This window comes from Corvus hawaiiensis, chromosome 30 (genome assembly GCF_020740725.1).
Source record: "Corvus hawaiiensis isolate bCorHaw1 chromosome 30, bCorHaw1.pri.cur, whole genome shotgun sequence".
Classification (NCBI taxonomy): domain Eukaryota; kingdom Metazoa; phylum Chordata; class Aves; order Passeriformes; family Corvidae; genus Corvus; species Corvus hawaiiensis.
In genome coordinates, this window is record NC_063242.1 from 17,900,066 (window position 1) to 17,961,013 (window position 60,948).

Below are 60,948 nucleotides of genomic sequence, written 5' to 3' on the forward strand. Positions count from 1 at the left end.
AAATTAAAAAAAATAATATGAAAGGAAAAGCATAGTTGTTCAAGCCATCCTTTAATCAACACTACACAAAAATTGCTTCCCTAGGTAATTTAAATAGCAGCACTGCAATTCTTATATACCTTTAGATACTGAATTTAATCAAATAAAATCTAGTTAGTGTGGAAAAATACTTCCAAAATAGTCTTTAATGACTGGGGACTTACCAGAAAATCTTTGGGAATACACAAATGCAACAAAACACATTATTTCAAGAAACACAGTCTTAGGAGAGGCACCCAAACTCAGAGTTGTTCATGTACTAACAAATGCTACACAGTCTTGTCATCTTCAGGGAAAATCAGCCTTCAGGTCCTGGTCTGAGTAACACCCCTGTTTCAGTAGGGTGCAGCCACAAACACTCAGATCCCACTGAAGTCAACAGCACTCAAATTATTTCGGCCTGTGGGTATGTGACTCAGTGCTTTCCTGAACAGGTGTGAATTTCATTTGTGTTTAAAAGCATTGGCTGAGAGAGGGTTTGAATGAACACTGTCAGCTCAGTCAGCAGCCTCTGTGAACCAAACAGCAGCATCAGTTTTTAAGAATTCCCTGTTCCTGTTGAATCTTCACAAATGTTAAAGAAAAAAAGAAGTGGTGTTTAACTCTGCTGATATAAAGCATTCACCTTTATGTTATACTCTGGGAAAGCATAAAACATATCTTTCACCCAAGGCCTCCTTTGATTCCCCTTTAAAAATTGTGAATTCTATAATTATTAATTTTCCTTCTTATTTTTATATTTGTGTCCTGTTGAATTCCAAATGTCTGAACAAATACATTTTTATCTTTTAAGCACAACAGACATGTAATGGAACAAAGGTCCTGCCACTAAAACTTGTCTCTGCATGTCAAGGTAACTGCTAAAACATTTCTAGATATCAAACTGATTCAGACATCTTTGAACTGTCCCTATTCAGTAATTAGGTATTATTGTGCTACTTTACAAATGGGAAGTGAAGGCCAAGGATCCCATTCAATGAACTGGATGTCTCAATGATTTACCCCAGCCGTCACAGAAAAACAGTACAGAGCAGGGACTTAGGGTCCTATTTCTGGCAGGAGTCTAACCCCTTCACATCAACTGTTCAGGGAAGTGAGCGGTGTATTTATATTTAGTCCACACTAATCTAAATTTACCTCACAACCTCCTAACTCTGGGAGCCTACATATAGTTTAAGAGTCTGTCACAAAGATTATCTGAAACCTCATTCACTTTTTCATAGATAAAGCTCTCCTAGCGGGTGCGGCTTTGACAAAAAGCAGGCAAGAATTTCAGATATGCTTTCTCAAGTGTTAGTAAAAGATGCTTGAAGTTTTGCTACCAGAAGGAAGACTGGCTTGCAATCGCTTCAGAGTTGTAAATCAGGAGCAATCTCATTACACCTGGTGTCACTGTTCTTGCTCCTATCAGTGGGGTGACAGAGGTGCAAAATCAATGTGAGTCCAGACTTAGACCTGTCCCTTTCTCTAGTAACCCTCAGAAATGGATCGCAATGCAGTTGCAGATGAACTCTCCTGTGATGCAGTGGATACGAAAGTGTAAGGCCAACAAGCTTTATAGGCTGGAAAAATTACAAGGCTGAGGTTCTCAAGTGGTAATGTTTTGTCCAGACTGAGACATGTCCAGAGCTCCAGAGAATGATGAGTTCCTCTCTTATGAATAAAAACATCTACATCAAAATTCACAGATGGAAGATCCCAAAATCAAAATAATTTCCAAATGTCTTGGTCACAATATAACTTCTTGCTCGGTTCTCTTCTTAAGCCTGAGAACTGTATCTCTTTTTGTGTGCGTGCGTGGACAGATTTGTGTTTGGATATAATGCCCAATTCTGTTCAGTCTAATCAGCATATACCAAGTAATAATTGCATCAGAACAGTTAGAACAGCCTTGCTCTTTGTATATTAGAAATGCTTTTTCTCATGTACTTAGACAGTTGGTCACTTCGCTTCAAGTCATTGCCTGAGGGTCTTTTTTACACCATGAGACTATCGATCAATGCAGTGATGGTATTGGCCATGGTAAAGCACTTATCAGGGAGGATCACATAGAAGTTCTTCTTCCAGCCTATTCAGACAGAAGAAAAACTAAATATAAACTGAGCTTTTTAAGTCTCCATTGAATGTTTGTCCAAGTGTGAGGAGAAAATTCAGGTCAATTCGCCTATCTCTCAAGCACTCCTTAGAGTTCATTAAAATTGAAAAAAATAACCTTCTAATAGATATAACCATCACTTAGAAAGGACAAAAGTGCCCTTATAAGCTAATAAATCTGTAAAACATCACATAGGGAATCACAGACTCTCTGCTCCTCTTAGCTTGTTTCCTAGAGATGGCTAGCCATAGGAAATAAATAGAAAAAATGGAATTAATCTGTTGCTATATTTTACCGCAAGCTTATTTACTCTAATATTTTCTTACTGCAGGAGCTGTAAAATCAAGAAGTTTATGGCTTGTATGAAGCTCAATAAGAATGATGATTCATCTCTAGAGCAAATATTTGGACATTAAGAGAAAAAAAAAGGAAGATTCAAGAAATGATGCCTGCCTTAATATAGATTCTTTTGTGAAGAGTACTGTCCCTACCTCCATCACCAACTGACTCAGCTCACCTTTTCACTCTGAGCAATCAACAGACCACTCGCTCTTTTTCCAAATTTTCCTGACACATGTAATGTATAGTGTTGTAAGGCTTCTTCACATAGGTTAATTAAATTTTCCTTGGTCTACAGTCTGGCACTGAGACCTACAGGCATGGACTAGCCCTGTCCATGCTTTTAAACTCTCCTAGTCTCCAAGAGGCCAAACTGCCTTTGGGGAGTTACTAGCTCCTGAATCACCCTGAGCTGGCTGCGAGCTTTTCTTTTCTGTGTGTCACAAGTGTGCCATTCGTGGGCTGTTGCAGTAATAACAGTACAGACAACCAGGTGCCTGTGCCCTGGAGCCTTCCCTGTCACCACTTAATTTCCTGGCATAGATGTAGCCATTTGCCTCAGTCCAGCATTGCCCAAGTTCATCATCTTTTCATGCCTCTGAAAATCAGAGAAGTTTTCCGACAGCTAACTCTGTACTCTACAGTACCTTCATCTCTTTGTGCTTCTGCTGACACTCCCTAAGTTTAAAAGTTATTAAGGATTTTTTGAATAAGAACAACACTGAAAAAGAGACATCACAGCTCACAGATCTGACACCATGCTTCCAGTTTACACAGCTTTCTGCCCATGAAAAAGGGGCGAGCAGTGCTATACATGGGATTTATTTCTCAGCTGCAGTAATATTGAATTATCAAACAACCCTCCAGAAATAAGGATCACACCCACAAGAAGTCTTAACAACTGTTGTGAGAAAGCTGGAAAAATAAACATCAAAGTAAGGCACCTTATTTAAACCTCTAATAAAGCTGAAAAGCAGTTTTGGAAAGAAATGTCTAGATTATGAGAAAGCATTAGATGACTAAGGACATCCTTTCCAATGGAAGTGAAATCTCATGCTTTTAATGGAGGAAATAAACCTCTTTTAATTAGAAAATGACAGTGACACTCGTTATAGATAAAGTGTCTGGCTTAGCAAGTAATTTGTTGCTCCTGCATCATCAGATCAATAGATTCAAAACAAAAATGTACTTCAGGCTTTTCCAGGATCACAGCAAAAATTTCTAACCTGCTGAGAAATCATGTAACTCCTACTTTTAGCTAGGTATATTTGAGATGATTGCATATAGATAGATACAGAGATAGAGATAGAGATATATACTAGATGTAGGCAATATAGATGTGCATGTGTATCTGAGGTGCTAAATATTTATTCTGCTTTATCGTCTACATGCAGCTCAACGAACAAAAATTTTTTAAAAAATATATACCTAGTTCAGTGTTGACCTTCATCATTTTTGCTCCAGCATTCATAAGAACTCTATTCAGAGTTTTCTTCAGTACACATTTTCCTATTAATTCACAGTAGCTATTGATGCAGGAAGCACTTAGTAATTTCTTACTCATTGACTCATTATTTAAGTTAATACATTGTTTAGTAAGCTTAATATTTTTAAGTTCTAAGGAGCTCTCTCTTTCCAGCTGTCATAGAATCATAGAACATTTTTCCTCACCTATGCTCCATATCTTGGAGTACTGTGTTAATAGTACACCTAATTCCTTTTGCCATAAATCAGCTTTGCATTTCCATTTGATTTGCTGGACAGCTTTGAAGATTTATCTCTCTGGCTTGACAAATGACCATCAATCATCTGTCTCCTCAGTTTACCTTGTTCCTATGTCCAGATCACAAGCACAGATACCCCCTTCTTCTGCTCTTCTGCTCTGCTCTCTCTTTCTCTCCTCTCTTATCATATGCTCATGAAGTTCTCCAGACCTTGTGTCTCCCCACTCACACATATTTTTCCCACCTTCCCACTGCAAGGTATGTCTCCCTCCTGTTTCCTCTCTTCCTCCTCTTCCCAGCCTGGGCAACGCCCTCCACTCTGAATTGCTTCCTTTCTCTTCCCTTTCTCCTTCAGTTCCTCAGTTCTGCTACATCCCTACTCACAAAAACCTCTATGCTTCTATACTTCAACCTAATTCCATGTTTCCTGAGCTTACCACCACCCTCAGTTAGTCCTTCAGTCATCTTTTCCTTTTCCTTTTCCTTTTCCTTTTCCTTTTTTCCTTTTCCCCTTTCCCAACTGTACATTTCTCCCTGTCAAGAGAATTGTCAGGGTTTTCAAAACTCTTTCCCTTCTGGAGGATGTGCAGGACATATATTCTGCAATATTCATTCTAAGCAGACAAGTATCTTATCTGCTTCTTTCAAGCTTGTCTTTTAATCTCACTGGCACTCTTCCACTCTCTCTTTAGTATCTCTATTTCTCAATTTCCTCAAGATGCTCCACCTCACAATATAAATGTCCTTTTAAAAATAAACCATCTTTGACTCCACTCTCCTCTCTACCAATCATCCCGCCCACCTTTTTTGTCTGCAAATGTATTCTGGCGCTCTTCCAATCAAGCTCAGTCTTAAGCCTTCTTCTTTTTTTTTCTAACTTCTTCCCTTTGCCCTCCAGTGAAGAAGACACATTTTCACCAAAGTAGCTCATAAATCATTCCTCCCAAAGCCCAGAACTGACACCCCTTGTCACCCTCTCCAATATGCCTGCAAGACTGTTCTTCTTGCAAAGCTGCTGTCCATGGACTTTGATTCATATGTCTTGATTCTCCCCTTTTCCCTCTAACCACACACCAGTGTACATTTCAAAGGATTTTTCTCATTCTCCCCTTCAGTTTTCCACAGAAGCCTTCTACACCTGGGCTCTGTTTCTGTTTCTTTTCATGTTGTCTCCAGATAATTCATTTACAGATAATTATGCAAATAATCAAATTCCAGATAATCTCATCTGCAAAATAAATAAATAAAGTACCTGCTCCGTGCTTCAGCCATCTGCTTAAGAGTGGCACAGTCAGTGTAGGGCTCTTCATCTTTCCCTCTGACATGTTCCCCTTTTTCTGTCACTATGGAAATACCACTATCTTACCTCTTCTGCAGCTCCTCAGGTCCATGGCCTTGGCACTGCCTTTAGCTGAATTTCCAATTGAGCCTTACTCCATCTTTTTACTTTACAGTTATAAGTGATACGCTTTTATTCTCATTCATAACGTAAAACACTCCTCCAGGCTCTCACCATCTCCCCTCTCGACTAACATCATTTTCTACAAATTTGTCAAATATAACATTGCTACCTATTTCCATTCATAACATTACAGTGAAGAAAACTTTCCTAGCCTTTTGCTCCGAGCATGTGATTTCACTTTTCACAGCCTTCCCCCTTTTCATTCACACCAAACATCAGCTTCTTGTCTTCATTCTTCACAGCTTGTCTCTGCAGTATTTATCATCTTTCATGTACTAAAAGTGACAGTAACATTTAACACACGTTCCCACAGCACACTTGGCAGGAACAGGCATTCAGGGCCAAAAGCAGAGGAGAGGTGAATTAACATCCTCTGCGTGAAGCCAGCGGGATGTGCGCAAGCGCCAAGAGAGCTACTTATCCTGTCTTTTCTGGTAAGGAAGGGAATTTACTCATCTGTAGCCTGGGGAGCAAAAGGAAGTTTAATTCATATAGAATAAAGCAGGACAAGGCAACCCTTCTGAATCAGCCCCTCAGAAGGCAGTAGTGAATGGTGAAGACTGAGTTCAGGAGCCAGAGGCAAAGAGCCACTGGGCTGACTTTGGCAGCCTTGTTCTGTGCCCAGTGATAAAATACCCATCAGAAGAATCCCTAAAAATCTAAAGATTAATATGACTGACACTCAAAGATGTGTTGGTAGCAGAGAGCTCAGGTGCAGGGCTCCATGATGGACTATGCCAAACAATCTCCAAATATTTGAATGCATCACCTCTGTACAGCTAGCAGGCAATTTTTATACAGAGTCAGAGCTGAGTCAATGCCTACAACAGAAAAGGTCTTGCAAAAAATATTCTCCAAAGCAGTTAGTATGTGAGCTTCCTAGTCTTTCTTTCGAACTGTCCTCCTGAAAGTATTCACAAAAGGCAGCCACCATGCATGAGGCAGCTGAAAGAAAAAGGCTCTTTACATCCCAACCCATTAGAGCCAAACTGTGCTGTGCATGCAGCTTGTCCATTCATTCATCCCTACTTTCTCAGATCAGTGCTGTTCACCTGCCTGGGCTTCAATCTCTGCGGCACATCTGGGGCAACTTTAGGGTCCAGTTTTGAGAGCACCTTTCCCTCATCTGAACATGAACCTTTTATACTGATAAATGACAGCATTTGAGATTTAAGGGACTTAATCTGTAGATGCATGCAGATACAAAAAATTATGAGAGCTAAATTCTCTCATTTGACCTTGAAAATTTTCTAGCAGCAATTCTGAATTGATTTCCCATTCATTTGCCTATTAATAGCGAATTGTCTAGGCATTTGGCTTAGAAAGTCTCATACTCAGAAGCAGGCATTTTGTCCAAATAAGGACAAAGGTTTGCCCTGCTTCTGTTGTAATGGGAATGGTTTTCATTAAGTTTATTTCTTTCTGCTATGTATAATTTTGCCGTATGAGAGAATAGACGAAAACTAGGATTGTCCTTATGGTATCCAAAGGGCCATGCTTTTCAAGCCACTCTACTCCTGTAAACCCTAGGTGCAATCAGAAAGTCAGATCAAGATGCTTATAAATTCATACTTGTTAAAAAGAAGAACGTGAACAAATCTCCCTGACTACGCCTTCACAGAAAGCTAAGGCTGCTTTGCAGCTTCAAAAGGTGCACCCTGTTGACTACTCCCAAAACCTGGGGTGCAGCCTGCAGCTCTGGCCAGCTGTGCCCATGAACAAAGCCAGGCTCCAGGCACCTCGGCTCCCGCAGGGTGGACGAGACCAGACCCTGCCTCCCCATTTCTGCCGGGTGATAAGTGAGGCCGCCTGCAAACAGTGGGACTTCACACCAGCTGAATCCCCCTTCTGCAACAATATCACGCACACTCCTGTTTTCTGAACTCTTGCTGGTTTGAAACACTGTGGTTTTAGTTCTCTCTTCTACTTTACAGGATAACCAGGAAGATTTATCAGCAGTTTAATACAGAGAGAAAAAGGGCAGGGGCAGTGGGCTGTCAATGTTAGACAAGAGCACATCCCCCACCAGCACAGTGCCTTCAGAAATAAAATGGAGAGCTTCCCTGCAAAGATCCCTACAGCAATTTAGTCTGAAGGAATATGCCTCCCTCAGGACTCTCCTTATGGCTGCCAGAGTTATGAGGGCCACACACGGCCACATCATTTGTATGGTGTGTTTAATTAGCACACACGTGTGTTGTCTTTCTTTTGGAATAATCCAAAACTACATGTGTTGTGCAAAATCCCTGCATTAAAATGACATAATAAATTGTGTCTTCTTTCAGGCAGCAATTTGTGAGGGTAGCATGTTGCAGGAAAAAAAGGTCAAGAACAAGAGAGAGAAAAATAAATAGGAAACAAAAATAAAGAGATACTGAAGGAGGAGAAGGAGATAACGGGAGTCTTTATAGGGCACAAAAGATTAAAGGAAGATTTCAAGGCATTAACAGAGCTAGCATTTCTGGAATGTAAAATAGCATTCCTATTACACAGCTCAATACCATGCCAGGAATCGATATGCTCTGAAATGTAGTAGAATTTAAGGTCATTGTTTTGTGCAATCATGGTCCTTTAGGTAGTGTCCCTGTTGGGATTCATAGGGCAATAATTTCTTATGGAGGGTTGACGTTTCTTCTTAACAAACATGGAGGTTTCCTCAGGTCAATGGCAAGACAATGGGGAAAGGAATATTTCCAGGTCCCAGGTTCATTAAAGCCTGAAATCTGTAGCAAAGACTGTTGCGTAGCTTTCCTCATGTGAGGAGATTGTGCTCAGATGGATCAGCAGAGATGTTCCCACTCGCCGTCCACACAGTAAATGTGGAGATGCTGCAGCATGAGGTTCTTGGTTGGCCCTCCCTTCTTGGCTTGATAGAGCCTGAATTTATTTCCTTAAGGCCATGGTTCAAGGTCTGCTGATAATGCCAGCATTTCTCTGAGGAGTTTTAGCAGACAGCCAAGTTATCACTGAGAGTCTGATTGTGGTTTTATTTATCCTTTATATTGGAACTTGCTTTACATCTATTGTCTGGAGCTGCATACATGACCTCAGAGACCTTTTAAAATTAAGAACACCTTATTAATGTGAATGTGAGTTCCTCATCTGTTTTTCCTGTTTGTGCAGTTCCTAGCAGAGTGGGGGTTTGACTGTGGCTGAGCTCCTAGTTGCTATGGCAATACAAGTAATAAATAAATAGTAAAAATAATACATTGGAATAAAATATTCTGATTTCGTAAGCATGATCTCTTGAATTATAATAACTGCACTTACTACAGTTTAACATTTCTGGGCAACATTTCTGAGTGACTGGGGTGCCCCAAAACACTTGTTAACTATTGTGCCTTGTACTTGACAGAAAATGGTAATGTAGCTCTACCATGCAATGCTGCAGCATCTTGGCAGTGCTGGTCATGACTTAGATTCCATGTTGCCAGAGCTCTGCCTGGGAGGAGAGGTGTGTGTGTGTGGACATGTGAGTGCACGTGCCAGAGCCAGGCATGTCCAAACCTGTGAGTTTGCACATATGAAGGACAAGCAGCAACTCAATGGGCTTCTCTTTCTCTACAATACCATGACATGCCCACTCTCATTCAGATGAAAAACCTTTCACGCTTCTCCAGCTGTGCAGGAAAAGCCACAAAATACCTCTAATTTATACTCCCTTTAAAGAATATTTTTATTTACTATATAACAATAATTAAACTCATGTAGCCAAGATGAAACACAAAGCTCTAGATCAAGAGTTATATTTGAAAGCACAGCAGAGTTGATGCTTCCTGAATAATCTAAAAATTTTGAGATTCTTCACTGCCTTTTTTTATGATCGTGTAATAACTTGCGTTTCCATTGTAGATGGACATGAGTTTTAGAAATCAAAGCCATGCAGAAAAACAGATGGTTTTCCTCCTGTTTTGCAGAGGAAAACAACAAATGTAGGTAAAATCTAAAACCTCTGCCTGTAGTGTTGTTTCTTTATTGAAACAAAGTTGTATTTAATCCTATAAGCACGATACATTAAGTTCATACAGCAATAAATAGCTATATTCATATACATGTGTATTGATCACATACAAACTGCTGCTAGGTGTATTTAGATAATAAGGAAGTATAAACCTTAATTCTTGAACAGTGACAGATAAATCTTATCCAGTAGCTCCAGTGGTCATTGAAATATTTAAGTACATTTTTGCCTATTGACACCTTTCTAAAATAGACGAAAAATTAAATGTTAAAAATAGAAAGTATAAACATTGCTGGCTTGCAAAGAGAGAAGGTTAAATCCAGAGTGCTCAGAGATGGTAAAAAGACCTGATGATCCTGTACATATATAAAAGAAGCTCATGCTTTTAAAGACAAATCTTGAAAAATTAAGTTGATAATGCATTGCATCTTCATTGCAATATACTGCACTGCACAGGACTAAGGACCAGCAGTAACATGGACATATGGGAATTGCAGTTGCTTACTACTGCAAGTTTAAAACAAAAAAAGTGACTTCTTCTGAAATAGCTTAGTTACAAAAAGCATTTCTGAAGAATTTAAGTACAACAGTAACAATTTATATTATTTTTTTTAAAGCAGGTCTCAGCAGGGAAAAATGGGAAATTTAAAAAAAATCCTACCTTTTCCCAAATCCTCTGCTTACAGAAGACGCTCCTCCAACTCATGTCTTCTTAACAGCAGAACAGCAGAGAATAATGTGACTTTGTATCATAACGAACATTCTTTGAAAGAAGACATTACTTGAGAGAAAAGTTAAATTGCAGTTCAACCACAGCCAAAGCAACATTCCACTCTTTTGGAGACAGCAGGTTATGAAAGATCACTCTGACTTTGTCATGGGAAAACGAGTGGCCAAAGATGCAACGGGGGAGAGCAGCGGGATGCGACCCCCATTCCTCCAGCTCACAGCTTAATCACTGGCTTCTGCCTGACTCTGTTCCCTAGTGGGGTGACATCTCTCACAGGCACACCTAACAGACAGGACCCTGAACAGTAAGTAGGTGAGGCAACATCTGGTTTATGGATCCTGCCAAACAGCCCAACATTTGTTCATGTCAGGACTTTGGGTGATCAAGTGGAAATCTCTGCCCACAGAAAATGTTTGCCCACAGAAAACTGGTGTGTGTTGCCAGGATGAAGAGATACACCAGTGAACTTCAAACATCTGTACAGCTGGGTGGGAGGTACAGGAACACAGTTTTCTCTCAGGCACCAGGCTGCCTCTTCCTCCTGGTGTCTCCAGCCCTCAAAGTCAAACCCTAGGGTATATCAACCGCCAACCTACAAAGTAAATTTATCATGACAAGCACAATGATCCGGGAGCATCTAGTCCATGCTTTACCTCAGATCAAAGAGACAAGCTTTTTGTTAGCAGCAGTAACCTGATACACACTTTTAATGCCAACTTTTGGCCAAAATAGAGAGTCTTCCTGTGTATTGAAAATCCAGAATCAAGGGGGGGGGAAATAAAGGAATACAGTGTGGTGAAAGAGAAGCCTAATATATCATTTCCATATCTTTAGACTCCTAAAGGTGCAAAGACAGTGCTGTTGGTTAGGCAGTCAAATTTTGAGATAGTAAGTGGTGGCAAATTTTATGTTCAAACATGTGTCATTTGAACATTCAAACCTAAAAAATTACACTCGAAATAGGTTCTGCACAGTCTGTTCAGAGTTAGAATAATCAATACAAGTGGGTTCCTGCATTAGCTTTACATAGAGCATAACCTGAACTGTAAGGCTAACTTGGGTTATTCTTCATCTTTCTGGTTGAGCAGAGCATGGCTTACCGAAAGGCCACCCACCCTCCCCCTACACCTTTGGCAAAGACCTTGGGGCCACCCCTGCAGAACTGATCCACCAAGAACATTTCCAGGTTTCCCTGTTGAGTCTTCATTAAAGAGAACAGCATTTGTGTTCAATATCATTCTACATCAATGTCCACATTAAAGCACTGTCTGAAAGTGCTCATCTGCTGCATTTGCAAGTGGCTTCCAGCCCCCTCCAGGAAGCAGCACAAGAGGGAAGCCCCACTGAGCTTCCCCCTCTCTTTTACTGACCACAAACAATAAGTTATGCAAAAATGAGGGTTTGTGAAAAGATTTGTTGAAACTTTACTGCAGCTGGAAAGACAGATTTCCTTCACAGATTCTTCCATGTGCAGAGTGAGGAAAACAGAGGGCCTGGCTGCTCCAAGGCTGATGGAGGCATACAAATAACAGTGGACACTGAGGAAAGGTGTCTGATTTGGAGCTCACAGTCATTACCACAATTACTTCTAGCAGAACTGGAATTCATAACTCTCTCTTCCCTCTACTAAAACTCCTGAGAAAATGCTCTTTAAAAATCAACCTGATGACCTTCTGCTGGCTTGGAAACATAACAAAACCCCAGCACCCAACCTAACCTCAGTGTAAATGTCACTTTTGAATCATCTGATATGAATTCTACCCTCTTTTCCACCAAGATGAAACACCCACTATAGCACTGTCTCCAGTTTGTGATCATCTTGGCTCTTCCCATGTGGTTGGCATAAGTTACTCAACAAAGTGCTGGATCTATCAACAAAAGACAATCTGATATGTGTGCATCCCTATCAGAATGGACCCCCGTGCTGAAGCTCAACTCCTTGCCAGTACAAACCATTACCTGAAGTTTTCCCTGACCATGTGCTGGCACCAATGAACTTTGCTGGTTGAGTCGAGTCCTCTTTCCTGGAGGTATCCTCTTATTCTGCAGCACTATTCCCCTTTTTGAGCAACATGCAGATCTCCTTCTGAATTAATGGAATCCCACTTGCCTTTGCACATGACCATGAGAGGCTCTTTGCTGTGCAACCTGCCCTGGTGGCAGCAGAGGTGGTATGTTGCGGCAGCATCACCAGCTTGGAATTATTTCTTTTTCATGGGGGGAAAGAACACAGTCTGTTATTTTTATCTTTGTAAACCCATCTGGACATCTTCAGCTCACCAGATTTTTTTTCTGATTATGGCAACCAGACTCTAACAAAGTCCTGCTGGCTTATGTCTTTCACTGTGATGCAGAGTATCTTAATTTCAAGTGGTCAGAGAAAGGCAGCAGCACTTCCTGCCCCTTTCATATTCCTACAGCATTGAGCTTGGGCTGATTTCTCTGCATGCAGAAAGTCATTGAAAGCCAGAGGGAATCTGTACTTGAAAGGGTTTCAGCCATGAAATGCAGCGAGCACCAGCAGCAGCTCTCTGTGAGATTCAAAGGAATATGTCATTCTTTGCGAATTGTGAATCTTGACAGGTATTTTAGAGATATCTCTTTTTGCCTGTATGACTACACTATAGTCACTGTACAATTGGATGTGTATATATATGAAAAAGATAAAATTTCAAAAGAAAAACAATTCCAGTTTTTGACCAAGCTGGTGAAAGTCTCAGACTGGGCAAAAAAATATGTAATTTCTTCAATGTTTCACTCTAATCACTACAAGTTGTTGACCGAGATGTGGAATCACCCAAAGCTGGTGTTCAAACATGTGTCTTTGTATTACAAAAATATACTGAAGCACTGGTGGGTTTACTTGTGGTTCAGTTGCAAAAACTCACTCCTGGGTTTCAAACTCAGGCTTTGGAGCTATATGGAAAGCATAACAAAGCTACCATACAGTGCCTTCTCATGGTGCTCATTCTAAAGGCATTGTTAGAGAAACAGAAGTCAGAATGCTTCTGAGACATAAAAAGCTGTACTGCATGTAAACACAAAGTTTATAAATAGCTTGAAAGTTGTAGCAAGAAATTTTAAAAATCCCTAAATTGTAAAAAGGGCAGGAAGAATGGACCAAAAATAATAATTCATACGAGATTTGTGTATTTTAATGAGCTGTGATTTTTTCCATAAACTTCAACAGCTGACATGTATTCTATCTTAGAATATACAAGTAATGATACTTTGAATATAGGTACTCAGAGGTGTCTTCAGGGGGTGGTTATGCATGTAACAATCTTATTTATCAAAACACGAGAAGGTATAGAGTATAATTAAAATGGGATGTTCATTGCTAAAATAAAGTTTATAATAAAAATGGATTTCAAAAGGGAGACACTAAATCAAGGGATGTCCACCTGGTTTGTTAAACACTCATAAAGGCAGCTTATGAGTAGCAACTACTTAATTTACTCATGGCCAGATGCTCATTTTGGCAAAGATGACCCTTCTGGATGCAAATTTGGAGGCATTTCTTAAACTGTTGATGACCATCAGAAACAGGCTCCTGGACTAGCCTTTGGTTTGGTCCATATGGAAGCTCTTATGGTCTTGCTACTAGAGCTGGGCAGGAAAGCAATCAGTTCTTATTTCTCACAATTCAAAGGTGGAGGAACAAAGTTCTTCTCGTTTGGTGCCTTCTCAAGGCCTCTGCACACAGATGCAGAAGAGCCTTTGGATGCCCCCTGCTCCTGCCTCATACTCCCAGCTTGTGCCTGCCTGTCGCCGTGCACAGGCATGGTATTCATTGCATGGAATTCATTTTATTAATTAAAAACTACTTTTCCTCCTGTCATCTACCTATAGCAGGGGAATCTAACAAACTCCTGCTGGCTTTTGTCTTTGCTGTGCGTGCATCCTAATTCCAGGCAGAAGCATTTGACTGAGGAGTCAGAGGACGCATTATCCCTCTTTTATCAGTACACAACCCCAGTCATAATGTATGCCCACAGGAAGAAACGTTTCCCATGCAGGGAATGACTCAGACTAGGTCAAAGCAGGAATATAAGGAGTGTGGAGAAAAGTGAACAGTAACTGCAGCTTATATAAGGTGGCATTTATCTTAACAGAGTGACAGCTGCTCACTGTGAAGTTACAAGGGAGTATTGTGATTTTCTGACTCTGAAGCCCACCCTTTAGGAACCACTGATCTGGCATATGAAAAGACTGCACATGCTGAAAAACTCTTTTTTAATGAGACAGGGTCAGATTGTGATGAAGCTCACTCAGATTGAGTGGCATTTTTCTTCTTCTTTTGGCCCCATTGACATTAACACTATCATAATTAGTAAAACAAAACTGAATACAATGCAAATGCAATTGAGATCCTGCTGTGTACTAATAATTGATAATAGACATTAATAAAATGATAATAATCCGAGAGATTCAATAGATTCCAATATTTTTATTTTTTCTGAGTGACCAGCTCTACTGGCAAGTAACCACAGTATGGGGGTTGCCCTGGTAGGACTCTTATAATGACCAGGTTATGTAATTAGTTTTACATCCCCATCCCATGGTACCTCCAGCTGTGTTAGGGCCTAATAGAATGAGGTGCAACAACTACCAGGCATGAAGTTGACTCTCTTTTTATAAGATTAAGCAATGACTAAGCTTCAAAAAAGCATAAACAGTGGTGTAATAAGGCTGTCATTGAAGTATAATGAATAAAATGAAACTGGTATAAAACATACCTACATTTTATTGTACTAAGTGAAACACAATCAGAAAACTTTTTCCTTTCAGTCTAATTGTCTCACCTGCCTGCATGCAGCATTCTACACAAAGTCCTGGGCTTAATCACCTCTTAGCCATGTCATGGCTCTTTCCTGAGGCAAAACACAGCAATGCACCAAATCAACTAGAGACACCAGAAATTATTAAACATACATAGCCTTAAAGAGTCAGGCCAGTCTTTCTTAGTTTTTCTGTATTCATTGGCCCAGGAAAAAAAAAATAGATAAAATTTACAGAAGTTGCACAAAAGCAGATTAACCATTCAGTTTGTATCAGAGATGAGTTGTGCCTTGTAATATCTATCAGTTGTGCTGTGCTGGGGAGAGGTGCCACAGGAGTGGAGGGGAACTCATGAAGCTCTACCATCTGGCACAAGAAGTGCATCCAGGGTCTGACACAGAGGAAACAGACTCATAAGCTGCTGAGAACAGCCTAGTTGCAGTTTATTTATGGAGAGAGTGCACTGGTCTTCCCTCGTTCTGGCCATAAGTCTGTTTTCAGAGGTGTCTCTCAGAGGAGGGACACTGCTGGATATCACTCTGCTGGATAACCTGCAGGCTTTGGTGTGCCATAACCCTTGGGCTGGCAGGAAACTCGTTGGGCCACAGAAAGTCTTAGGAGAAAAGAGGGCAGAAGAGAGTGACTATGTGTAATTTTATATCAGGCAGATAGCAACAGAGGTTGTGCTGAGTGGGCTAGGTTGGACTGACTTTGCTCAGCTTCATCTCTTTTTTTTTCCTTGAGACTGGGGAATGCTGTTTTGCTCAGGTATCACTTGGGCAGACCTCACGTTTTTCATTTATGCTTTTTAATCTCAGCACTCTTGAAACAGATATCTCAAGGTGCTATTTGCAAGGTCATCAGCTAACCTGACTAAAATCTCAGATAGCTCATTAAGTTAAACTCTCTGATTTACTATAAAAGACTAGAGAACCAAGGACACATTAAAAAATCAAGAAAGAAAAGGATAGAAATTGGGAAGAAAGTTTCTTTTATTTTTAAGCACTGAGAATGAGAAAAGCAGAAATGTAAAGGGAAAAACTTGGAGCCAGAAGATCCAAAATTCCCCTTGATTCTAAACTTAGCTCAGCCACTGGCCCACCGTGCAGATGACTCAGTGCACTTCCTTGAACTTAAATCATTCCTCTTACAAAACTTGTTAAAGAAAGACGTCAGTGTAAATTAGATGTTGTGTCTAAGTTTAGCTATGGCCGATACATAAATATCAGAACTTTAATGTGTTCTCATTCTTGTCTGCTTAAGAAAGATGTGTATATACATGCACATATGCATATATATACATAGCAAGGGAGAGAAAGACTTCTTTACGCTATTTTTACAGTTTCATTTACATATATTGTTATTTTGCTGGTGACATAAGAGCTCACAGCTGATTAGAAGTTTAACCATTTTTGGAGCAGCCTGATTGCCACAACACCCAAGCACTCTTCATTCTCTCAAACTGTCAGGAAAGTTTCAATCCCATCCAGGCAGTGGGGGCTGAAAGAGTACACATTCGGCATATAACATACATGATGGCTGATTTCTTGTGACACTAATCGTCACTCCTGCGGAAAAGGCAGTCATTTATTCGTAACTCTACCACTCAAAAGTAACCAGTCTTCTCACCATGGAGATAAATGTCAAAACAGAGACCATCCATAGGCTGAGTCTAATCTAATCTGTCCAAAATGGATATATATTTAGATCTGTTGTCAAATCTTGAATAGTAAACCCTTTAGCCTGGGCAACTATTTCCTCAGTCTGCCCTCTCCATCTATAAATATGCATATCAGAATGGATATATGCTATCAGAGAAGCATATTAATCCTGCTAACCTGGACAGGATATGATGCTGACTAATCTTTCTGATATGAGCAAAGATTCAGACAAGAAAGCACAAGACTTCCAGAAGTGTGTAACAGAGAGGTAAAAAATATATTAATTTTTGTTAAAATATCTCTATCATTCAACACACACCTGAAATCAGCAGGCCTTCCACTCCCAAGTGTCTGGTCCAACAAATGAGAAAAACAGGGTCCTACCTGGATGTACGTGGAAGATGGCAATGGAAATTCCCTTTCCCGTAAAACTGTTAATTGTCATTGCCCTCTCCTTCCTCCAGTTCATATGTCCATTTTGGGGATGTCAGCTGGGAGGTGTTTATTTATGCTACATCCTTTCCCATCAAATTGTACCTATGGAGTTCCTCATATCCTCTTGAAAATGGTTGTCACAATTTTTAAGAACGAGAAGGATGACTCCAGAAACTACAGGCCTGTCAGTCTCACTTTAGTGCCCTGTAAAGTTATGGAAAAGGTTATTCTGGAATGTATGGAAAAACACCTGGAGGACAGCACAATCATCAGTCATAGCCAGCACGGCTTCACGAGGGGAAAGTCCTGCTTGTCAAATCTGACTTCCTTCTATGACGGGGTAACCCACCAAGCTGATCTAGGGAAGCCAGTAGGTGTAATGTTTTTGGACCTCAGCAAAGATTTTTATATTGTCTGACACAGTATCCTTCTAGATAAAATGTCCAGCGCACAATTGGATAACAATGTTATGTGATGGGTGAGTAACTGGTTCACAGGTTGGGCACAAAGGGTTACAGTGACTGGAGTGACATCAGACTGGCGACCTGTCACTAGTGGAGTTCTGCAGGGCTCCATCCTCAGCCCTGTGCTCTTCAACATCTTCATAAATTACTTGGAAGCGGGACTGGAAGAAATACTAAGTTTGCCAATGCCACTAAACTGGGAGGAGTTGTTGACTCCATTGAAGGCAGGGAGGCCCTGCAGAGAGACATCAGCAAATTAGAGACATGGGGAATCACCAGCCATGTGAAGTTTAACAAGAGAAAGTGCCAGATTCTGCACTTGGGGTGGGCAACCCTGGATGCGTGTATAGACGGTGAATGAGATGCTGGAAAGCAGTGCTGACAAAAGGGATCTGGGGCTCCTGGTCGATGGCAAGTTGAATCTGAGTCAGCAGTGCCCTGGCACCCCGGAAGGCCAAGTGTGTCCTGGGGGACATCAGGCACAGCATCACCAGCTGGGCGAGGGAGGAGATTGTCCCGCTCTGCTCTGCACTGGGGTGGCCTCACCTTGGGTCCTGGGGGCAGTTTTGGGCACTACAAGATAAAACTAACATTAAGCTTTTAGAAAGTGTCCAAAAGAGGGCCACAAGGATGGTGAAGGATTTGGAGGAAAAGCCATAAAAGGAGTAGCTTAGGTCACTTTGCTTGTCTAGCCTGGAGAGGAGGAGGCTGAGGAGAGACCTCTTTGCAGTCTTTAATATCCTTATTAGGGGAAGTGGAGGGGCAGGTATTGATCTCTTTTCTCTGGTGACCAGTTTCAGGACACAAGGAAATGATATGGAGCTGAGTCAGGGGAGATTTAGGTTGGATATCAAGAAAAGGTTCTTTACTTAGAGTGGTCAGGCACTAGAACAGGTTCCCCAGGGAAGTGGTCACAGCACCAAACCTGAGAGAGTTCAAGAAATGTTTGGACAATGCTCTCAGGCACATAGTGTGATTTTTGGGGTGTCCTGCACAAGGCCAAGAGTTGGACTCGATGATCCTGATGGGTCCCTTCCAACACAGTATATTCTATGATTCCATGATTCTATGATACCCTGATACTGAGGCACTGGACGACACCAGAGAAGAACCAGAAGTGGCTGTCATTTTTCTGTCCCACTCCTCTATTTCATACTACCGTGAATCTCCAAGAAGTTCTTTTTGACGTGGAATGTCTGAAATTCATCTCAGAGCCTGAAGAGAAAGAAATATTCTTGCTGTGGTCCTCATAAAGGTATTATGCTGTTTCAGAGAACAATACCTCTATCTCTTGTAGATATTTCATTATTGAAGTTTCAAAGCAAATACTATTGCATAAATTGTAAACGTAGTTTACACTGCTTGTAAACTGTCATATTTCTGGTGCTCAAATATCCTTGTTCAAAACTAAATTCCATTTTTACATTTGGATAAATCTTATCAGCAGACAGGTAACTAATTATTTCAAAAGATGAATTAGGTTTTACACTTACTCTGCCTTAGCAGTTCCACCGCATTACCATGAATGCATCATGAAAGTAGTACATTCTGTGTATTCCAGGTGAGTAACTGAGCCATGGTTGTAGCAAAAAGCACTTCCAGATGTTCCACATAGGTTTAGAGCGAATGGGACTTCAGCTATGCCGGTATGGGATTGCCTCTAGGAACTCAAGCTCAAAGGGAGATCTGGCCAGCAACCTGCTATGAGTCACTCTGACTTGCTCTGTCCCAGGATTTGCACTTACAACTGGGTCAAATCCTTATCTGGAACAGTTATACAAATCTGCACTGCAGCGGGATTGAGCCCATGTACCACAATGCACAAATACACAAGCAGCATTGCTGGAAAGGGTCTACTTTATGTAGAAATGGGCACCAGGTGGCAGCTGAGATGACACATAATGGTCTTTGTGCAAAAAAAAAAATGAATGTTTTCCAAAGTAGTAGCTCAGTAAGGTAAAATATCTGGGGGAAAAAAAGGCTTTAATACAACATAAAATAATAGTACAAAATAGGAATCAAGAACCATGGTGTCACTCCCAGGCCATGGCTTCTGTGCATGTGAAGTAATCATCTGGAAAAGATGCTAGTTGTGCAAGAGGATTATGAACATGTTGTGATCTCACAGCATGACAAAATGGCCAAGAGAGCAAATGCAACCCTTGTTAACAATGACCAGCATCTGAAGAAAAAGAAGGATTCCAAGAAGAAGGTACTACTTTTTGCCACATCTTCAAGGTGGTCGTTGCTAGGTATAGTAACCATTTCTAGTCTCAACACTTTAGCAAGGATGTTAAAAAATACAAATGGTTCAGAAATAGTGCCACCTGAGGAAAATCTCCCTTGTGCTGAGCACTTAACAATCAACCTCGCTACCTTAAAGAAAGGGCACAGAGAAGAGTAAATCACTGCCTAAGACTACCTATGTGGAGAGGGAAATCTACAGGCATTAGAGATTCTTCAGCAGGCTACAAATCTCTTGGACTCAAAAATGAGACAAACTGAGACAGAGAACAGAGTGCTAAACTGCCACATTTGGAACAACTTATCCAGTAAATTTGCCATCCCTGCTAGCCTTGCAATCAATACAGAATAGCTCACTCAGAAATGAAATGTTGAATGAAAGAAATCCATGAAATCCTATGCCCTGTATTAACTAAAACAGAGTGGATGATCGTAAGAGTCCATTTGGGTCTTAAAAATCCATGAGTGTAGTTCAGAGGACATGTACTCCTAGAGGGTAAGTATGAGGTCCTTATATTTTTCAGGAGGAGTTTTCCCTGAAGGTTTTGCCTGAAGAAATACTAAATTATTTACCCCATAACTGAAAAGTAAGCTGCATAGATATGAAGTAACAAGCCCCCAAAAGATCAAATTTCCTCCTGTTTTCCTATTTTCCTTAATTCTAGGTGAAAACGTATCCAGACAATAGACAAACTGTGTATTTCGAAGAAGACTGAAAGGTTCTGAAGGTTTGTGGAGAGCATGTCAGCACCCCCACAAGCAAATCTTGTACAAGGGAGATACTGGGTTTATAACAGGGCTCTATAGGAATTGGCTTTTCTGGTTTTGATGACCTAAGTAGCTCTGTGACAGATGTGGTGTTGCACCACATTTCCAAGGGGTGGAATCTATAGCAGCCTCTTTTACTAGCTAACTGGATTTTATCACTTTGACTGAATGTCAGGAGGTTTTTACAATGTGAGGCTCCAAAACCATGTCGTGCCTAGTCAGTCTTGTTTCCTCAGCCAGCTTTATCCATTTCTGCTCCTAGTTGTACAGCAGCATACAGAACTCCAGAAATCCCCACAAAACTCATACTGTAAGACTTGGTATTGCACATTTTCCAAGAGTATCATTTAAGATGGCACTTTAAATCACTGGGAACCGAGCTGAGCTTTTCCATGAAATTGTATTTGATTTGGTAAAGAGGAATTTCAGTAGAGTGAGGCTAGGACTATCTCTGTGAGATTTACAGCAGAATTTCCATCTTTTACACATCTTCAACACATACCAGGACTTGATGAAGACCTTATTTTCAGGTGGGCCAATCCTAAATTTCACCCTCTAGTTACCAATAACAAGAAGGTATTCAGCTTGGATGTCTTAATCACATTTTCAGTTTTGATGGGCAGGAAATGTAGTGTAATTATATGTGTGAGCCCTGAATAAGCTTAAGAGTAGGTGTTTGCTGCATGCTGTCCTTGGGAAACAGTGGCTGGATTTTGTTATGTTGTAAGTCTGGGAAATCACTGACATCTCTCCCTCCCCTCAACAGGTATGTTTTGGTGAGCATGGGGGGCTGGCCTCTGACCTGGTCTGCATTTAATCAGCACTTTTATCTCACTTTGTAGTAACTCCTAGCATGTACCACTGGCATCACCAGCCAAGTTATCTCAGTGTTTTTCAGTTAGACAGTAAAATACTGTTGTTGAAACCAGTTTAGAAGGTGAATTCATGGCAGAGAGGATATGACCAGCTGTCTCAAATCCCAGACTTAGAGTTTTGAAAAATAAACTGCTAGAAAATTGTCATTTAATTCCTGTGCTTTGTTTTTTAATTGTATGATCTTAGAAAGAAATAGAGTTTAGTTCAAACTAAATTGCTGTTACTTTTCAACATACTTGAGTAAAGTCCCAGAGCTACAATAAAAATAATTAACATAAGCAGCTATTGCTAAGCTAAAGTGAAGATTTAAGTTTGGGTATCCTGACCTCCACATTTGCCAACAAATTACCCTGTGCTTTTTTGCTGTGGCCGCCTACCACCCTGTAAAACTTAAGGAACTCTTGGTCGTGTCACAGTACAATTTTTTAGGATAGCTAGTGCATCTTTAATCCGAACAAAGATGCTGCCATTGCCCAAGGCGGGTGACACTTGGAAGCACATTACTGCATACAGAATGCTCATTAAAAGTGGATTAGGAGATCTCATCAAACATACCAATTCCTCTTGAAATAAACGGCTTCTAAGCACAGAAATTGTTAGAGGAATGGATCATATGCACCGACTAGTTTGGTTTGCATATTTAGAGAGTGTTTTGAGCTGTTGTGTGTGGGACTGGGCTCTTTACTCTGGCAGTTCTGTTTAGTTTACTCAAACAGAGTAGTAACCACCGGTAAAAAACATTAGAGGTGATAAAATGTGGAGACTCAATAAAAAGATATCCCAGACATGAAACACTGCAGAAGAACACTGCTTAATAATGAACTAATTAAAAAAAACAAATTAAATGAAATGCAGCTTTCACTGTTAGGTTCTAGATTTCTCTCCCCCAAACATTAGACGAAATTGCATTGGTTACAAAAATTTATTAATACAAATTTTACACACTTTATATAACAGTTATCAAAGTCCTAGTTATAGATATCATGTGTGTAATAATACTTTGTTTAAGTTCTTTTTATATTCATTTGCACACAAAATAAGATCTCCAAGACTAACATCTACCTACTATGACTGTATCTCAAATCTGCTCAAATTTTGGTAAGGCTGTTGGCGTTTCTAAAAAAAAGAACTCGTACAAAGGATAATAACCTAGGTGATCACTTCATAATGCTTGCGACTAGCCAGTGAACTCTAACTGATAAGGTCATAAACAAAACGTCAAGAGAGCCCTATGTCATTATACCACAGCCGACACAAACACAGCGCACTCTGCCCATGGCCAAAGAACAGAAGGACGACTAAAACGCAAGCCGATGTGTTGCAGCATCGTAGGGCCACTAAATAGCCATCCGTGAACTCGTGGCGATTTACAAGGTGAAGAGAAGGCACGAAAGCTGCACACTGCGCCCCGCGTCCCTGCGCCCCGGGAGCGCGCTCGGGCGGGCCGGCAGCGCGGGCGGGGCGGCCGGGGCAGCGCGGGCGGGCGGTGCCGGCAGTGCGGGACAGCCCGGACAGCCCGGACAGCCCGGACAGGCAGTGCCGGCAACGCCTGCCCGCCCCCACGGGCTCTGCCCGGCCCGCTCCGCTCCTCCCGGCCGGGGAGGGAAGGTTTTACCCGCGAGGGCTTGTTGGGGGGTTGGGGGGTTGCTTTCCGACGTCTTGAATGCGGGGCTCGTTTTGTGTCTTTGGAAAGACTCCTGTAAGGTTTGTGTGGTGAGCTGGAAGGAAGCGGGTACCTACGTGTCCTCCTTCGCTCCCGGCCCGGGCGGGGGACGGAACCAGCCCCCGGGCAGACGGTAAGATAGGAGTCCGTACATAGAGAGATGAGGTGAAAATGGTTTATCTCGTTAGAAACCGGACCACAGGTGAACACTACACATTCTTTTATGACAAAAGTTTGTTTTATGAAATAAATTTTACTAAGCAATAAGCCAGAATGTAGAAAAATACATTTTACCTCCAAACTCAATAAACAAGGAACAAAAACTTTCGTAGTAGTGCATAATTCTTTAGTGGTAGCTACAACAGGGGTTCCTAAACTTGTACAATAAGAGCTTGCATAAAACAGAACAAAGGAGTGAGAGAGCGTTCACAATCTTTTTTTTTTTTTTTCCCCAAAAAGAACATAACCCAAAAGGGTGACTCAGGTGGGTTAAACAGCGCTCGGAAAAGTTCGAAGAGAGGATGAGAGGCGGGAGGTCCTACAAGAAAAAGCAATCAAAGAAAAGAGCAACTCTGACCGAAAAATGCAAAGGCGAGAGCCCTGCTCATTATTACACATGATGAGAAGCATGGACAGCACTGGAGAGTAACACACTGTACTTTGCATCCAGGTCCAGTACCGAGCTGCCCGGGGCAGTTGGGTAGCGGATCGGAGGTGGGATCGCCTCGTCTTACCTCGACCCTGCGGCACCGGCTCCGGTACCGGCTCCGGCCCCGGGGCGCGCCGGCAGCCGCCCCCGCTCACTTCCCCACTCTTTCCAAACGGATCCTGTCTCTGCTTTGGCTTTGTTCTGCAACTCTGCCCAGCCAGCCAGAAGAGCAGTGCACGGGGCTTAGTACTTACTACCCTTGCTGCTGGTTCGGGATTTGGGGGTTGGGGTTTTGAGTTTGGCTTTTTTTGGTTTTATTTTGATTTTTTTTTGTTGTTATTGTTATTTTAGTTTTGGTTTTTTAACTATTTCTCCCTCCAATAGGCAACAGAGATTCACAATTTGGATCGAGCTGTTGTTTTCACAAGATAATTATCCTCTAAGCTCACTGTTTGAGGATTCACTAATAGAGATACAACTGGAATCAAAGAAAGCAGGAGAGAAAAAAAATAATCGAAATCTAGAAGAAAGGGGACGCTGCCCCTTCAGAGATGCTAGTGGCAAAGGAGCCTGCCTTGAGACTCACCAGGGGAAGAATCTGCTTCACCAATTCTCCCAAATCAATTTCCTCATAATCCCCCTGGGAGCAGGTCATCCTTCTCTATGTACAGTAGCAAATGGTGAAAATTAATGTCTTTGACCCTGTCGTGGATAAAAATACTATCCTTTTAATTTCTGTTACAAAAATAGGAGTAATATTCAAAACAATGATTGTCTTTTTTTTCTATTTATTTTATATAAAAACATAAACAGCTCAGGCGAATTCTTGTTCTTGTGCAGGCTTTTCATGAAGAATTGTTCTTTACTATTCTTAGTAGTATTTATATATATATATTTATATATTATATATAACTTAATGATTGGTCCACAAAGTAGATCTGTGCGTTTCTCTAGTGCTTTTTGTACAAAAGAAAAACAATATTATTATCAAAATATTCATTTAATGGCTTTACTTCATACATAAATACATGTTTAGATAACACAGGAGCGGTGATTGTTCAGTCAGTTTGGAAATGACTTTTGTTTTTGTTTAGATTTTGTTGTTGTTGTTATTGGGTTTATCTCTCTCTCTCTCTCTCTCTCTCTCTCTTAGGACTTTGTATACACAGGAGTGGCTGGTTACTCACATCGCTACAAATACGCTACTCGGCGTCCTTTGTTTTTAACTCTTTGTTTATACCTTTTCCCCAGGACTGCTGCTAAGTATTTCTTGACAGCCATTTGTTTCCGGTAGCGGCTGTAGCTGTCCGTGAAGATGCCGTCTATGTGCCGCTTGGTCAGCGGTTCCGCATCGTCCCCCAGGCCGCCGCTGGCACCGCTGCAAGCACCGAGAAGCACAGCTGCATCAGGCGGGGCCGCTCCGCCCCCCTCCGCGCCCCTCCGCACCGCCCCCTGCCCTGCGCAGCCCCGCGCCGGCCTCTGCCCCCGGCGCAACACGTTGCGCGGAAGATGCGCGAGCAGACAAAGGCCGCGCCGAAACCCGCTCCCGACGCGGTGCGCGCAAGTGGCGGCGGAGGGAGAGACAACATCTCCCCGCCATGAATTATTCATTGCGGCCGGGAAAGCTGCTCTCCCTGGGGCTTCATTAACGTGTTACCTTCTGCCGAAGGGCAGCGGGTGGCACCGGGCTCGCCCCTGCCCCGCCGGCGGTGGAGAGCCCCGGGGAGCCCCGCCCGGCGGCTGGGGGTGCGCAGGGGCTGCAACCGAGCCGCCACGGCTGCAGCTGAGCCCTCGATCATCGCTCTCCATAAGCTGCTCCCCCCGGCAAACCGTAAGGGCTGCCCAACTTCTAAATTTTAAATCGGTTGATTATAAAAATTTATAGACATATAGATATATAGATATATAGACATGAATATATATATATACATGCATGTGTGTATATCTTTATGCCCGGCTGTAGTAACCCAACCAAACCTCCGCGCACATCCCTGCTGACAACCAGGGTCACGCTGCGCCGGGAGCAGCCATGGGAGGCTGGTGCCTGGGGAGCCGGACTCCACCAGACTCATCGAGGGCGCAACACATTCCCGACCCCGCCGGGGCAGCTTTGTTCCCCCCAGCCGCGGCCCTTCCAGTGTCTCCGCTCCAGTAGTACCAACGCCCACCGCGGAAAAGAACAAGCAGAGAGCCTTACCCGACCCGCTTGGCCATCAGGGAGTGCAGATATTTCCTGGCGGATAACTGGCCCAGGAGTTTCCTGTAGGCTTTGTTGAAGATCCCATCGGCGTGCCTGGGCAGAGGGAAGAGCCCGCGGGTGAGCGGCGAGGCCCGGGAGCCGGCTGCGGCAGGTTGCGGGAGCCCGGGCGGTAGCGGTGACCATTCCCCTCCGCCGGCGAGCGGAGGGCGGCATCTCCCCGCGTCCCCCGGGACCCCTCGTCCCCACCCAGATCCCTCCCCGCCGCGCCCGCTCGGTTCCGCGCCGGCTGGGCATTTCTGCTCCGTTTGCGGGAGCATCGCTAGCCCTCCCCGGCGCGGGCGGCTCCCCGCTCCCTCCCCCGCGCTGCTGGAGGTAAGGAAGCTTTTCCATTTCTTCTGAGCTTTACGCTGGGCACCGGGACCTGGGCAGTATTGTCGTTTGTTTGGGCTCGGGATTTTTATTTTGATGTTGTTGCTCTTTGCTTGTTAGGTATCATTATTATTTTTCCCCCAATCGGTTCTGCCAGACCCGTTTTTCTCCCTACTCCAAATTCACGCCTGATACCCCGCGAGTTGCAGTCACCTCTTTTCCGGTGGGTAATACAAGGTGTACATCTCGCCGATCATGGAGGACGGATTCGCTATACCGAGGGGCTCGTGGTCGTACGCGAAGTCCTGCAGGGTGTTCCCGTCCTCGTCGTAGACCTCATCCTCCAGCCTGGCAACGAGAGCAGCAAGGAGAAGGAGTCAGCCGGGCTCCGTGGGGCGCTCCGCTCCACTCCCCGCTGCCGGCTTCCGGCTGCCTCAGTGGCCACCCCTCGGCGGAGCCGACCCGGGAGACCCGGGAGCCCCGTCCGACTGCCCCCATCCCCTCCCTACACCCGCCCGCTCCCCATCCCCGCCCTCTCCTCTGCGGGGCAGGACCGCGGAGGAGGGAACACACCCTCCGTCAGACGTGCTCCAAGAAACCCCCCAAACATGCCCCCCCCTCCTCCCCCCGCCCTCTGCGACCCACGCCCCGGCCCGAGAAACATCCCCTCTCTGCCACAGCCATGGCTGGTGCTTCCCGAGCGGAGCGCACGCCCAGGCGCGCAGGCTGCCGCGCTGACACGCGTTTGTGTGCCAGGGGCTGGGCGGGAGCCGAGCAGCCTCCGCGGCGGAGACGGGGCGGTGAGCGGCAGCCCCGCCGCCGGGGCCGGGGACCGCGCCCCGCTCCTCCCCGCAGCGCCCTCCGGGACGGGGGGGCTTCGCCTGTTGTTTTTCGTTGAACGGTGCCTCTGCCCTTTGAGATCTCGCCAGTTTTGTGTGTGTCCCAGCCCCCCCAGCCCCCGCTCTCTGCCTCCCTCTCTGCAGTACGATGTAGGTCATTGCACGTTACAGGCAGCTATTTTTGTCTGTGAGCTTTAGCGGAGGTATTAATAATAGATGCCGCTAAAGTGTTTCACTCCTGCTAATTCAGGCGCTTGAATGAAGAAAGCCAGCTTGCTGCCGGCTAATGGCCCCTCAGGCCACTGAGCCCGCTGCCCCCTAGTCGCACTGCCCAGGAAGATGACGGGGGCTGCTCCGAGCCAGCTTCGACAGGCTCCCGGTTACTGTAAGGACACCTCGGAGCCCCAAAAAGGACACCCACGTCGGACAACCTTGCGCGCCCGGCATCTCTCCCCCTCCCCCCACCCATCTGCGCTCACCGCACGGCAGTGTCCCCCGCAGAGCACCCCGGAACAGAGCCAAGAGCCGGTGGAGCAGGACGACAGCACCGAGTCCAAAACTCCCCCCAAGCCAAGCAACACCGGTCGCCCGAGCAGGCGACAAGCAGAGTGAGAACAGGCTACCATCGGCCGTCCCGGAACAGGTGCCCTGAGCCCCCAGCCGCAGCCCAGCGTAGGAAACTCCTTTGTGCTGGTGCTCCTGGGTGTCCCCCACTCCTGCCCCAAACACAGCAGGGTTCAAACGCTCACTGTGGGACAGCGCAGGCATCAGTCTGCGCTGCAGCCCAGCGAGAACACTCCGAACACAGAAAACTAAACAACCTTGTGCCAGGCCCTTCTCTCTTGGGAAGGGCTGTCATACACAAACAGGTTAACAGGGGAAGAGACTGGATCCCCACCAGTTCCAATGCCGCTACACGAACCATGACAGCTCCCACATGCTTGCAGACAACGGCGCACCCGTCCCCGCGCCCCGCTCCCCCTGAGCCGGACAGGCAATGCTCGGCGCTCACCCTGGGCGAGCTGCGGGCAACCGGAGGCTGCCAAGGGCCCCGCAGGACAGGGGGCAGGCGGGGGAGGAGCTTTGGGCCCCGTCGACATGCAGCCGGGACCTCGGCCCGCTCCCGCCAACACGCAGAAGAGCAGGTCCCCCACTCCCGGGGAAAAGAGGCCGTGGGTCACAGTACCGGGGTACCGAGGAGCGGACCTGGGGGGTGCCAGTGCTGCAGGCGGAGGGGGTCCCATGCTGCGGTGGAAGGGGTGGGCACATAGCCCAAGCGGAGGGGATTTCCTTTGATGACTCCCCTCCACATCCCCTTTCATTTTCCTCCCCAGTAAGATTCCGCTGCCCTTAGCTAAGCTGGGGCAGCAGGGGGCTGGAGTGGTCCCGGCGGAGCTCCCGGACGGGGGACAGACCTACCTGAGCGCCGGGTACTGAAGTCCGGCCGCAGGTGAGCAGTAGACACTGCAGTGCATTATTATGCCATAGACCAGGAGTGCTAAGATCGCTTTGCTACACATTGCCACTCTGTGCGGGAGGGAAAGGAAACTGCTGTCAAAAAAAAAAAAAAAAAAAAGGAAAAAACCCCCCAAAAACAAACAAACAAAAATATTTCACGAACAAAAACCCAAACAAACCGCCCCACGGCTCACCAACCCCCTGCCGGAAAAGGAGGCAGGCAGCGCGGCCCCGGGGGACAAGCGCCCTGGGCAGCCGGGTGCCGGCGCGGAGCGGCACGGAGAGGAGCAGAGCGGTGCCCGGCGCAAAGAGCTGCGGCCGCCGCCCGCCCCGTCGGTGCCCGCCTGCCCGCCCGCCCGCCCGCTCGCCCCGGGACCGCTGCGGGAAGGCCCGGCGAGCCACCTCGTGTCCTTACCATTAAACTCTAGACACCCGGCACTGAGAGCGTTTGGCTGCGAAACTAAAACGGCAGGTCTTGGGGGAAAAAAAATAAAGACCCAAAATAGGGAGGGGGAGAAATCGAGCTCTCTCCCAAGTTGCGTCCAAAAGGAGTTAAAACCCTCGTGACATCACCTCTCCGATGGGCGAAGGACCCGCAGGATGCAGAAGATGCAGAAGCGACAGCAGTTAGTTGTTTGCTGGTTTTAGGGCAATCCACTCCAAAAAGAAAAAGAAAGGAGGGGGGGGGAAAAAGATAAAGGAAAAAAGTTTGCAGGTAGCAGCACAGATCTGGAGTGGAGTCTACAAGGGAATGGAGAAGGAGGGATGGAGCGAGATGTCGCTGGAGAACGGAGCGCTAGGGAAGAGGGAAGAGAGCGAGCGAGCCCGGGAGGGAGCGGAGGCGGGAGCCGCGGGCTTGCTGCGTGCGATGTTGTCTTCCCCAGATCTCTCCCCTCACTGAGCGCCTTCAGCCTTCTTCTCTTCTTTTCCTGCTCGGTGGCTCCAAACTTGACCAGCCTTCCGCAGCCTTCCGTCTGATACGCAATTAGCAAGTAAATCTTTGCAAACACCCCGCTTCAGCAAGAGCCCTCTTCGTAAACATTTGCCTGCTTGTTACCTTAGAGGACGGGCAATATTGTTTGTTGCCCCCGTAGCAGTGTCCGGATTTTTATTCATGAATCAAATGCCTTTTTTTTTTTTTCCTCAGTCACGTAATAATCGGGTATCAGAAAAGACGTCACCACCCCAATTCCTCAAGGAACACAGTTCTGTGTCGTCCTCAAAGATGAGCTTATCAGGAGTCATAAAGCTTCTCCATAAACACCAACTCACACTTCCCCCCCCCCCAAAAAAAAAAAAAAAAAAAAAGAAAAATAGAAAAAGAAAACCTAACAACCAAACAAACACGCAGAAACCCCCCACCGCACAAACATAAAAGGATGTTCGCCACGGTAAAGTTTTACCTGACGTGGGAAGGGAAGCGGAGGAGAGCAGTTAGGGGTGGGGTGGGGGTCCCCGGGCTTGTTGGACTCTCCCACGTCTTTGCTGCCTGTCTTTCCGCGGGGCCAGCTCACCCCCCACGCAGCCCGGGGCCGCCGCTGGGCGCAGGCCCCCTCGGAGCCGCCCGGCTCTGAGACCGCAGGCGGAGCAGCCCCGGGGCGGAAGCCCCCACTTCTGCGGAGATTTGAGAATCTAAGTGCCTTTTTTTTTTTCTTCCGAAGCCCCCTCTTGTTGGGGTCCCTCCCCCGCCGTGTAGCCCTGGGAGAGGGGCCCTGAGGGGACAGACATGGGGTTTCCCTGCCCCTGCTCAGCCTCGTCCCCATTGGTTGGTTTGTGTTCCCCTTGGTCCGGTGACTGGAACAGTTCCTCGGCAGAGCCCCGGCCATGCGGCTGGAGAAATAAACATCTCTGAAACAGCTATCAAGAATCTGTCTGTCCGTATATATTTCCTTTCCACGGGACTCCTGGTTTGACATATGCATGTTGCCGTATCCCCACTGCAACATAATGGTGGAGAATTGTGAGCAGAACGATCCCCGATCCCTAAGCGACTGATTTGTGTGAGTAAACCCTGGAAACTTTGGATTCCTCTTCTTGGTTTTGCTTTGCTATTCCATATCTAAACCATGGAGGAACCGTGGGAAGACTCTTGGCTCTCAGAGCCGCATATGGACATTTATCTTAAAATGATTCTTGAACAACGATTTGTAAATTTTAGCTTGATTCAAGCTCATAAAGAACTGAAACACTTCCTGGCATGGTTGTTTAAGAACTTTTTCTATGTTTCTTGGGATTTAATTCTTACCAAGGGCTTTTGGAAAACCGTTTGGACACAGTTAATATTGGAGTCAAAATATATGCCGATGGAAGAATATTTTCGTGAATATTATTTAGTTACTGAGACTGTTGAGCAATGTCAGCTGTGTCCTGGTGAAGGGAAGCGTGGCGCAGGGACCGTGCGGCCCAGGCCACGTGCACCGAGCGCCCTGCGAGCAGCAGCGAGGCAGTTCCCGCGCGCGGGCGGAGCCACGCGAGCCGCAGTGTCGGTGGCGGAGCGAGGCGCGGCGGGACCCGGGAGAAGGGCGGCGTGCGGGCGGCGGCTGGCGGCGGTGGCGGTGGAACGGAGCCGCGCCCAGCCGAGACGCGCGCTGGAGCAGGGCGCGGGGGGATCGTCGCTCGGGGGCCCGGCCGAGACGTGGGTACAGCGCCTGGCAGCGGCAGTGAAGCTGTGACCAGAGGAGGCGACGCACGGAGAACTGAGCGGCACGGCCCGGCCCGGCCCGCGCAGCCCCGAACGCGACCCCGGGAAGAGCGCGCAGGCACCAGCAGCCCCGACAATTCTAACACGGGAGCGACCAAAGGAGAGAGCAAAGACGCAGCGAGACAGAAAACAGCAGCCACTCGGAAAAAGGAAAAGATCGTAGTAGCTAAGATCTTAGGGATAGTAAAATGGTATAATGTTAAGCAAAATTATGGTTTTATAACAAGGTGTGACAACCAGCAAGACATATTCGTGCATAGAACTGCTATTAAAAAGAATAACCCTGAAAAATGCATCCCAAGCTTGGGAGATGGAGAGGTAGTGGAATTCAAAATTATAGGAAGGTAGAAAAGGGTTACAAGCATCGCAGGTCACTGGGCCTGATGGTGTTCCTGTAAAAGGCAGTATATATGCTAAAAATCGTAGTCATGTTAGACAATATCTCCATGGTAAGCCCCCCCTACAGTCTCCCTTTCCTAATCCCACCTTTCCCTTTTACCGTATGTCCTATTACCCCCAGTGTATTCCCAATCCGTTTTTTCATCCATGGTTTCCCTCACAAAACCATGCTTTTGCAAATTGTTTCCCCAAAAATCCCTTTCCAATGCCGAGTGGAGGATGAAAAAGGGGAGGGAAGAAGTCAAACCCTCTCCTGCCTCAGTTTCCCCACAAAGCATGCTCAGAGAGTTCTGTCTCCCTTCTGTCAGCCCTAAGATGTTCCACAGAATCTGTTTGGACATTTAAAGACTCAGGAGGGTGGCTTGTTTTGTTTTGAAACTGTTCTTGTTATGTTTATCCAGTTGTTTTCATTCTCCTTTTATTAAAATAAAACGGGTGAGGTGTTGGGGTCCCTCCCCTGCCATGGAGCCCTGGGAGAGGGGCCCTGAGGGCACAGACACGGGGCTTCCCTGTCCCTGCTCAGCCTCGTTCCCATTGGTTGGTTTGTGTTCCCTGCGCGGGAGAAGGACCCTTGGTCCCGTGACTGGAACAGTTCCTGGGCAGAGCTCCGGCCATGCGGCTGGAGAAATAAACATCTCTGAAACAGCTATCAAGAATCTGTCTGTCCGTATATATTTCCTTTCCACGGGACTCCTGGTTTGATATATGCGTGTTGCAGTATCCCCACTGCAGCACCCTCTTTTATTTTTTTTCTTTTCCTTTTACTTTTTTTTTTTTAAGGATTGTTAATATTGTTCCCATTACACAAGGCTCCCCCTGGGGAAACGAGCAGCGCTGTGACCGCTCTGCGTGTATTGAAGCCGCCCGGCGTAGAGGACAAGCCCCACGGCCGCGCAAGGAGGGTCCCACCCGCGGCCGGCGCTGCCCGGCGATGGGGGCGGCGGCTTTTCCCCCCACTCCCCCGGCCCGACCCTCTCGTCTCTCCGCCTCGTGCAGAGACAGATGTGCGGCTCGCAGCGCTTGGCAGAGCGGGAGGGAAGAGCATCGCCATGAGGAAAAAAAAAAAAAAAAAAAAAAAGTTGATTTGCCGGAGGAACCGGGAAGGAAATCCCTTCCCTGGGGACTTCCCCGCCGCCGGAATAATTTTCCCCCGACGTGATGCGCCGGGCGCGGGCCACGGGCGGGCTCCCAGCCGCTGCAATTGCTGCTCGTCTCCACACTCCCCTCCCTCCGCGACCGAAAATGTGCCCTTCATTTCCGAGAATTACCCAGAGAAATCCAGGCTGGAAGAGCCATTACTAGACATTTTAATTATTGGGATCATAAGCAGAGCGTTCAGGAAGCAGCAATAATATAGTTCTCCTGTTTCCTATTTGAATGGGTTTGGTGTAACATGCTTGGATGAGTTATTTGAGCCCAAATCGATTTCTCAAAAACAACAAAAAACACACCATACAATTACATTCCTATTACGGTCATTTAAGGTTGCAATATTTTCCGGAGATAAAGGAAATTTGACGTGAATGAATGATTCCCGTAGAAATGGCCAACGACGCGAACCCGGGCAGGGATGCAGCGCTAGGGACGGAGCGGGACACTGTCCCCGTTGTCACTCTGTGCCGGGCGTGTCGGGTCGGGAAGGACCGCCGGCAGGAGAAGGGACGGGGCAGGGCAGGGCGCCCGGCGGGGCCGCTGGGGAAGCGGTCACCCCACCGCTCCCGCTAGGAAGAGGTCACCCCACCGCTCCCGCTGGGAAAAGGGTCACCCCACTGCTCCTGCTGGAGAAGGGCATCCCGCGTCTCCCGCTGTGGAAGGGGGCACCCCACCGCTCCCGCTGGGGCAGGGGTATCCCACGGCGCCCGCTGGGGCAGGGGCAGCCCGCGGCTCCCCGCGCCGGGCCGGCACCGCGCTGGGGCTTCCCCGCCTCTCCCCGCGCCCCGCGGGCGCGCACGGTCCGTGAGCGGAGGGCGCCACCGCGCGGGCAGCTGCGCACCTGCGGCCGCCGCCGCGGAGCCGCTGCCGGGCCCGAGCGGCGCTGCTCCGTGCCCCGGCTGGAGCGGGCTGCGGAGAAACCCCCGCCATCCCGCCGAGCTCCCGGGCCCGGCTGTGAGCGAGACCAGCGGGAAAGGGCTGTCCGCTGCTCCCCTTCGCCGGGCTTTGGGGGCTGGTGGGGTTTGTGGTGGGGTTTTTTTGGTTTCCTTTTTAATGACTCTGCGGTAGCAGGTGTAAACACGGCCTTTTCTAGAAACCGGTGTGGCAAGGATTGCATGAATCATGTCAGTATGGAGGCCTGAACACACACTCCGCCTAAAGAACAAGAAAAAACATTCCTTCTTTCCGAAGAGACTAGACACACACAGGCAATACATTTTAAAGCTGTGTCTGTTTTCACTTTAGGAGAGCTACTTTCAGCTACTTTTGACATACACAGCCACATTTCCTTTCCTCTATCCCCACTCCCCTAGATCCTTACAGAAAGTACTAGGATGCCTGAAATAACAGTCATCAACAGCACAGAGCTAGAGATTCCCATAAAACAAACTTGAAGCTACAGACCCCACACAGAGACCCAGTGCCACCCTGGTGGTACTGTGCATGCAGGAGCAATGTCAGGATGGTTTGCAAAAAATGCATCTTCTAAGCTCTCATTTATGGTGAGTAACTCACACACAGTTCATGCCAACAGAAGTTTCATAGCATCTCATTCTGTGTCACAGGGGTGTGTGTGCAAGGTGAATGTGATTATGACATGAATGCAGTTTAGGCTGAGGAAGTAAAGGTTTAAATCTGGTCTCTGAGTACAAGTAAATTTCTTGATAACTCTGTCATTTCAAGGCTGACAGAGATTTAAGGTATATAATACTGGCCTCTAGGGTAAATTCCTAAGGCAGCATCTGAAGAAAAGCAGAGGATTTTTTATTGGCAGAATTTCTTTCATCTTCCTCCTACCATTTTAAATTAGACCTTTTAAGTTATCTGACTATTCTACTATTCTATTCTGCCACACTATTCTATTTTAAATATCTATTTTATTAACTAGAGCATTATAATTCTATAGAAGTTTCTAGGGGAGCTTACATCCTGTGAGCCTTGTCAAGCCTGACTGTGGCTGACTGCAACTGACTGCTGGAAACCTTGCTGCTATAATTCTAATTCAAAGGAACATATTTCATCGTGTACCATGATGGGCATCTTTTTGACTCCTCAGAAACCCCCTTTCTATATTTATGCATATTTTATAAAAAATACTATGAGCAATTTATCAAACTGCCAGAAACTCTGTTGATCCATAAAGCCTGATATCTCATACACAGTGGGTGGATGTCCAGCCACTATATTCATATTTTCTCAGTATGTCCCAAACAGCTGCATATTATAAAAAGAACCTGGAAGAATTGATGTACCTGATAATTTTATCATGAAAGGGCACATGTATTTCTGCCAATACAGAAAAGGATGAATTGTTCTTTCCCAAAAGCAAGCAATCTTGCCAAACCAGCTCTCTCTCTCACACACACACATACGCTGTGGGTTTATAATCTATCTTGTTATTTATCTCTGCCCAGGCCTCCTTTCTTACTGGGGTGGTTTGGGAAACCTATTGCTGATCAGTATGCCAATGAATACTTGTCTGCATCAGTTTCATAAACACCTTTTCTTGGGTTTCCTGACTCCTCCTCCTCCCCAAGGGGCAGCTCCTTGGAAGGATGAACGTGTCAGAGGGGAGGTTAACCTAGCCATGAAGTCATTCAGCTGTAGCTGTGGTCATCTGAAAAAGGCTAATTAGGGATAGCCTGGCAGCACAACAGAAGTTATTATGGCTCAAGCACAGCTTGGCAGACATTTCAGCACTTTCAGCTGAGACATGTCACCTGCAGCAGAGGTGGGAAAGTCCCACTTTCCTCCTGGAGGCTAGATGTCAATCCACTCAGTAACAGAGACAGCTGAAGCATTTCATTCGCTGAGTTGTTTTTCTTTTATTAAACCATTCCCCCTAATGCTTTCTTTAGGTAAAAGCAGCAAAATGCTTAGGCACACTGTCGGCAGCATAAACATCTGTGTTCTTTATCATGTCCAAAGGGACAGAGCTGCAATCCAGACAAGCTTGTTTACCCAGGGATGTCTTGGGCAGGATGCACAAACTCCAAAAAAGCCAGAGAATGACAACCAGGGACAGTACTGGAACTACAAATCTCTCAAGAGATGATAGAGGCAAGCCTCACGTGGTGGCCAGAACCCTTGCCAGCCTCTTTGCATGTGACCACCAAGCATTAGCAAAATCTCTGTGAGAATCTTCCAGATAATTCCTTGCTTCCTTTTATAACCTTACTTCCAAGCAAACAGTTAAAAAAGATGGGCTGGTTTTTTTTTTTCTTTCCCTCTCTGAAGTGAGGAGGCAGAACAGTACTTCCCAGGGCAACGGCATAAGAGCACCAGCAGTCCAGTCATTCTGCTCTTGCCTCTGCCTGGAACTCACAGTGAGAGGCAAGGCCAGTGGACTGCCTGTGTCTTGCATGATTGCCCACACAGAAGCTCAGTGTTCGATCTTACCCTGTGGGTGTCCTCCTCCCCCTATTCAGTAAATGAAGGCAGATGACTTCAACAACACAAAGGAAGAATCATTCCCATCCAAACACAAAGGCAAGAAAACCACTTTCTAAATAAATGAATGACCAAACAGTGGACTTGGTTTCACAAGGAGGTACCGCCATGCTATGCCTGTGACAGAAAATTTCCTTGGATGACCGATAGATTTATTTATAATCCCAGATAAACTCATATGCTCCAAGAGAAGAAAAGAATTGTCCTTCATGCTTTCTGACAGTGGTTCTTTGATCAATCATTTATATATGAAAAATAGAAAAATAAATTATGAAAGGCAAACAACAACAACAAATAAAGGACTTCTTTTAAGACTTAATATTCCAAAGACCTATTCCACTAAAGCCAGCAACATATAAAATGCCACAAAAGACCTCACTAGTCCACAGGGCAGAAAAAAGGCTTTAGCACTGGAAGCAGATATATACCCACTCTCATTTCCATTTGATCCAGTGTTCAGGGGGAAGGTAAACCCTTAAGCGGATTGAATATACAAAGCTTCACAAGTGCTGCCAAGATACAATAATTTATACTGTACAAATAGCAGACACAATATTTTTGTTTTCCACGTTGCTTTAGATGCAGCTGTAGCCCCAGGTGAATGACAAGTTCTGGTTTTGTACCCAAATGTGGCAGAATTTTGGGTACACCTTTAGAAACAGTGGGACTGCTACGTGCCTGTGTCCAGAAACAAAAATCCATCTGTAGTTCTGAGGTATTGCTAATGGCATAGCTAAAGTTATTCATAGTTTAGATTTACCAGAAATAGTTGGAACAAATTAATAATGAATTAGAACATTTCTTATCATCGCAGGGAGCGAGAGGGAATAAATAGAACCATCCATATTTTCTTATTACAAAACAGTGTGCAGCCTATTACCAAACACTAATTTAGTGTTGCTTGTGCTGGAAAACTGTTGAAGGGTCCCTGGCTCCTGACAGTGCAGCTTAATTCAGTCTGACGGGAGCAAGGCTGCACAGAAGCAGTCCAGGGCGGGCAGGTGAGGACCATCCCAACAGGGGTGAATCCCAGCCTGCCAGCGCCGGGCGCCGCTCAATAATTCCAATTAACCATGCTAAAGATGACAGAGACGGGTCACGCAGAGCCCAGTAAATATCAATCAGAACCACATATTCTGATGAGAGAATAACAAAGTCTTTCTCATTAAGGAAAAGAGAAAAGATGTTTGGTTGGGTGTAGAAGCCTGTCCTTGGTGGCTTGTACACCCTGCAGTGCAGCCTCTGCCTTGTGGGGCTGCAGCCCATGCTGGCCACAGCCAAAATTGCCCTGACCATGGGAGCCCTTCACATGGCTTAGCTCCCTGTTTTGTGCATAGTGAGCAACAGGGAGAGCTCCCACATCCCCTGGCAGCACAGGAGGGCCTGTGTGACACCAGATGCACAGCTCCAGAGATGTGGGGTGGGGTGTGGGGTGAAACTGGGGAGCTGGGTTTGCTGGCCTCCTGGGTTTGCCATGAGCTGGCTGGACAGCAGGCACTGGGGTCACCAGCCAGACACTGGGGCCAGGAAACAGTACATAATCTTTGTCTGTTGTCATAACTTAAATAAAGTACTCTAGCCTACTTAGCCTAAAGGAAAATGTGCGGTTCTTAGTTTTTATATTTAACGATAGCACAAAGAATTTCTTTGTGTGTGGCCTTATGGTCCGATCCATCTCTATCTTCTAATAAAATGTATTTCTGTAACAGCTGAGGCAATTAATCACTTAAACAGAATTGGATTACAATCTCCATTACTAGAAAATCTTTAAAGTCAGGCTTGCTATCTTTCTAAAAGATCTCAAGCTATCGAGCCATTCTTTGTCCTGCTTTATGCAAAGGTCAGACTGGATGTTCATAATGGCCTCTTCTAATGTCAAAAATCGGTCTCTGACCCTTGTAATGCCACTCACTGATTTCAGACAGAACTGCACTGGATTTATTGACCCTTCTCATTAGGAATGAAGATTGTCTGCAGAAACTCCTATGCGATTTCATAACTCCAGGTACATGTCTATTGAGCTCATTATGTAAATACTTATGGCTTTAGTCAGTTTTGAATTTCATAGGAGTTTGCAGAGCATAGAACAAACCAGAAATTGCTAGGACATTGCAAGACTGAACTCACTCTTTTGATTCCCAGATCTGTGTTCAGTCTCCAGAGGTAACTGTATACGTCAATAGCAACAACATAATGATAAACCACGATACTTCGTAGATATGTTTTAAATCCTGAAACTTAAATATGGTATTTTTCACTGTAATGAAAATATATTTCCTGGGGATTTTTTGCTTCCAAGTGCAATCATATTATTGACTTTGAAATGTGCCTTCAGAAAAGAAAAATAAATAACTTATTTGCATATAATTTGGGGTGATTCTCTGACATATGCTACCCTACAGCAAACCCAATTTTCCTCTAAGCCTCAGTAACACTTGAGATTGTTCTAAAAGGTATGTTGGTTTTAGCTGTCTGTAAAGAATATTTTACCGTTGCATAAATAACTTTAGCTAGTTTCTCTGATGAAATACCTGAGTGTGACATGAATTTGCTCTGAAACACAATAGACAAGAAGTTTGAGCAAGGAAATTAAGAAATAACATCTTATCATCTAATGCTAACGTTTAAAGGTGTTTTGGCTTTTGGGTTTGGTTCTGGTTTGATTTTTTTAGTAAGAACTTGTCCTGGGTTGCAGTGTATTCTATTACCATCCTCATGAGCTGTTGAAACCAGGTGGGGCAGTGCTTCCTTGCCTCCTCCCCCCAGACTATCTCTCTGTTAATGGCCCATCATTGTCCTGCCGCATGACTCAGAGATAACTCCCTCAGGACTGTCTTTTGTTAATGAGCCTAATCAACACTTGGCCTCGTGACTCATTACCCCATTGTGAGATGCTCCACCCAGAGGGAGGAACCAAGCATTCCATCCTGGATATAATCTGAGATTCCAAACACCTCATACACTCTTTCCATTGGATTCCCGGAGGATAGAAGCTACACAGCCACCACTGGACCTTCTGAGGAAGAACAGACCCTTCTACAGGATCACTCTTCAACAGAACCACAGCCACCATTTTATCCGACTGCTACTGCCACCCTGACTAACAGGGTGTCAGGTTGTATCCTGACTGTCAGTTTGAACCAGTGTTTCTGCCTTTTTTTTTTTAATTTCCCTATTAAATTGTTATTCTGACTTGGTGCCTTCCATTGGTTTGTCTTCAAGCTAGTACAGGACTCCACAAGGAGACACCTTTATATGTTTCACATACCTTTCTGGGATAAAATTATCACATTCAAAAGAAAGCCATTGTCCAGAACATTATTTATTCAAACATCTCCTCTAATGTAAATAACTCTGGTTTTAATACAGCTCTTAACCCTTAGATCAGTTCTACCAGTTTTGTTCTGAGACAGGGATTGCTTCTGATGTACTATTTATTTCCACATAGCCTTTCTTTCATTCCTCTCATTCCTAACGCAGAATATTTTTATATTGTTATCACAGAGGTACAACAAAGTAAACCTTGTTTACTGCAAGATAAATACTGGAATAGGAGATTAAATTCTGTTTATGAAAGGGGAAAATATTTGTTCAGTACTGAGAAAATTCTGCTAAAACCTCCATGTCACAGATTTAGAAAAAAAATATTATCTTTTATTTTAGATGAAAGATGAGCTGCATGTGGTCTGGTGATGATATGCCCATACTTAATGTGGGTTCCTCATACTTATAAAAAATGCTACAATTATGCAATAAGTTTAATCTGAATGCATTATCACTAATCTTACAATATTCTTGTAAGTCATATATTTATTAATATATTACATCCGTTTCATCCAATAAAGTATTAAATACATCAAACTCAGTGACTTTCTTGGGAGCACATAGCTAAAAAACATTAGTAGTTCCAAAACAAATACCTGACTCCATTGATGTCAAAGGCAAAGATCCTGATTACTTAAGTGGGGTCAGATGATCACCTTTGGTAATCTGACTCCAATTTTTTGCAAGTGTTGAAAGTTTACCACTCAGGAATAATACTTCTCGTGCCTCCAAGTACTCAGTGCCACTAATCTATAAAGTAAATATCTGCCAGTGAGTTCTGTCATGAATTCAAGGGAGACTAGTGTTTAGCTTCTATGAAGAGTGATTTTAGTTGAAGAAATTCCTGTCTCAGCTCCCAAACTTGTAGTCATTAGGTGATGGTCTCCACCAGGGCCTGTAGAAATCATCAACGCTAAAATGGCAAAGAAAATATCTCCAAGAAAAAGAAAATGTACAGTCAATGACATGAAACACTAGTAAATTCATGTATTTGTTGCTAGTTTTAAGAGGATTAATAACCATGAACTAAACTAAAAAGAATTAAAACCACATTACTCATCCTCTGAGAACAAGGTAATCAAAGGAGACTTTGCAACTGAGTAAAAGCTGTCCTTCAAAAGAAATCTTTCCCCATCTTCCAGTGTTGATTAGTGAATAATACTGCTAGTCATTACACTCAATAGAGTTGGTGTTCTTCCTTGATTTTCATGAGGGAAGAAGAGGCAGTAAGGAGAGCTGAATCACAAGTTTTCCTCATGTTTTTTCTTAATGCACAGAACTTCTCTGGAAAACAGTGACAGGTAAAGTCAGCACAGTCACTGAAGTGCATTAGAAAGATGGCAAAAGTTCCCAAGCATTGATCCACAGACAAAAAGTACAAACTTGGTATTAGGATGTGAAGAAAAGTGTAATGCCCAATGATTCCTCTTGTTTTCAACATCTGCATTTAGTTTAAGTATTTAAACCTATAGTAAGTACTTTTTCAGGATCACTCCTCACCATTTCTATAGATTCCACAGGATGGGAGACAAACCACTCCAGAATGCATGATTCATGGTTATAAAACTCAGAGATGTCAACTGGGAAAAGTGTTGCAAAACAGTACATCCTGGAGGTATTTTGTGCTGTGCTACATTAGTCCAAAATGAGCCTGCAACAAAAGGGAAGCTGTGCTTGAAGAAGAAAACATTTCCTCTGCTCCAGTTAGGTATTATAAAACTGAAAGGTCACAGAGATATTAAAATCCATTTTTTTTAGCTCGTAAGAAATGGAGAAAAGGTGAGGGGGTGGTGGAGTTCTCCATTCAAATGGTTTTTTCAGAAGAAGCAAGGTGGATTGAAGTCAGGTACAGCTCTTTAATTCCACAGAGGTCTGTGAGCAAAGCACTTATATTTGCTTTAGCTCACAGCTGCTGCCTTACTTTTGCTGAGCACTGCATATGTGTAACTCCCAGTGAACTATTCCATGTCACTAATATACTTACATGGCCTGGAGTCCTGTTTAGAAAAGCAGCAAGTTTTAAATAAATGAATACAACAAATAGGAGTGCTGAATGTTTGCCTTCCTTGGGACTGGGCTGTTAATGGCACCTGCATAGTACTGGCTGTAGGAACTGTTTATTTCACAGTATCTTAAACTTTTAGATTGTTTTTCAGGCGAAATGTTAAGGCAGATTGAAAGGAAAACTTCTATGGATGACACCTTCACACTGCTTTCCCAACAGGACCAGCAGAAGCTGTACCTCTGATAGAAACTCCTAAACATTTTTCACACAAAGCATCTGAAAGTAAGTTATAAGGAAAACCCTGTCTGTGAATGAAGCAGTACTGCAGAGAAATCAATGAAATTCACACAGACATATTGCAAAGAAGATCTGTAGTGCACGTTTTAATAACTCAGCACTGGATTCTCTCTCTTTATTTCACATCCTCATCACTCGGTTTTGCTTTGGCAAAAGCTACAGCAGTATGAGACGCATCCATCCATCCTGTCCTGTCCTGTTCACCTCCAGAAAGCCGTAAGTGTCACAGATGCATCATACACAACAAAGTTATCAGAAATAAAGCAAGGAGGGGTTCATCTGTGAGAGAAAACCCAATTTTATTCCCACTTTAGCATCACCGAGGTGCTGGTGCAGAAGGTTGTGGCAGACTCCTGTGTGATTTTCTCATTTTCCTGGCTGTTAGATCTGTTACAGATTAGGCTGGGAGCAGCAAGACCAGAAGAGTCGAATTGGGAATATCTGCTGTTTGTTTGCTCTCTCATGGCCCAGTTTCTTAGACCTGTTGTAGGCACAGGAGTGCTGTGGGCACGGGGTACACTTGTCCCAGCAGACACTGGGGGTCTGGCCAGCTTAGGCAAGGCTTGACATCTTACATGTTTGAGAGGCATCTTCCAATGCCACGGACCATACAAGACAAAAAGGGACGGCCATCCCGAGGGGATCTGAGAGACAGCAGGAAGGGAGGATTTGTGCAGGAGTAGGAGTACACACAGGCTGGTTTTCATTTAGCCAGACTGAGAAATAGCAGCCTCAAGGACATAGCAACCCTGGTTTTTGCACACAACAGTCCTTAGATGCTGTCCCACAAACAGCTCTGCAGGCCGGCGGAATTCAGCGCACAGTGGGAGTACGTGGCCAGATGCTCCTTGATGGCAGACACTGGGCGGGGGAAGCGCAAACCCCTCGTGCCACCTTGTGGCTGCTGGATTACAGCTGGCACAGGGGGATGCCACCCCTCCTGCTCCAAGCCACGCTCTTACAACAAAAGCACTTTTGCCTCCTGCGAGCTTTGGGGACGTCAATCTCTCACTTTCGGGCGGGTGTGAGCCCTCACCCCGACTATCTCCTACAGGCGCATTAAGGGGCCTGAGTCATCCTGAGGTGCACTGGGAAGCAGCAAACAGTCTCCAAGGCGAGCAGGGGCAGGCATGAGTGCCGATCCCACAGGCTGTGCCTGCGAGCCCAATGGAAAATCGCCTCCCGGTTTGGGTACACGATGTTCTAAGTGCGCTCTGTGACTGGCCATGGTGAGAAAAACATTTTCTTGTTCTCTCCCAGTGCATTATGAAAACCCACTAAAAGGTGCTTTTCACGCCACAAAACCTTTTAAGAGGATTCTGTCAACACAAAAGCAACATTGATAGCAGTTGCCTTTAAAAGTACTTGAGTCTTCAAACTCTGAAATGTGCTTCTTAATTTTTTTTTTTTTTTTTTTTTTTTTTTCCCCAGACTTGGTCTACTACCAGGCTTCAGAGAAATGTTTTCTGTAATTGCATGAGTAAGAAAATGCATTGTGAGATTAATGCACATAACAGTTATTAAAACAATTTGTAAACGTATTGTCCACAAAATGGATATTAAAACACATGGATCTTTGCCTCAGTAATAAAATAAAATTGTTGTAGGGAATTTTGTCAGAGATATTGAGAGGACTATGAGACCCATTTGCATGTGGCGCACATGGCCCTGGTCATGTCACCAAGGGGTCACAGTTTTCTGCTGTATTTCTTTTCTCTTCTCCTTTACCCTTCATTCATATGTATTGCCACCCTGGCACTGGATGATAGGATGCACAAAGCCGATTTTTCTAACAGAGATTTTCCTCTGCTTCTGATGATATTAAGAAGTAAGTTGCCACGCAGAAAGCATTATGCCCACCTCACATACTTCAAGTACAATGCTGCCATTGCTGTCTCTTGGAAAACATATGGATGGGCCACCACTTTCACCCTTTCATCTCTCAGCAACTAGGGAAGCAATTTTTGATAAAATAGGATGGGCACTCAGAGTTCTGTCTCCTGCAACTTCTTTCTTAGCTTTCATTCTGATAATCTCGTTACTGTAAAACTTGTGTAAATGCTTCCTACAGAGCCATTTCAGCACCAGAATTTGCAAGTAAAAACAGTCAGTTAGTTTATAAATTATGTGTCTTCCATATTTGGGAAACAACGTATAGCTCTGGCCACTGCAGCAGGCAGTTAAGGAAGAAAAAACTAGAAAATCTTAGTGTTGGTACTGCTGAGAAGGAATCATGTGCCAGTCGCTTTTTGTGCTGAGAGGAACAAGTATTACAGTAAGGAAGAGTTCACTGTTTGGAATAGTACCAAACAGCAAATTATTTTTTATTTTAAAAGGTTTTTATTTGTTCATTCAATAGGAAGCATCAAAGATGCTAGCAGCTAAAAATTAATCAGTCTGCACCAAAATATCCTGCTTCCAGAAATAATCATGCAAGTGATAAAACCACTGGTCATCTGTTGCTTTGCAAAACTTTTTCAATTTCTAAGATGGCAATCCACAGCTTGCATCAATGCCTTATCCAGCAGAGATTAGCCAACCTGGTTGGACAGCTAGTAAAAATGAAATTTCAGATATTCAGGATCGATGCATTCCCTGAAGACTGTGGAGCTCAGGTTGACTGCCAACCCTGACACCTGCCAGTAAGAGTTACATTGCAGTGCTATGCAGTAACAGATCCCAAAAGGGCTTCAATATTTTGACCATGTATCAGGAACTCAGAGGCAGTCACTGGAGAATATCCTTCGGTAAGGATAGTTTTATGGTTATAAAAAATGCAAAACGCATAATACAAAATTCAGCTGTGGTGTTTTCTTGTTTGGTTTTTTCCTTTTCTTTTCTTTTTTTTTTTTTTTCAGGATTAAAACAACATTTCCAAAGAATAAGCAAAACTGACCTCACCTACGTACAAAGACTGAAATGTGCTAAACTTTGAAGACTATAAAAGATATATAGGGAACATTCTGCATCTGAGGAACAGTAATTCTGGATCCTGCAGAAAGGTCTACAAGATGGAGGTGACTAATCTGGCCTCTTTAATGACTAGAAAAAGAAACAAATTGGAAAATAACCACCTTCCAGGCCTCACTTCATGCAATGACCTGGAAAAGAAACCCTATTGGCACCAGCAATCAAGTTTTCCTGTATTATCTTCCCAGGGGGTTGATTACACTGTCCTAAATATTGGGTGAGTGCCTGAGGTCCAGAATTCTTTACACTGTAGTTATTCCTCAAGAATCCAAACACAATTAGAAAAGCAGCAACATACAGTGGTAGTCAGTATACAGCATTAGAATAACAACAGTTCAGAATTGCCAATCAGGAGGGGTACCAAAACAAGGATATAGCACACCAGCTGTGGACTTTATGATTTTCAAGCCACTTTTTACAACAGGAGCAGAAAAGTAGCTCAGAAAACAGGAAAGCATGGCAGTATCACATCTGTTTTTCCCAAACTGACAATTTTTGTAGTTAAATGAAAAATAAAGAAATTCATAGAATTGTAGACTCATTGAAGTTGGAAAAGACCTCTAAGTTTGAGTCCAGCTCTTAACCCAGCACCTTCAAGTCCACCACTAAACCACATCCCCAAGTGCAACATCCACACCCCTTTTGAACACCTCAAGGGTGGTGGCTCCACCACTTCCCTGGGCAGCCTTTTCCAATGTCTAGTTGTCTTTTCAGTGAAGAATTTTTCCCTGATATCTGTTCTAAACCTCCCTTGGAACAACTTGAGGGCATTTTCTCTCATCCTGGTGCTTGTTACTTGGGAGAAGAGATCAATCCCCACCTTGCTACAGCCTCTACAGTCAGGTGGTTGTAGAGAGCAGTGAGGTCTCCCCTGAGCTTCCTTTTCTCCAGACTGAACAGCCTGAGCTCCCTCAGCCGCTCCCCATATGAGTCACTCTCAAGATTCTTCCCCAGCTCCATTGCCCTTCTCTGGACATGCTCCAGCACCTCAATGTCCTTCTTGCAGTGAGGGGCCCAGAAGAGAACACCGGATTCCAGGTGTGGCCTCACCAGTACCGAGTACAGGGGGACAATCCCTGCCCTGGTCCTGCTGGCCACACTGTTGCTGATACAGGCCAGGGTGCCATTGCTCTTCTTGGCCACCTGTGCACACACCGACTCTTGTTCAGCCAGAGCTCCTTTTCCAGGGAGCAGCTTCCCAGCCACTCTGTCCCCAGCCTGTGGGGGGGCTGTTGCAACCCAAGTGCAGGACCTGGCACTTCGCCTTGTTAAATCTCATACAATTGGCTTCAGGTACCATTCTCCAGAACCCAATCTCTTCTAATCTATTTTTAAGAAGAAGTTATAGTTTTATCTTGCATGCATGATTTGTTCAAAGGATACTTGAAAAGTAAACTTTTGAAGCCAGCAAAAGCCTTTAAGCATTCTAAATAAGCGATGGATTTGTTGCACTCACATTTCTAACTTACGTTAAACCAAACAAAGAGCAGAAAATGTTTTTCAATATTAGCTTATTACACTGACAGAGAGTTCCTCAATGTTCCTCTCATATTTTTGTTCCCGCTATGGTCAAATCTCAGTGTGCTGGCTAGTACAGGCAGTGCACTCTGTCAGGCACTACTTCACCTGTTGGAAATGGTTCTTACCCAAAGGCTTCACAATCTGAAAAGAGAGGACAGGCATGAATAAGAAACTGTAAGCACAAGAGAGACTTCTTCCCTGTGATTATACAGGGAAAGTGGTCCCAAAGTGGGAGATAAACTCTACATCTGCTGCTCTCTTTCAACATACTACTTAGAAGTACACAACTGGAGTTTTTCTCTTCCTTTTTCTTATGGTTTGGGCATTATAAGGCTTGGTCTCACTGGCAAATTTCAGCTAAAGATCATAGGAAATGTATTCTGTTAAATGTAACTCTCTGGCCAAATTTGTGCTTGCTACCTAATCCTCGATACTACTGTGCTGATAACTGCTTCTTTTGTGGTGCTCACACTTGAAACAGAGGTCAAATTGTATGGACAATTTTTTGCCTTCAATGTGATAATCAAGCATGCCTGCTGCCTGGACTCCTGCGGGGAATTCTCATCCAGCACTATAATTTCCAATCCCTTAGCCTATCAAGTACTGTTGATGTTTCATTTCAGGCAGAAGACCATGAAGTGTTTTTTTGCTCTCAGAGGCCTTAAGGAGGAAACAATTTTAAGCAATGTAAGAAAAAATACAACAATTGCATGCACCCTTATTGTATCACCCATATGCCGCAGCGGAGGTCAGCTGGTATTAAAGATGACATGTTCTTATTCTTATTTGCTTTATATGCTTTATATGTTAATTGCACACATTTCCTTACTCTAAGGTCTGGAAAAAGTACCCTTCTGTAGCAAATTCATCTCAATCACATAACTTGAGTTGGAAATTTTTCTCAAGAAACTTTGCTTAAAATGCTTTAAAGGTGGAAGAAGTGCATACTTACACATTTTATTGGATTCATGTTATTATAAGAATAAACCTGAAGTGAACATTTCTTCTGCTGAACTGGAGTCTGAGCTGAGACGCTTTTTAGAAGCACAGGTTTTACTTCACTTCTACTGAAAGCTTCAGCACTGAGGTGATGAAATGACCCTGAATGCCACATGGAGAGAACACCATTCAGTAAGCAGTGATCTAGTTGAAAAGATCAAGAAAGTAATTTGTGGCCTTTTACATCTTTAATGCAGCATAGAGGGTTTAGTCATTTTGGACAGAGATAGATTAGATGTGTCTGAGTGAGTAACCTGAGGGCAATTCATTAATTAGGAAGAACATGCAGCTGCATATGGGCAAAATTAGGAAGGAAACATATTTGCAGATGCATGAATGGAAGCATGAACAATTCCTTCCCAGTTTTCTTGTCTGAACTGTCATAAAAGCTTGATTTGATTCTGAAAATTGATCATTTATTTTTGGAGATTTTAGAGGTGCCTGGGTAAGTACAGGTGGATGAAGTCCATACAACTTAAATCCTATTTCAAATTGCTTTGATCCTGCTCCTCATGGTTCGTTTCAGATCTGCAGTGTCTGGTGTTTTGGGTAAGTCAAACACTGTGTTTAATTGACATATAAAACCAGATGTGGGAGCTGAGTGGCTGAATGGTGATAAGCAAAATAAAAGATCAGACACAGAAGTGAAAGAGAGGTCATTAAATGAAACAACTTTTATGAAACTGTAAATATCTGTTGCAGTCTTTCAAATTGCAAATTTCTGATCTATAAGAATGCCTACCAAAATCCTATTTAACCAATATTGCCAAAATAATGGATACCATTATACTTGTCACCATTTTCCTGTTCTCCTGGGAAAATTATTGTTTAGAGATTACAGACTAAGGCAGTTTGAAATCAGATGTCCTTAAACATGATGGAAGAGGAGGAAGAATTGACAGTGCAGTACTTTTTCATTTAAAAGAACATTTTCCTCTGTACATTGTACTTCAAAGATCAGACATATCGCTTTAATCTGCATTTAATTTCATTACTGACAGAAGATACTGAGAGAAGAGAAAAACAGCTAAGCAAGCAGAATTGTAAAATTCTCTGTTGAACACAAGAAATGAGCATTCAATATTTTCCTCTACCCACTTCATAAATGAAAAGGTCCCAGTTCGCACATTCACACCACTTAGAATCTGCTTTGAGGTCCTAAGATAATAATAAAAAAAATTTAATATGCAGAATTTTCTATTCATATTTTATTACTTGAAATTTTAGCCAAAGTGTATGAATTAAAAAGAATTCAGCAAAGTCCTCAGACATCAAGTGCAGCAACTGAAGTAGGCAAAGAAAGGAATGTAGCTTGGTACTGTTGGACTATAGTTTCCTAAAGTGATCATGAGTATCTCTTGTTGAGATACCTCTTCAACGCCCCACCAGCTCAATTCAGTTCCCATTCCTCCCCAGCCAAAAACGCTTGCCATGAAGATGGATGATGAAATTTAGAAATTTAGCAAATAGTGGGATTGATGAGAAAAGGAGTAACAGCTGAAGGTTGGGTGTTTTAAAGGTCAGGCTCAGATGTGCTGACTGGGTAGGAGTTTACATAATAGACTCATCTGCCATGTCTGGTGAAAGGTTAGTGCTACTAACTTCTGTGTCAGAAATCAGTCAGATGTAATATAGGCTCAGACTGTCGGAGCTTTAGGTAATTCCCATGTATGGCAACAGATTTTTTTAATGGAACCCAGGACTTACTTTGACTATGTTTAATAACACTGCAAGTCAACTTTCTTTCAGGACTATACATTGTATTTTAGGAGCCTGATGTCAAAGAAAAGGTGCATGTGAATAGACTTTCATGACTGCCCATCTCTCACTTGGAGATCAGAAGAAGTTCCAGATGTTCACACACTTTGAAGTGGGTGCTGGGTTTATTTGAATATCTGGACTAAAGTACTGCAAAGGTGAGTGTTTAAGGGCTTGACAATCATTATCCCTTTTCAGGTGAGTGCTGAGTCCCTTTGACAATGTCTCTTAGTAAGTAGTTGAAAACAGGTATGTTTGAAACAGTATCCCAGAAAAGATAAATAATAACACATTATTAGAGAAATAATTTGACATGGCCATGCACTAAAAGCATCTGTGACTCTCTTAAGCATCTGAACTCTCAGGGGTTAGTATTCCTATTGTTTTTACTGTTTTATCTTAATTGCATCATAAAAGCCTAAAAAACATCACAGTGGTGTCAGTTAATATTGAAATGGAAGACACATATTAAAAAAAGATATAAAGGATCACAAAACAGAAATGCCTAAGATGAAATTAGACACTATTAACAAGTGACTATTGTATGTGTCTGATGAGAAAGGGCACAAGAGAATGAATTATTTAAGTTGTGCACATACTTAGAGGAAAACAGGTGCTTACAAACTTTAGGACAGAAAACCAAGTATAAAATCCGTCAGCTACCACAGTTACTTTGGTACAGTTTGGATGGACTTCAAGTTAGCAGTTTTGAATGTGTCAGAGTGATAAATAAAATCCTTGGCAGAATGTAAAACTGTGATAGCTTAAAAGAGGAATTCCTTGAGGAAAAATGTGAGAGGTAGAACAGATGTTCCACTTCCCAGATAAAATGTCTTCAGCAAATCCATGTATCCACTGTAGTTTAATTGAAGAGTCTACCATCCTACATTTTCACAAGGTGGAGACACTTGTTTACTGATGGAAGGGAATGGTTACTTCTTCTTTTTCAATAAATATTTCATTATATAACTACAAAGAGAGACAAATGAAACCTCCAAACACCAGCTAATAGGTCCAAATCTTAATGGTTCTTTACAAGGCAAAGGACACATGACAGTTCTTTCCCACATTTTCGTAAAATGATTAAGCACCACCATTCCGAGAAAAAAAAAAAAAAAGATATTCTGGTAAATTACTTTTGTGACATCAGGAAAAAATAGACTTCTTTGCAGACATATAATAGTCTCTAATGGCAAGATATTTATTTACAAGTAAATATAAGCAGTCCGTTTGGGGTTTAGTCAATTCATTCTTCATTTCAACTAAAAAAGCCAGACACAAGAGAAAAAAATTGTCATTGTCAGATGACAGTATACCATGTCTCACCTTGATTTGTGACTTTGGAAATTTAAGAACCAGGTTTTGAGAGAGGCTCTGCTTTTACCCAGGGGGCTGCATGTCTGTAGTCACGAGTGAATTTCTTCAACCCACACTTGATTTGGGAACGAAGGACTGTGACTCACACCACACCAGTGGGCAGGAGGAATCGTGGCTCCGCGCTTTGCAGTTCCAATCCATGTTTTTTTACTTCTTTGTTTCACACCAGAGGGGAAAACTCATTTGTTTAGTTTCACTTATTCAATCTCATTCAGCTAAATATTGAACCAAATAAGTTTTGAGTTGACTGACCCTCATTTTGGCCAAGAAACAGGTAAGGCTCTAAGTTTGGTTTGAAGATATTCAGGAACATAAACTTGTCTCTTTGTCAAAGCTTGCCGCAAAGATTCTAGCAAAACCTTGAAGGAAATCTGACACAACCTAAAACTTATCCAGGCAATAAAGAGAAATATGATGGAATTCATTCCTTACTATCTGAAGAACTCCTCGTTTGACATTAATTTCAGCAGTTCTTCATGCAGAGACATGGAGAGGTGACAACATCTGGGTAGCACACAGAAAACTTAGAGAAGAAGGCAAGTGTCAAGTCTTCAGGTGTGCACAGAACTTATGCTGTTGAGCCCTTGCAATTGCTGCTCTGGCACTTTGCATGCTGCTGGGACATGACCCATTTCAGACAAAATATGCTAATAAAGATATTTTATCAGCATGACACTTTTCAGCTTTACATATCTAGTGACACTTAGAAAAAATTTTTGAACAAGTGATGCTTGTGTTTTTCAAAGTTGGATTGATTCATTGATAACTGTGCACCGTGAGGGACCAAGTATCTACTCTATGGAAATCAACTCTATCTTGCAAAACACAGATAAAAAGAGTGCACCAGTCATGGCATTCATGCCAAGGGATCGTATTGAACTGGTTAGTCTCAAAAGAATTATCATCAGCACCTCATATCCACCAGATTTTAGTGCCATAAGTGCAACTAATTGAGAAGGAGGCAGAGGAGGGAAAGCATGAAATGAAAATTCAAGTAGTGTCATAGCCCTGAGGCACTGCCAGCCCTACCTGTCCCTGTCCACCCCCTCCAGAACTCCCAGTACCCTGCCTACAGCCCAGAACTTCATGTCAACCTGCCAGGGCCATCAGCCCCCTGCCCCAACACCACAGCAGTGCCAGTCTCCAGCACCCAGGTTCCCTGCCTCCACCTGCAGGTCCACATCTTGGCCTGTCCCCAGCCCCAGGGAGGAGCCCAATGCTCCCAGCTGTGGTGTGGGATGAGCCCCAGCTGCCAGAACCTGCCCTGACAGACCCAGCAGGGAGCTCCCATGGTCCCCAGGGACCGGCAGTGCCCTGATGGGATGAGAGATAAATTGTACAGCTCCAGTCAGATGAGCTGGATTTTCCAACATGCAAAAATCCCACTGGATTTTCCAACAGTTTTCCTTGAGGAAAGCTGCAATACAACTCTAGATATATGCTTTTGAGGCATCCCTGTGCTGCCACTTCAACAGCATGCCCCAGCAGCAGCTCAACATCTGCTGCAGCTGGAGCCCCTCCAAGCCCAGTCCTGCTTCTTCCACCCTTTTCAGACCCCCTTGAACAAGTTCATTTTGAGCTTTTCCTGGATTTTTTTGCAAATACTCTTTAACAATCGTTTTGATTAAAACACACAGGGATCTTGAGGCCACATCAGGAATGAGAAGCAGCGATGGAGTTCAGGGAGTTTTCTCTGGTCCCCACAGGTGCTTCTGCAAGGGCTGAAGTGTGTCCTGGCTGGAAAAACTTTCATGGTGCTGGTGGCACCGTGGTAGTGTCAGTGTGTTGATGTGAAGTGACTGCAGAGCCATATTTCTGGCTTTATTGAGAAGGGTGGAACACCTCTCCTATGAGGAAAGTCTGAGAGAATTGGAATCATTCCACTCGGAGAAGAGAAGGCTCTGGAGAGACCTTTTTGTGGCCTTTCAGTAGGGACTACAAGAGAGATGGAGAGGGACTTGTTACAAGGTCATGTGGTGATAAAACAAGGGGGAATGGCTTTAAACTGAAAGAGAGTATGTTTAGATTTTGATATTAGGAAAAAATTGTTTATTGTGAGGGTGGTGAGGCACTGGAATGAGTTGACAGAGAAATTGTGGATGCTCCATCCCTGGAAGTGTTCAAGGCCAGTCTGGATGGGGCTCTGAGCGATCTGGTCTGTTGGAAGATAACCCTGGCCATGGCCAGAATTTGGAACTAGATGATTTTTAAGGTCCCTTCCAAACCAAACCATTCTAGGATTTGCAAGAGTAGTGTGGGACAAGCTATGAACTACTGTTTGGTGAAACAAGAGTGCTGTTGACCAGCTAGAAGTAGGACAAAAAGAAATAATTTTGGTTTTCAGCAAATGTTAACAATGTTAGATATGTGGTGAATTTTCTCATTGTAAAGCCAATCAGCCTCAGGACCGAGGGGTAGAGAAATTCTGAGAGACCCCCTTCATTCAAGGCATTTACAAATTATTTGACAAACATCTTTGCCAGTGGCCTAGATACACTTGATGCCTTTCACCAAAGAATTAGATTAGAAGATTTATTTAAATCCTTAACACATTAGATTTCTATGATTCCTATTTCTACTACTGCTAGGAGCAAGGTATTTTTGCTCTGTAGAGTTATGAACAGTATCTTATCCATATTTCTTACATAGCATCTAACCACCTGTGTCTTCTGCAGTATGAGCCTCTGGTAGTTCAAAGAAATGGAAAACAAAGGAACAAAACTATGTTTTGCTCCTGCCACTGCTAAAAGAAAGATTGTCTTCGATACCTTGCATTCAAATAAAATTGTGGAAAGGAGGAGGTTTTGCCAGTGGTTACCTGCAGGAAAATAAAAACAAAATAAAATTCAGAATGAGAATTTGACTTATTCTTCCATTTAAAAAGAAATAATAAAAGGAAGAAGGAATTATCTCTTCTGAAAGTGCTAATCCCAGAGGCATTGTAATAGCTGAAAAATATCTTTTTCACATTCTCTATGCAAATAATCTTTATCCACTTTTAGATAATGACATTTGGGTAGAGAAGAATAGATTTCCTTTGGGAATGCTTTTATGTCATGTGGCATTCAGTTCCTGAAAACAGCAATTGATCTGTGGGGGTCAAATATACTTAAGATATGATTAATGTTACCAGAAATTAGTCCCTCAACAGCCTCTTTTTCAGGCACAATACCAATAATCAGCTGGCTTCTTTTCCATGCACACATAACACATACCATATTGCTGTTACTTTGCAGAGTTTGTATTTAGCATTTATCCCATTTTTGGATTCACTGTTTTGTTGGTATTATTAGACATAAGCCCATAAAACTAATTTTCACCAATATTAGTACAATCTACATGGCCCAAGGCCTACAGTTGTAGCAGTATTTTTGCTATATTAGCCATGGGTCCCTTGTGAGAAAACTACGGTGCAGAAATTTACTGTGCTCATGTGACAGCTGTTCACCACGTGTTTGGAAGGAACTATCAGGTGTGTTTCCAATTAAAGTGTTCAAGGAATCATCAACAGAAAGTGGCAGCTGACAAAATCTAGGCTTTCCCCTACTCTAAGCCAAAGTTCTGGTGAGAGGAATTTGTTGCAGAAACAATAGCAGACATGAGTAGCAGTTTGCTGAGATGTAAGTTTGATACCCTGCTCTGATTTTCTAGGAGCACTCCGGCGTTTGCTTGTACAGACACAGGAGGAAATGCACAAGACCTTATAGATGCTATAACTTTCTGTGGGTTTTTTGTTTTATCTTTTATGAAAACTGCTCTGCTTAGAATACTTGGTTGAGGAAGCATAGAGCCCCACATTTGAGGTGGCTTTTTGCAATGCAGGACACTCGAATGGAAGTGTCTGCAGGACCTAGGAATTGTAGTGAGCAGAGTCGGAGGTGTAAAAGCATAAAAACTGTTGTATTGTCTCAGACCAGTGGTCCATCAAAACTGCTTGCCTACCTCCAACAGCAGCTGCTAATAGATGCTTAGGAAAGACCACAAGAACAGCACATGCCTATATTGACACTTTTTCCCCAAGCACTTACAGCTTCTGGATGTTTGTGGCTTAAGGAATTACTGAGATATTAAGTGTATCCTCAGTCTGATGTTCTGTCCTTGTTTGACTTTTCCCTATGAATGTGTCTAATTGCATTTTGAACAGTTTTATACCTTTGACTTGCATCAGCTGTGTGAAACGAGTTTCACACTTTAATTAGGAGTTGTGCCTAATCAAGTCTCTATTCTGGATTGGACTTCAAGGTTTCTGTCCTCTCCCTCCCCTCCTGCCACACCAAAATCTTGTGGGACTAGAATTTCAAAATTCAACACTTAATAAATGAGAACTTCTGCCCATGTCATCCTTTTGCTGTGACACTGGTATACAGGGCAATTCAAAATTGCACTCTTTGGATGACAGCCATATGCTTCATCTACATACTAACATTACTGGCTTGTCCCTTAAACATAACCAGAGTCCATGGTGGAGTTTGGAGGATGAGTACTGCAAAAGCTGGGTACTGCAAAAGGGTACCTGCTCAGTGCTTATTGACAAGCAGGTTTAACTTAAACTACAGCTTTGCAAGTGAGGCAGATGTGAAATACCAGAGTGTGGTATGTCCAAGCATTCCACACTGATGGTGGTTACACTTACCTTATCACGCAAGACAAAGAGATAAGCTAATTGTTTGATCAGGCTTAGCATTCTCAGATAGTACTTTGTCAGTAATACCTGTTTATAAGCAAAATTCATTCAATATTGTATCTTATAATGTTAGTTCTGAACTAGCCAGCTATACAAATGGCAAAGTACTGCATCTCAATTATTACATCAGAGCAGTACATGGTGCCTGCTCTATGCTGACAAGTCTGCCACCCTGGAGCACATACAGGCATCTCTGAGACACAGGAATTCCCTGCTTGCAATTTGTGAAGAGTCCTTGGAAAGCCCAGAGTTGATCTGGATCTACCCACTGTAGTGTAGGTAAGGATGAGGGTTGAATAACATTTTTCAGATGTATTAGGCCAGCCATTTCAATGTCAGTGCTGGCTAGAAAAAAGATCATGGCCAAGAGGCACAAGGAACAAAACTAATGAAAAGCCCTCAGGCCATATCCTGTCCTCTCCTGGAGACCCTAGCACAAGGAACAGTTCAGAGGAGACAGATTTTGGGTTGTACAGGTGTTTCTCTTATGTCAGCCATTCCCAGCTATTTCAGCAGCCAAGAAAGGCAAATGCAGTAGAGATTAAAAATTACTGAAGAGCCCAGTACAGGTTAGGATCTGTGTGGCTGGGGAGCAGCCTTGCTGAAAAGTACCTGAGGGTCCTGGTACACAACAGAAGCTGAACATGAGTCAGCAGAGCACAGCTGCAGCAACAAAGTCAAACTGGATCCTGGGCTGCAGCCACAGGAGCATTACTGGCAGGCTGGAGATGTGATCATTCCACTCAGGGTTGGTGAGGTTGCATCTGGAATGTTGTGTCCAATTCTGGTTACTACAATTCAAGAAAGACAGAAACAGACTGGAGAGGGTTCAAATGAAGGCTGCAAAGATGGTCAAAGGGCTGGAGAACCTCCCCCATGAGGAAAGACTGAAGGAGGTAGATCTTCCATCCATGGAGAAGAGAAGGCTTACTGGGACCTCATCACACTATTCCAGTGCTTAGAGGGCAGATACAAGGAGGGCAGAGGCTCCTTCTTCACAAGGAGACACACAGAAAAGACAAGAGGCAATGGGTACAAGTTGTACTAGGAGACATTTCACCTTGATATAAGAAAGAAATTTTTCACAGTGAGAATATTAACTCAGTGGAACAACCTTACCAGGAAAATGGTCCCCATCACATAAGGTTTTCAATTTGAGACTGGTCAGGTTGCTACATGATTTCTTCGAGGCTCTCTTTCCCAAAAAGTTGGGAAAGATGAAAAGTTGGGCCAGATGAACTTTCGAGGTCCCCTCCAACCTGGGCTGTTCCATGGTTCTGTGATTCTATGATATAAGTTAGGGCAGGTGTACACTGCACATAGGGCCACAACAAGCTCCAAGGAGATTAGAAGGACCAGACTGTGTTTGTGCCATTTCCCCAGTCTTCCTCCAAGAGGACATCTTGCCCGAGATGCACGGGCCCCCACAATGGGGCTGGCATTTGGTAGCAGAAGTGCTGCTCTATTTTGAGGCAGCGTGTGCAGGGCTGTTACAACTGGGCCAAGCATTAATTGTACAGAATTTTCAAGGAAGGGGACAAAATTTACCTCTGAAAGACAAGTGAACTGGTTAATTGAGCTTGTTAGGAAAACAGTGTTAGAACAGAGAATTCACATTCTTTATCATTGACACATTTGCAAACTAGCATAATTTTCTCAGTAATTTCATTCAACAAAGGGGAAAGAAAAGGGAGAGGAGTTGTGAAAATTTTGTAAAATGTTCTTTTGTCACTTGTAGAAACATTCTGAAGTGCTTTTTGCTTTTTCTTTTATTTTTCTCCCCCAAAATGACTGTTCATTTAATTTTATATTTTATTATAAAATATTGAATTTTCACATCACAAAATGAAGTATGCAGGTTGACTTGACACTAATCCTTTATGAAATACTCTTCTGCATAGAACTTGTGGAGTTACTGGTGCCATAGCTAATGAGGATGAGTGGGCAGTCTTTTGCCAGATAGAATTTCCATCTTCTGCAAGTCTCTACTAATAAACTGTGACTCCATGGGGTCTGAAAGATCATGTTCTTTTTCACTGCACACTTGCAAGTATCATTTCCTCACCATGGATAATAGCAGCTTGGGGACAAATGATTGCTATACGGTCTCAATACCAGATTGCTTGGCTTGACATAAGTTCTACTGAATGATTTCTGAGTCAGTTTTTGTTATGCATCTTCTAGGAGTTACCTTTTGCTGCTGCTCATTACTCATTATTGCTCTGCTCTCTCACAAGGTTTTTAATAGCACAGCATGGTATGGTGGTAAGTTTAGAACTGCCCCCATCCTTTTATTACTGGTAGTTATCATGTCTTCCATCACCCTTTCACAATCCACAAATTTTTCTCCTTCATCTTCTCTATCTTGTGTCATAGCTGAGGCTCTCTTTGAGGCATGTACTGTCATTTTCCAAATGTAGGGGCATGGCACCAACCACAGTAAAAGTCCAGGCCAGCTGAGAAATGCTGTTACATAATTGCCCAATAATTGTAATTATCATCAGAGACAGATGCCTGTTACTAATCATAAAAACATTTTGCCTTCTCTTTCTGCTTCCCTGTTGTGTTCTTATTTTCCTTCTTGCTTTTCTTTACACTTTTTTTAATCCACTTTTTTTTCTCTGAACAGACACCTTCAAATAACAGGCTACCTCAACGGAACTCTCCCTCTGCATTGATCTGGTAAGAATGCTGAGAGCATCCAAATTCCACAGACTGTCATACGTGAGGTTTAGGTGACTGAATGATGTCCATTTCCATGGTGTCACAGAAATATTACTTTGCTGAAGTTAAATACAAATGCACTCTTGTTTGTTGTGCTTTTCCTCATTTCCCATGCTCTGCAGCAAACTGCATTAGCGTTCCTTCCAGGAGAGAGGTGGCTGCAAGCAAGGAGACACGCTGCTAGCAAGGCCTCAGCTAAGAAACCTCTGCCTCAGCAAGCTGCAGCAGATTTCATAGGTCACTCACCTACAAGGCTGACAGTGTCCCATATGTCACCTCCACAGCCTCAAATCTTCGTTCTGTCCTAGCTCAGCCAGCCTGCCCTAGTTCAAAAGGCCCCTTCAGACAGATGGACGACTCCAACTTCCCTTTTTCCCTATCAGGGAAACGAAAACGAAACGCTTGGGACGCAGCGGAAGTCTATCACTACTCAGCCCTCACAGACTTCACTCTGCATGCTCCGTGATTTTACTTCATGACCACAAGATGTCTCCTGCAATCCATGGAAATAGTGAAAGGCTGGCAGACAGACTGGGGAGGCGGACACATAGGAAAAAAAGGGAGCAGCCTCCAGGAAACGCTTGAGGGGAGCTCGCCGTTGCGTGTCCCATCCCCAAGAGAAGAGCATCCCAGAGAGAAATGATCCGCTTTGAAAAGAGAAGGAAAATCTGATTAAACTTCTCCTTGAAGCAACAGACTAACCGAAACAACCTGTAAACATTCACAGTTTATAAGCACCCTGCGTGCAAGGAGAAACCAAAAGACTGACAAAGTGCTGAGAAACGTCTGTGAAATACAACAATGTGCACAGAAACAAGAGCTTCCTTGAACTGCAATATTTCCAGGACAGAAGCTTCAAGAACCATCGTGAATTGGTTTGGGCAAACATAGCAAGTCTGAGGCTTTACTCTTCGCTGACTTATTGTTTGGGCTTGTCCAATGTTGGTTATTGCTCCAGAGTGGAGCAGCGCTGTGCGCAGCCTGCAGTCATCGATTCCCTTCATTTCCGGGCAGGCCCGCAGCATGTAACAGAGTTTTGGTTAGTGTCTTTCTTCATCCATCCTCTAATGTCACACTAAAGAGCAGACTTGCCCTTGGACTGCTCTGCTTCTAGTGTAGGATCTCCTTTTAGGAATGTAATTGCCTGTAACATGTAATGTAACTGGATTTTCCACTTGGAAGTTAGAGCTAGTCAGAATGCTTGAGAATATAAGTTTCCATTAAAAAGGAAGGAGAAAAAACCCTCATGTATTTAGAAATTTAGCACACTGTTTAAAAAAACCCTAAAAACCCAAACCACCAGACTTTTTCTCTATCAATGTTTTTTCAGCTTGAAATTTGGGGAATTTTTAAAAGAAACTAGACATACCTTTACAAATCTCCTGACAAATATTTTTGCCCTCATCAATTATTGTTTGCTGGAAGAAACTCATACCGAAACAAGGGCTTATAATTGAAAGTATCTGTCATATTAAATGATACACTCTTTTAAGTATGTAATTCAATTTATAATTTATAATTGCAACTTGTAAGGCACAAAAGCGTGCAAAACAACATTAAGTAATATTAATTGCTTTATTCGGACTGACAGGAGAACTCCCATGACTTAAGCAAATCACAGAAATGGAGGAAACCCTGCTTTCAGGATTACCAGTGGTGTAGCAGACCAACAGACCTGCACAGACTTCTGAATCAGATTTCCCACCTGAAATCAGTGTCAGGGTGGTCGTCACAGTACTTCCTCAAACCGCAAAGTGCAGGAAAGGAGCCTTAAGGAATAATCAGATGTTGGGAATGGTGGCCTGCAGCCTAATGCCCAAAAGCTGTGCTTAAAAATAGAGCCACTACAGACAGACAGGAGGCTAACTTGTTTCCCCTCCTTCTAGGCCCTGGAACCCGGTATTAGAGTGCCCAGCCTAGCAACTGGCTTTTTTTTAACTCCACATTTAAAGAGGCCAAAGGCCCCCTCTCTTCTATGCCCTTGTCTGCCATTTAGCTCTTTAGAACAAGCATTTGATACATGTAATGGGGTATTTGAAGGCAAAAGTGTCTGTTGCAATGAGAAGGAGAAGGGTGTAACTTAACCTCAATACCTTCCATGTTCATTTTTATTAAAGGGTATTCTCTTCCCTTCCTCCTCCCTCTTCCCAACAGCATTTTCTCTCATGAGCAGCTCCACTGAGGTCAGTAAGACCGCTTTACAGGCTGTAGGATTTATCTGTTGATGAATATAACCCAGAAAAGACAAGTGGAAAATCCTCCTGGCTTTTGAATAAGGTTTTATGAGACATCTAAATGATACCAGAGGCTGTTCTGAGGTATAATACATAAACTGACTTGTGGTTTTCATGTGAAATTGAATATATACTTCCAAAGTATATTATTAAATATTCTAGTACAAAAGATCACTCTGAGCACTTTTGTAAATTTCTATTCTTGAAATATTGATTCAACAATTTTGAAGAACCACTACGATTTTCTATAAATACCGAACCAAGCTACTCATAAAATTTATTGTATGAGTGCATAGGCTACTGCATTCCACTATGCAATGTGCATTATGCAATTTATTATTTATGTATGTTACTCCTTATCCATCATGAATAATCTGAGATGAGCTCACTTGATTAGAGCATGGTGTTCATAACACTAAGGTTGTATATTTGATGCCCATATGGGCTACTAACTTGTTGGACTCGACAGTCCTTATGGATCCCTTCCAACTCAGAATATTCTGTGATACTGTGATTCTCAAAGGAGATGTAACTCAGAAGACTTAGAAAAATGGGTGAATGGTTTAGTTTCAAATTAACTGTGGAAAATTTATAA

The 60,948-nt window shown here is 43.7% G+C and overlaps 1 protein-coding gene and 2 long non-coding RNA genes across 5 annotated transcripts; 1 reads left to right on the forward strand and 2 right to left on the reverse strand.

Annotated features, from left to right (window-relative positions):
• Window positions 1-22,483: 22,483 nt before the first annotated feature.
• ADCYAP1 (adenylate cyclase activating polypeptide 1) lies at window positions 22,484-30,400 on the reverse strand. 3 transcript variants are annotated; one of them, XM_048289550.1, is made up of 5 exons: window positions 30,162-30,400; window positions 28,720-28,827; window positions 26,675-26,809; window positions 26,090-26,185; window positions 22,484-25,270 (listed from the first exon to the last, which is right to left on the reverse strand). In XM_048289550.1, the coding sequence occupies exons 2-5, from the start codon at window positions 28,818-28,820 to the stop codon at window positions 25,084-25,086; spliced, it is 519 nt and encodes a 172-aa protein (XP_048145507.1). In that variant the 5' UTR covers window positions 28,821-28,827; window positions 30,162-30,400; the 3' UTR covers window positions 22,484-25,083. The 3 variants fall into 3 exon arrangements, with proteins under 3 accessions (XP_048145507.1, XP_048145506.1, XP_048145505.1); XM_048289549.1 differs by lacking the exon at window positions 30,162-30,400 and adding an exon at window positions 29,332-29,942; XM_048289548.1 differs by lacking the exon at window positions 30,162-30,400 and adding an exon at window positions 29,174-29,936.
• On the forward strand, window positions 25,406-29,445 carry LOC125318614. The gene is made up of 2 exons (XR_007200447.1): window positions 25,406-25,723; window positions 25,856-29,445. It is a non-coding gene; the product is annotated as an uncharacterized LOC125318614 (long non-coding RNA).
• A 22,417-nt stretch (window positions 30,401-52,817) lies between the features above and the next one.
• Window positions 52,818-58,583, reverse strand: LOC125318442. Its single transcript, XR_007200358.1, has 3 exons — window positions 58,366-58,583; window positions 56,008-58,277; window positions 52,818-53,529 (listed from the first exon to the last, which is right to left on the reverse strand). It is a non-coding gene; the product is annotated as an uncharacterized LOC125318442 (long non-coding RNA).
• Between the last annotated feature and the right edge of the window lie 2,365 nt (window positions 58,584-60,948).

What these genes read in the sequence shown, in the direction of transcription:
- ADCYAP1 (XM_048289550.1), bottom strand. Translation starts at nt 28,820, where the DNA reads ATGTGTAGCAAAGCGATCTTAGCACTCCTGGTCTATGGCATAATAATG. An exon ending in CTTCAGTACCCGGCGCTCAG is followed by an intron (nt 26,810 to 28,719) that starts GTAGGTCTGTCC and finishes TCTCGTTGCCAG; the next exon opens with GCTGGAGGATGAGGTCTACG. An exon ending in CTGATGGCCAAGCGGGTCGG is followed by an intron (nt 25,271 to 26,089) that starts GTAAGGCTCTCT and finishes CGGTGCTTGCAG; the next exon opens with CGGTGCCAGCGGCGGCCTGG.